General features: G+C 43.7%; 1 protein-coding gene across 2 annotated transcripts; it reads left to right on the forward strand.

The window, feature by feature from the left end:
• The first annotated feature begins 4,115 nt into the window (after positions 1–4,115).
• On the forward strand, positions 4,116–31,859 carry ZFP64 (ZFP64 zinc finger protein). 2 transcript variants are annotated; one of them, XM_061631244.1, is made up of 6 exons: positions 4,116–4,302; positions 8,484–8,723; positions 10,097–10,258; positions 22,943–23,005; positions 25,082–25,333; positions 28,658–31,859. In XM_061631244.1, exons 1-6 carry the CDS (start codon positions 4,140–4,142, stop codon positions 29,947–29,949), a joined length of 2,172 nt encoding a protein of 723 aa, XP_061487228.1. In that variant the 5' UTR covers positions 4,116–4,139; the 3' UTR covers positions 29,950–31,859. The 2 variants fall into 2 exon arrangements, with proteins under 2 accessions (XP_061487228.1, XP_061487229.1); XM_061631245.1 differs by lacking the exons at positions 4,116–4,302; positions 8,484–8,723; positions 10,097–10,258 and adding an exon at positions 21,368–21,874 and having other exon boundaries at positions 28,658–31,843.
• Positions 31,860–72,089: the final 40,230 nt, after the last annotated feature.

Below are 72,089 nucleotides of genomic sequence, written 5' to 3' on the forward strand. Positions count from 1 at the left end.
AAGGTTGTGCTAGACTAAATAGGCCTTTGGCCTGATCCAGCTCAATAGTTTGTCTTATGCTGTCTTAGAAGTAAAATGCAGAGCTTACATGGTGATTGCAATTTTCCTGTACAAGCCACAACACTCCCTCGCCACTACACATATTCTGTTCCGCTCCACACAAGATTCCATTCCTGTTTTTCCTTTTTCCTTAGCTCCAGGAGAGCTAAGTAAGTAAAACAAGGTCTTTTTTCACAATTCTCCCTCATTCAACCCCTTTGTTGTCCAAAGGAAAGCATACACAGACAATTAAGGGACAGAGTGCCTCCGACCACAGCCCAGAAATTTTTGAGTAGTAGAGCTCAGTTCACAGTCTTCCCACTCTAAAAAAGAAATGAAAATCTACTCCTAGTTCAGCTCCCTTGCTTCCTAAGGCTCTTTGGAACAATTTACTAAAACTCTGAGGAGAACAACGGGTCGGAATGGAGCAAGGGGAACTGGAATTTGTTCCCACTTTTCCTTCAGGGACCTCAAAATGTAAATGTACTGCCTTCAAGTCGATTCCGACTTATGGCGACCCTATGAATAGGGTTTTTCATGGTAAGTGGTATTCAGAGGGGTTTACCATTGTCTCCCTCTGAGGCTGAGAGGCAGTAACTGCCCAAGGTCAGCCAGTGAGCTTCATGGCTGTGTGGGGATTCGAACCCTGGTCTCCCAGGTAGTAGTCCAACACTCTAACCAGTACGCCACACTGGCTCTCTCAGGGACCTCAGTGCCCCCTATTATTATTATTATTATTATTATTATTATTATTATATGATTGACTGATTGAGTTTATATCCCACCCTTCCTCCCAAAGGAGCCCAGGGCAACAGATGATAAAGCACTAAAAACATATTGAAAACAAAATATCTTTAAAAAACAACTCCAATACAGTTGCAGAGTAAGATAAGATATCTACTTGAAAGGCTTGTTGAAAGAGGAAGCTCCAAACTTTATTGAGCATTCATTCAATTGCTTTTCAGGAGGATTAGTCCTGCAAACCAATCAGATTAGATTTAGAGATCAGTTTCGTTTAGAGAAAAGGCAGGTGAGAGGCAGCATAGTATAGAATTATGCATGGCATGGAAAAAGGAGATAGAGAAAACTTTTTCTCCCTCTCTCATAATACTAGAACTCGTGGACATTCAATGAAGCTGAATGTTGGAAGATTCAGGACAGACAAAAGGAAATACTTCTTTACTCAGCGCATAGTTAAACTATGGAATTTGCTCCCACAAGAGGTAGTGATAGCCACCAAGATTAGACAAATTCATGAAGGATAGGGCAACCAGTGGCTACTGGCCATGATGGCTGTGCTCTGCCACCATAATGAGAGGCAGTATGCTTCTGAAAACCAGTTGCCAGTAGCCACAGGAGGGAAGAGTGCTCTTTCACTCAAGTCCTGCTTCTGGGCTTCCCATGGGCATCAGGTTGGCCACTAGATGGGTCACTGGCCTGATCCAGCATGCTCTGCTTATGTTCTTATACGACAATGACTACTCATTCTGCATTTATCCCAATTTGTTTGTGAAATATTTACACATCTTCCCATCATTCGCTTGCCCCACACTTTTCAATGCATTTCCTCATCACTTTCCAAGTTGCAAAAATTCTACTGCAAAAATAAAAGAGTGTTTTTGTTGCACTACAGCTACAGAGCACTGTAATCCACATTAAATGCACAAACCTAACATTGCAGTATGCAAATACTAACAGTGGAGACACTCTCTGTATGGTTTTATGCTGGTTTTACACTCATTTGGGGCTGGCACAGCTTTTGTGTTGATTGTTTTAGCTGCTAATTGATTGTATTTGTATTTTATAGATTATCACTTGTGAATCAATCAGAGGACTTGTGAACCGATTGTCAACTAACCAGAGATGGTATATACAGTGCCTTGCAAAAGTAATCAGACCCCTGACCAATGCTCTCATATTATAAATGGTACATTGTAATTTCCTTCTGTATGATATTTTGTTTTGAAACACTGAAAATCGATTATTGTAAGGTGACATTGATTTTACATTGGAAAATGTTTGTAAGAAATATGAAAAAGGGTAACATGTTGCTTGCATAAGTATTCAGCCCCATGCTGTGGAAGCTCCCAGTTTACACAAATTGAAAGAAATTGCCCTATCGAGGACAGTTACCTTACAGTTGGCCTCCACCTGTGAACCATTAAAGCTGCTGTCACATTGTCAGGATAAAAACCCCACTATTGAAGGATCATTGGTCAGGCTGTGGATCTGAAGGAAAATGAAGACGAATGAGCATTCTACAGAAGTGAGAGATAATGTAATACAAATGCATAGATTAGGAAAAGGGTACAGAATAATATCCAAGTGTTTAGATATCCCAGTGAGTGCAGTTGGATCAATAATCAGGAAGTGGAAGTTGCATCACACCACCCAGGCACTACCAAGAAAAGGCTGTCCCTCAAAACACAAGGAGGCTTGTAACAGAAGCCACAGAGAGACCAACAATCACTTTGAAGGAGCTACAGAGTTCAGTGGTTGGGAGTGGAGCAATGGTGCACCAGTCAACCATATCAAGAGCTCTGCCAAACACTGGCCTGTATGGGAGGGTGGCAAGAAACTGTTACTCAAAAAGTACCATCTGAAAGCAGTTTGCCAGAAAGCATGAGAGTGCCCCAGCAGCAATGTGGGAAAAGGTTTTGTGGTCAGATGAGACAAAGATAGAGTTTTTTGGCCCAAACTCAAAGCGCTATGTGTGGCGCAAACCTAACACTGCCCATGCTTCAAGACACACCATCCCTACAGTGAAGTATGGTGGTGGCAGCTTCATGCTGTGGGGATCCTTATCAGCAGGGACTGGGCATCTTGTTAAAACAGAAGGAAGAATTGATGGAGCAAAATACAGGGAAATACTGCAAGAGAACCCGCTTCAGTCCACTAAAAAATTGAAGCTTGGGAAGAAAATCACTTTTCAGCAGGACAATGATCCCAAATACAAGGCCAAAGCAACATTGGAGTAGCTCAAGAACAAAAAGGTGAATGTCCCAGTGGCCCAGTCAAAGTTCTGATCTCAATTCCACTGAGAATGTGTGGCGCTGTTTGAAAATTGCGGTCCACAAGCAACGTCCAACTAACCTGAACGACCTGGAGTGAATCTGCCAAGAATGGGCCAAAATTCCTCCAACATTGTGTGCAAATCTGGTACGTACCTACCGCAAAAGACCTTAAGCTATTACTGAAGCAAAAGGTGGCTCTACCAAATATTAATGTATGGGGGTTGAATACTTATGCAAGCAACATGTTTCAGTTTTTTATGTTTCTTACAGACATTTCCCAACATAAAACCAATGTCACCTTACAATAATTGATTTTGAGTTTCAGTGTTTCAAAATAAAATATCATACAGCATAAAATTACAATGTCGGATTACTTTTGCAAGGCATTGTACATGCCATAAATATATAGGCTAGATGCAAAGGCTTCAAAGAGCAAAGACAGCTGCATGAGGAGCAAGCTTCATACATGGATATTGAAATATATGTACATTCCAAGCATCCACTGAAATGTCCCAATTCAGCCAGCCAATCGGATCTGCAGCATTGGCTGAAGGCGAAACAGGGCAAAAAAACCCACCTTTGCTGCTCGGCTGCAACTCAGCCAGAGATCCCACTGGTAGAGCATACCTTGCTGCACTGTCAGAACGTAGCTCATTTCTCATCAGGGCTACAATCCTATATGCACACTTACCTGCGGGTAAGTCCCAAAATATATCTACATTCCAAGCATCCAATGCAATGACCGCATTCAGCCAGCCAATCAGATCTGCAGCATTGGCTGAAGGCGAAACGGGGCAAAATACAAACCTTTGCCGCTCAGCTACAACTCAGCCAGAGATCCCACTGGTAGAGCCTCCCTTCCTGCGCAGTCAGAATGTCCTCATTTTTCTCCAGAGCCGCAATCCTATATGCACACTTACCTGGGAGTAAGTCCCAAATGAATTCAACAGAGTTAGTTCTTAATAATGCATACACTTGCCTCGCAAACGTCTTTGCTCCCTTATGTGGGCACAGAGACTCCCGATGGCTTCACCTGCTGCTACAGAGCATGCTCAGCCACTCCACATCCGTCCCCGCCCTTTGCACATGGGGGGGGAGAGCAAGGAGAAAAAGCTATTCTATCTTCAAGCCTCCCCGTCTGTTTCTTTGTTGTGCAAAAGAGTGCCTGACGCAGCTCGGGCCCAACTTGCGGCGGCAGTGATGAACCCGAGCGCCGCGACCGGCCAGCCCTTCTCCAGCCCCGTGCAATGTAAGTGGCTGCGCGGCTTATCCGCGCTCCCGGGCCCGGGGAATGGAGCAGCTGCGAGGAGCCTGAGCTCGGGCGGGCCCCGAAACCTGAGTAGCGGAAGAAGAAGCAGCCGGCGCTCGCCCAGCCCGGGAATCTGGCTGCGAAGCGACAAGCGGGCCCGGGAACCTGCCTGGAAAGATCAGCTTCGCATTAGGGAGGACTGCGCAGCGGGTAGTGTTAGGAGAAGCCGGGGGAGGGCGCAGGCCCTGCCGGAGGTGAGGCCGGCTAGGTGCAGCTCCTGTAAGAGGGGCCGAGAAGGTTGGGGGTCAGTTGGTTTAGCATGTTCACTAAGCTAGGCGGACTTACTCCCTTTTCACTGCGCGTCGGAGTGCAGCTTCATTTTGCAAAGGATGAAGTATGCGCCGATGAAATGGGCCATTTTGGCCATAACTACAGCATGCACCAAGCCTACTGAACGCAAGTGTGCAAGCTGGTGAGGCCCTGGATGCCACCGGATTCCAGCACTTAATGCACCCTGTGCAAGGGGATTGGGGTTAGTTTACTCTTTAGCTCATTCTGCTTACAAAGAATGCAGAGGCCTGGAGCCTGGTTCTTGCATTTCATGCCCCCTAGGTTTCAGAGAAGATGATAGGGATGCATTTGTGTGCAAAGAAAAATGTCTTATTCCACCAGGTTAGGCTATCTAGCCTAGTATTGTCTACACTGACTGGCAGCAGCTTTGTAGGGGCTCAAACAGAGGTGTTTCCAATTGCCTCTGTGACCCACCTCCACTGCTAAACTATGGCCAACACACATAGCTCCATCTGTACTGTACATTTAAAGCTGTATTATATCTCTTTAAACAGGCATGGCTTCCTCCAAAGAATCCTGGGAATTGTAGTCTGTTCAGGGTGCTGAGAGTTGTTAGGAGACATTCCCTTCACAGCTACAACTTCCAGAGTTTCCTTGGAAGAGGGATTGACTATTAAACCAATCTGAGAACTATAGCTCTGGGGGAGAATGGGGTCTCCTTGAGCTCTCAACACTTTTAACAAACCACAGTTCCCTGGGTTATTTGGGAGAAGCTATGACTGTTTAAAGTTGTGTGATGCTGCTTTAAATGTACAGTACAGTGTAGATGGGGCCATAATCTTGTCTCAAGGAGCACTGAATGCACATCTTCACATGCTACATAATGGAATTGCTCAGTGCTATACGCATGCTGTGTAAAGCTTGTCCAGCAAGGTATAAGAATTTCAGTTTTTAAAAGGCTATCTTAAAAGGTTTTAAAAAAATGTTTTAAGAGATCTCACACAATGGATCTATTTGCACTATTGGAGTTTAAATACATTAAGCCTGCAATCCACTATATACTGTACACACTTACCTGTGCGTATAGTTTGACTCAGCGGGGCACTCTATTGAGTAAATGCATAGGGTGAAGTGAGCTGCCATCCTATGCATGGTTTTCTGGGAGTAAGCTTCATTGAACATAAAGAGCCAGAATAGTATAGAGCAGTGTTTCCCAAACTGTTTTTATTTTTTTTGTTGCTGGACTACACTTCCCATAATTCCTGACCATTGGCCATGCTGGCTGGGCTGATGGGAGTTGTAGTCCAGCAACAACAAAAATAAAAACAGTTTGGGAAACACTGCTATAGAGATTAAAATCTTGGACTACGGCTGTGTCACAAAGCTTACTGGGTGATCTTGTGCCCATCACAATCTCTCAGCCTAACCTACCTCACCAGGTTGTTGTGAGTGAAAATAAAAATGAGAGTGTCATGTATGCTGCCTTAAATTCCATGGAGGAAAGCCTGGATATAAATGTAATGGATTACATTCATAAGTGGGGTTTGCATCTGAGAAAACATGCCTAGGTCTGCATTGTTAGCAATTTTTATTAACTAGATAGGGATTGAAGGGAAGCCATGAACTGGCATTGTATATTTTGACTAGCCTTGTGCTTAAGCATTAAGGCTGGTAGCCATAGGCAACCAGGAATTGCATGAGGCGAGTGAGTAGGCTGGTAGAGGAAGATTAGTGTGCTGTGTAGATTGCTAGAGGAGGGAAACCCGCTTCTCCATGTCCAGCATAGAAGCACAACTCTCTCTCCCTTCTTTGGCAGCCCTCAGCAGAATAGAAAAACATGCCTGCTAGTAACTTTTGTGGGTTTATCTACAAGGCTGATTTAGGCAAAGAATTCGTTTAGCCACAACCTGGATCTCGTCATGTTTAAAAGCAAAACTAAAACCCTTGTTTATTTGGTTCAGGCATTACCCGATAATAGGTCATCGTACATAGGACACAATCCTGTGCCCATTTACCTAGAAGTAAGCCCTGCTGAATGCTATGGGACTTACTTCTGAGTAGACATGTATGGGATTGCGTTGTTAACTGCTCAAAGTGGATCTCCCCAGTTGCAGCATAGACTCTAGTGCCCTGGTATTCATGAGCTTCTAGATTAAAATCAAGATGAATTTATTTAACAATTTTGATCCATCCTTAGTTTCTGTGCACCCCTCAGGGTGGTGTACAGCAATGTATAATCACAGTACAACACATATAAATATTAAAATACAAAGAATGCAGTAATAAAAATGCATAAAATTCACAACAATTTTCCATAGCTATGTGCTAATGCACAACTTAAAAAAATCCATTTAAATGCAATAATGGCAGAGATCACAGGTAGAAATGACCTTAACAGGCAAAAGCCTGATGGGATTAAAAAAAAACAAATAAAACGAGGGGCTGTCCATGCTTCACAACAAGATATTCCATAATATACATGCAGCTACTGAAAAGGCCTTATCTCTCTCCCTTCCCCCTCCTCCCAATTTAACTTCAAGCAATCTGTAGCGGGGTGAAACCTGACTTATTAGCAACTTTCATGCATGTATATGTGTACTGTTATTTTGTAGCTCCAAATGGCAGAAATAAGGTCCATGATTACCAAGGACAGATAGCAATATGCTTTTACTGTCTTGTTAAAAAAAATAGTATGGGTTGCTACGTTTGTCATCCTTTGGGGTTGAGCTCCATTCCTAGGAACTCCAGGAGTTAAGTCTTGGAGCATGGAAACAAATGCCTTCTTTATGACAAGCAAATGTATCTTACCTAGTGCCAATGTATTTGCTTGGATGCTAAAGCAATGTGCAGTTCACGTCTTTTAAGCTGTTGATAACCTGTTGTAGGATAATGTTTTTCTGGTGTAGGCTAGAGCACACAATTTGATTTTTGAGCAAATGCTGTGGACACCACCCCCTCTGGTCACCTCTTTCCTCCTGGCCAGCTTTCCCAAGAGACAGAGAAAACATGCACATTTCACCTTTAGAATTTACTTACTTATTTATTGTATTTATATCCCACCTTGCTTCTGGGGAGCTCAAGGTGGGGTGCAAACATGGTTCTCCGTGTCCTAATTTTATCTTCACAGCAACCCTGTGAGGTAGGTTAGGCTGACAGACAGTGACTGGTCACCCAGTGAGCTTCATGGCTGAGCGAGGATTTGAACCCTGGTCTCCCAGGTCCCACTCTGACACACTAACCACTACACCACACTGGCTTGGAATCTGGGTTAAAGTCAGAACCTGCATAATTAATCTTGAAAAGTACATCAAGCTGAAAGAGGAAGTGGTAAAGAGTGTCACCCTTCCAGTTCTATATACTTTTCAAGGAAAAGACGGGTAACTACTCTCACCACCTCATGACCTTGACCTCAGAGGCTTCATGGGCACCAAGACACTACATTCAATCCCTGTTCTAGCATGTCATTAACAATTAACGCTATATATCAGAACGTCCTGAACCATTTCTCAATTGTTGGAAGAGTCCTTTGTTTCCAGTCGCTTGCAACCAATAGCCTTTGCGGCATAGAACTTTTCAGTTTCCATTCCTTTGGTAACAATGATGAAACTGAGGTTATCATACTTTGGACACGTAATGAGAAGACAGGATTCACTAGAAAAGACAATAATGCTGGGAAGAACAGAAGGGAGTAGAAAAAGAGGAAGGCCAAACGAGATGGATTGATTCCATAAAGGAAGCCACAGACCTGAACGATCTGAACAGTGTGGTCCATAACAGATGCTATTGGAGGTCGCTGATTCATAGGGTCGCCATAAGTCGTAATCGACTTGAAGGCACATAACAACAACTACTATATTCAGTGTGATGGATTTTTAAATTTTTTTTGGCAGTTCCAGGAGGCACCACTGTCCTAGTGGAGCTCGCTCCAGATATTCACATCTGTGGTCTGTGCAAGCAGCAGTTCAATAACCTAGATGCGTTTGTTGGTCACAAAAGAAGTGGCTGTCAACTGTCCGGAGCAACAACAGGGACCACCAGTACAGTACAGTTTGTGGCAGAAGAAACCGTGCCAGCAACCCAGACCCAAACCACGACAAGAACAATCACTTCAGAGACCCAAACCATCACAGGTATGTACTGAGGAAGGTTTGGAAGCGACTTCTAAATGGCCACAAAAAAAACCCTAGCATCATATGCCTGAGCAGTAGGAATGCCTTGGATAAGTGAGCATCTTATGTAGCTTAGTGGAAGGGTGTCTCCTTTGCACGCAGAAGGTCCCCAGTCCTGTCTTTGGCATGGCCACTGAAAAGAAATGCCTTCTGCTAAGCCCCCTGCCAGTCAGAGTAGAGAATATTGGCCTAGATCATTCCCAAACTTCCCACACACACACACAAACAACATGAAAATCGCTGAGGATCTTGATGGCTCACTTAATGATCCTTAATGAATGTTCTGCCTGTTGTAGGAACTGTAATGTGCTGGGCTGTATGATCTTTAATTGTATCTTCATTGCTTCTTTTATTATATATATATTGTATTATATTGCACTCCAATTTGAATTCAGTTTGAATTCATGTTTCTGAATATCAGTTGCTGGAAACGATGGGGGTGGGAGGGTGGGGAGAATGCTGTTGTGCGCAGGTCCTGCTTGTGGGCTTCCTATGTACATCTTGATGGCCACTTTAAGAACATGATGCTGGACTGTATGCACCATTCGCCTGGTCCAGTAGTCTCTTCTTATGAAATACAATGTAAGAAATGAAAGAAGCAATAAAACACAATTATAATCAATATATTTATTTAGTGTTCAACCACACACTTGTCTTAGTTCTGAAGTAGCCAAGGGATGAGTATCCTTTATTTCATTGCATAAATCATCTCACCAGTGATCTGCACTCTACAGCCTTCCCAGGTGCCTTGTGCTTCAATTAAGAAGAAAATATTATGAGATAACTCTACCCCTGGGCCTTTTTCAGGCGTGGGCAGCCAGGGAGGCTGCAGAGTGCTGAAGAAATGTTTACTTAGAAAGAAGGGGGGGTAACACTACCGCCAGCTACCTCACAGCAATAGGGTAAGCTCAAAACCCCACAACCGCAGAAATTTCTCAAGAAATGCTAAATGCCCTGAGAACGAAGGAGGAAAATGGAAGCCTTTTTCTTGGGAGAAGAAAACTTACGAGAAATTGGAGGACAGATTTTGGGACAGTGCTAATATCGTTGGCAGGCAAAGGTGTATTGAGAAACTCACAACACCATGGCCCATATAAGCAAAGTGGCACTGCTTCACATTACAGACTAGGATAGGAAGTAATGGGTAGACCAGTTATGGACCATCTAGCACTTCCCTCACTGGCTTTGTGGCTCTTCTCTCAGTGGCTAGGAAATCACTAAGAAAGAGAAAAGACTGCGTTATAGTCTCAAATTCGGGAGTAGATTTTTTGTAATTATTATATGTGGGCTTGCAGCACCCTGATGTTAAAATTGAGTCTTTTTGTGCTTTTCAGTTTCTGCACCGGAGTTTGTTTTTGAGCATGGCTACCAAACCTACCTACCTGGTGAGAGCAGCGAGCCTCAACCTGCTGCTGTTGTCACCACTCCACCAAAACCTCGTAGCAGAAAATCCACCACGTCAGTGGCGCAAAAGAAACTTAACTGCTGCTATCCAGGTAAAGTATATGCCTGTGGGTAGACAGTATGACAGTCTTGGGTTGATAGAAGCGCATGCTTCTGCTGTTTAGAACCATTGGTCCACAGGCTGTCGCTGGTTCACAGATTTTTCTTGCAATCCTGTTGCTTTTGGGTAGGAAAGGTTATACTCTCCTTCACAGGTGGAAAAGCAGTGGAGCGTGCTCTAAACCCCATAGCAGTTGGGGAGGATGGCTTTGTTGATACTGCTTTGTGGTGGGCTTTGAAAGCATCCTGTTCTTACAGTGAACAACTAGATGACTCTGGGAAACCCGCAAGCGGGACCTGAGCACGAGACCACTCTCCCTTCCTGTGGTTTCTGACTGTGGCAGAGCATAGCCATCATGGCTAGTAGCCATGGGGTCTCTCCCAGCCCAATCTGGAGATGTCAGGGATTAGACCTGGGGCCTTCTATATGCAAAGCAGGTACTCTGTCAGTGAGCTACAGCTTGTCCTCAAATAAATGAGGAAAACGAATGGTCGATTTAGTCCACTTTTATCTACTCTGACTGGCAACAGCTCTCCAAGGTTTCAGGCAGAAGTCTTTCCTCAGTATGATACTTGAGATCCTTAGCTCTGGGATGAAGAATCTGTGGCACTCATGATGTTGTTTGACTCCAGCTTCCATCAGCCACACCCCAGAGATGATAGGATCTGCAGTCCAGCAACATGTTAAGAGCCACAGATTCACCATCCCTGATTTCAGCTTCACAGAGCTACAGTTGTCAGAGTACTTGAACAGTCAGTCCCTTTGCCCAGTGAACTCTGAGAGGTTCTCTGGGCAAACTTATCTTTCCTAGGTTTCTTTGGGGAAGCCATGATGGTTTAAAGTAGAATAATAGTGGAATAAATGTACGGTGTGAATGTGGTTCCTTCTGTGTCATCTGAAATAGAGATGTGAAAGTCAGGGGGAGGGGGAGAGATGGAAAAATTGGGGAAACACCCAGTGGTCCATCTTTTCCTTAAGCTTTTTTGTTTTGTTTTTCTGAAAATTGCGTGGGGCGGGGAATGAAAGAGAAGCCATTCCCCTCCTCTGGATTTTTCAGTTTCTTTATGGGCCTTGCACCTCTAGTCCGAAGTTTATGGCAACACCATAAATCTCAAACAGCACTGATAATTCAGGCAAAACACCTGAGCTTGAAAGAAGTCAGTAGAGTAGTATAGTCAAATCGATAGAACATTGGACCTGGACCAGCAGCACATGGATTCAAATCCTTCTTTAGCTGTGAAACCGTCTGAGTAGACTTGAGCAAGTCCATTTTTTTCAGCCTTATCCACCTGTCCAGGAACTGAGTATGGCACAGGAGGGGGAGCACAGGCCCAGGGCTCCAGTGCAGCCCTTCAAGCCACTCTCTCTGTGCCTCTCCTTCTCCTTCTCCCCTTCTCTCCCTTGGACTTGTCCCCAGGCCACACCCCTCACTGGCCCTGCTTCACATCCCAAGTGATTTTGCCCAGCTGGGGTATGTCCTTCGACTCTGATAATGCTTCCTGCTTGCCTGGATGGAGGAGAGAGAGGCTGTGTGTGAGGCTGTGTAGAAACTACCCTGTTGTACAAAGGAAACAAAATTGCATTTGCCACCTGGCCCATCACTGCCATATGGTCCCCAGAAGGCTTCCCAGAAATTATGCAGCCCTTCGGTTGAACCTCCCCCAAATCCCTGGGGTAAGAACATAAGAAGAGCCTGCTGGATCAGGCCAGTGGCCCATCTAGTCCAGCATCCTGTTCTCGCAGTGGCCAACCAGGTGCCTGGGGGAAGCCTGCAAGCAGGACCCGAGTGCAAGAACACTCTCCCCTCTTGAGGCTTCCGGCAACTGGTTTTCAGAAGCATGCTGCCTCTGACTAGGGTGGCAGAGCACAGCCATCACGGCTAGTAGCCATTGATAGCCCTGTCCTCCATGAATTTGTCTAATCTTCTTTTAAAGCCATCCAAGCTGGTGGCCATTACTGCATCTTGTGGGAGCAAATTCCATAGTTTAACTATGCGCTGAGTAAAGAAGTACTTCCTTTTGTCTGTCCTGAATCTTCCAACATTCAGCTTCTTTGAATGTCCACGAGTTCTAGTATTATGAGAGAGGGAGAAGAACTTTTCTCTGTCCACTTTCTCAATGCCATGCATACTTTTATACACTTCTATCATGTCTCCTCTGACCCACCTTTTCTCTAAACTAAAAAGCCCCAAATGCTGCAACCTTTCCTCGTAAGGGAGTCGCTCCATCCCCTTGATCATTCTGGTTGCCCTCTTCTGAACCTTTTCCAACTCTATAATATCCTTTTTGAGATGAGGCAACCAGAACTGTACACAGTATTCCAAATGCGGCCGCACCATAGATTTATACAATGGCATTATGATATCGGCTGTTTTATTTTCAATACCTTTCCTAATTATCGCTAGCATGGAATTTGCCTTTTTCACAGCTGCCGCACACTGGGTCGACATTTTCATCATGCTGTCCACTACAACCCCGAGGTCTCTCTCCTGGTCGGTCACCGCCAGTTCAGACCCCATGAGCATATATGTGAAATTCAGATTTTTTGCTCCAATATGCATAATTTTACACTTGTTTATATTGAATTGCATTTGCCATTTTTCCGCCCATTCACTCAGTCTGGAGAGGTCTTTTTGGAGCTCTTCGCAATCCCTTTTTGTTTTAACAACCCTGAACAATTTAGTGTTGTCGGCAAACTTGGCCACTTCACTGCTCACTCCTAATTCTAGGTCATTAATGAACAAGTTGAAAAGTACAGGTCCCAATACCGATCCTTGAGGGACTCCACTTTCTACAGCCCTCCATTGGGAGAACTGTCCGTTGATTCCTACTCTCTGCTTTCTGCTTCTCAACCAATTCCTTATCCACAAGAGGGCCTCTCCTCTTATTCCATGACTGCTAAGCTTCCTCAGAAGCCTTTGGTGAGGTACCTTGTCAAACGCTTTTTGAAAATCTAAGTACACTATGTCCACTGGATCACCTCTATCTATATGCTTGTTGACACTCTCTAAGAATTCTAATAGGTTACTGAGACAGGACTTTCCCTTGCAGAAGCCATGCTGGCTCTGCTTCAGCAAGGCTTGTTCTTCTATGTGCTTAGTTAATCTAGCTTTAATAATACTTTCTACCAGTTTTCCAGGGACAGAAGTTAAGCTAACTGGCCTGTAATTTCCGGGATCCCCTCTGGATCCCTTTTTGAAGATTGGTGTTACATTTGCCACTTTCCAGGCCTCAGGCACGGAGGAGGACCCGAGGGACAAGTTACATATTTTAGTTAGCAGATTAGCCATTTCACATCTGAGTTCTTTGAGAACTCTCGGGTGGATGCCATCCGGGCCCGGTGATTTGTCAGTTTTTATATTGTCCATTAAGCCTAGAACTTCCTCTCTCGTTACCACTATTTGTCTCAGTTCCTCAGAATCCCTTCCTGCAAATGTTAGTTCAGGTTTAGGGATCTGCCCTATATCTTCCACTGTGAAGACAGATGCAAAGAATTCATTTAGCTTCTCTGCAATCTCCTTATCGTTCTTTAGTACACCTTTGACTCCCTTATCATCCAAGGGTCCAATCGCATCCCTAGATGGTCTCCTGCTTTGAATGTATTTATAGAATTTTTTGTGGTTGGTTTTTATGTTCTTAGCAATTTATTTATTTATTTAGTTTAATTTATATACCGCCCTAAGCCCAAAGGCTCTCTGGGCGGTGTACAAAAAGATAAAAACAAGCATAATATATAAATACAATAAATACAATAAATCAAGAGACAAAACAAACAAACAATAAAGAACCAAACAACATCCAAAATACAGAAATGCAGTTAAAATACACTTTAAAATGCCTGGGAGTATAAAAAGGTTTTCACCTGGCACCGAAAAGATAGTAGCGTCGGTGCCAGGCACACCTCATCGGGGAGACTATTCCACAGTTCGGGGGCCACCACTGAAAAGGCCCTGGTTCTAGTCATCACCCTCTGAGCTTCTCGATGGGATGGTACTCGGAGGAGGGCCTTAGATGTTGAGCGCAGTGTACGGGTAGGTTCATACTGGGAGAGGCGCTCCACCAGGTATTGCGGTCCCATGCCGTGTAGGGCTTTATAGGTCAAAACCAGCACTTTGAATCTAGCCCGGAAACAAATAGGAAGCCAGTGCAGACGGGCCAGAACAGGTGTTATATGAGCGGACCTTCTGGTCCGCGTCAACAATCTGGCCGCTGCATTCTGGACTAGCTGTAGTTTCCGAACAGTCTTCAAGGGCAGCCCAACGTAGAGCGCGTTGCAGTAGTCCAATCTAGAAGTTACCAGAGCATGAACAACTGAAGCGAGGTCGTCACTGTCCAGATAGGGACGTAGCTGGGCTACCAATCGAAGATGGTAAAAAGCATTCTGTGCCACCGAGGCCACCTGGGCCTCAAAAGACAAGGAAGGATCGAAAAGAACTCCCAAGCTACGAACCTGTTCCTTCAAGGGGAGTGTAACCCCATCAAGAACAGGATGAACATCCACCATCTGAGCAGAGAAGGCACTCACCAACAGCGTCTCAGTCTTGTCTGGATTGAGCTTCAGTCTGTTAGCTCCCATCCAGTCCATTATCGCGGCCAGGCAACGGTTTAGCACGTTAACAGCCTCACCTGAAGAGGATGAAAAGGAGAAATAGAGCTGCGTGTCATCAGCGTACTGATGACAATGCACCCCAAAACTCCTGATGACCGCACCCAGCAGCTTCATGTAGATGTTAAAAAGCATGGGGGACAGTACCGATCCCTGCGGGACTCCACAATGGAGAGTCCAGGGTATCGAGCAATGTTCCCCAAGCACTACCTTCTGGTGACGACCCACCAAGTAGGAGTGGAGCCACTGCCAAGCAGTACCCCCAACTCCCAACTCCGTGAGTCTTCCCAGCAGGATACCATGGTCGATGGTATCAAAAGCAGCTGAGAGATCAAGGAGAATCAACAGAGTCACACTCCCCCTGTCCCTCTCCCGACAAAGGTCATCATACAGGGCGACCAAGGCTGTTTCAGTGCCAAAACCGGGCCTAAAACCGGATTGAAATGGATCAAGATAATCAGTGTCATCCAAGAGCCCCTGGAGCTGGCCGGCAACCACCCTCAAATTCTTTTTTAGCATCCCTTATTGTCTTCTTGCATTTCTTTTCAGAGTTTGTGTTCCTTTTTATTTTCTTCATTCGGACAAGACTTCCATTTTCTGAAGGAAGACTTTTTGCCTCTAAGAGCTTCCTTGACTTTGCTTGTTAACCATGCTGGCATCTTCTTGGCCCTGGCGGTACCTTTTCTGATCTGCGGTATGCACTCCAGTTGAGCTTCTAATATAGTGTTTTTAAACAACTTCCAAGCATTTTCGAGTGATGTGACCCTCTGGACTTTGTTTTTCAGCTTTCTTTTTACCAATCCCCTCATTTTTGTGAAGTTTCCTCTTTTGAAGTCAAATGTGACCGTGTTGGATTTTCTTGGCAATTGGCCAGTTACATGTATGTTTAATTTAATAGCACTGTGGTCACTGCTCCCAATCGGTTCAACAACACTTACATCTCGCACCAGGTCCCGGTCCCCACTGAGGATTAAGTCCAGGGTTGCCGTCCCTCTGGTCGGTTCCATGACCAACTGGTCTAGGGAATAGTCATTTAGAATATCTATAAACTTTGCTTCTTTGTCATGACTGGAACACGTATGTGGCCAGTCTATGTCCGGGTATGTGAAGTCACCCATTACTACCACATTTCCTAGTTTGGATGCTTCCTCAATTTCATATCTCATCTCAAGGTCTCCCTGAGCATTTTGATCAGGGGGACGATAGATCGTTCCCAGTATTAAGTCCCTCCTGGGGCATGGTATCACCACCCACAACGATTCTGTGGAGGAGTCCGCCTCTTTTGGGGTTTCAAGCTTGCTGGATTCAATGCCTTCTTTCACGTATAGAGCAACTCTGCCACCAATACGTCCTGCCCTGTCCTTCCGATGTAGTTTATATCCAGGGATAACCGTATCCCACTGGTTTTCTCCATTCCACCAGGTCTCCGTTATGCTCACTATATCAATGCTCTCCTCTAAGACCAAGCACTCCAGTTCTCCCATCTTGGTTCGGAGGCTCCTAGCATTAGCGTACAGGCACTTGTAAGCAGTGTCTCTCTTCAAGTGTCTTTGGCACTTGTGGTTTGGCCCGTGGTAATTTTGCTCTTCTGAATTTATATCCTGTGCCCCTGCTCTCACAATGCCTACTTCTAGGCCTACCCCTTTTAAAATTTCATCATTTCTTTGGTTTTTACTCCAGGGGGAGGTTTATTCCGAACCGGACCTTCCTCAGCTCCTGTCGGGTTTCCCCCCTCAGTCAGTTTAAAAGCTGCTCTGCCACCTTTTTAATTTTAAGTGCCAGCAGTCTGGTTCCATTCTGGTTCAAGTGGAGCACGTCCCTTTTGTACAGGCCCGGCTTGTCCCAAAATGTTCCCCAGTGCCTAACAAATCCAAACCCTTCCACCCGACACCATCGTCTCATTATTATTATTATTATTATTATTATTATTATTATTATTATTTATTAAATTTATATACCGCCCGACTAGCAATAGCTCTCTGGGCGGTGAACATAAAATAGTATAAAAATACAATGAATAACAAAATAATATTAAAATACAATCAACAATACAATAAACATTATTAAAATTAGATCAATGTAACTTAAAATGCTTCAGAGAATAGGAAGGTTTTGACCTGGCGCCGGAAGGAAAGCAGAGTCGGCGCCAGGCGTACTTCCTCAGGGAGACTGTTCCATAGTTCGGGGGCCACCACTGAGAAGGCCCTAGATCTTGTCATCACCCTCCGGGCCTCCCTGTGAGTTGGAACCCGGAGGAGGGCCTTCGTAGCAGAACGTAGTGCACGGGCCGGTTCATATCGGAAGAGGCGTTCCGCAAGGTATCGTGGTCCCGCACCGTATAAGGCTTTATAGGTTAATACCAACACTTTGAATCTAGCCCGGAAACATATTGGCAACCAGTGCAAGCTGGCCAGAACAGGTGTTATATGCTCGGACCGCTTGGTCCTTGTCAGCAATCTGGCCGCCGCATTTTGCACTAGTTGTAGCTTCCGAACTGTCTTCAAAGGTAGCCCTACGTAAAGCGCATTACAGTAATCCAAACGTGAGGTTACCAGAGCATGTACCACTGATGTAAGGTCCTCTTTACTCAAATAGGGACGTAGCTGGGCTACCAACCGAAGTTGGTAAAACGCATTCCTAACCACCGAGGCTACTTGAGCCTCAAGTGAGAGGGAAGAGTCTAAAAAGACTCCCAGACTACGAACCCGGTCCTTTAGGGGGAGTGTAACCCCGTCCAGGACAGGGTATATATCCACCATCCGATCAGAGAACCCGTCCACCAACAGCATCTCAGTCTTGTCTGGATTGAGCTTCAGTTTGTTAACTCTCATCCAGTCCATTGTCGAGGCCAGGCAACGGTTCAGCAAATCGACAGCCTCACCTGAAGAAGATGAAAAGGAGAAGTAGAGCTGCGTGTCATCAGCATACTGATGACAACGCACTCCAAAACTCCTGATGACCTCTCCCAACGGCTTCATGTAGATATTAAAAAGCAGGGGGGACAAAACTGACCCCTGCGGGACCCCATATTGGAGAGCCCGCGGTGTCGAGCAATGTTCCCCAAGCACTACCTTCTGGAGACGACCCGCCAAGTAGGAGCGGAACCACTGCCAAGCAGTACCTCCAACTCCCAACTCCGCGAGCCTCTCCAGAAGGATACCATGGTCGATGGTATCAAAAGCCGCTGAGAGATCAAGGAGAATCAACAGAGTTACACTCCCTCTGTCTCTTTCCCGACATAGGTCATCGTACAGGGCGACCAAGGCTGTCTCAGTGCCAAAACCGGGCCTAAAACCCGATTGAAATGGATCTAGATAATCAGTTTCATCCAATAGCGCCTGGAGCTGGCCAGCAACCACCCGTTCCAAGACCTTGCCCAGGAATGGAACATTCGCCACTGGCCTGTAGCTGTTAAAATTGTCTGGGTCCAAGGAAGGCTTTTTCAGGAGTGGTCTCACCACTGCCTCTTTCAGACAGCCCGGGACCACTCCCTCTCGTAAAGAGGCATTTATCACTTCCTTGGCCCAGCTACCTGTTCCATTCCTGCTAGTTTTTATCAGCCAGGAGGGGCAAGGATCCAGTACCGAAGTGGTTGCACGTACCTGTCCAAGCACCTTGTCCACGTCCTCGAGTTGAACCAACTGAAGCTCATCCAACAAAACAGGACAAGACTGTGCTCCGGACACCTCACTAGGATCTACTGCTATAACTTGAGAGTCTAGGTCCCGGCGGATACATGAGATCTTATTCTGGAAGTGATCGGCAAACTGATTACAGCGGGCCTCCGATGATTCCACCCTGTCCGGAGGGTTTGAATGGAGAAGCCCCCGGACAACTCGAAAGAGCTCCGCTGGGCGGCAAAGAGATGATTTAATAGTGGCAGCAAAATGATGTTTTTTAGCTGCCTTCACTGCTCCTACATAGAGCTTAGTCGAAGCACTAACCAGCGCATAATTGTATCCGTCGGGAGTTCGTCTCCATTTCCGCTCAAGCCTCCTCCTATCTTGCTTCATCGCTCTCAGCTCCGGAGTATACCATGGAGCTGTATGAGCTCTACAAAGGAGAGGGCGTGCAGGAGCGATCGTGTTTACAGCCCGGGTCATCTCCGTATTCCACAGAGCGACCAGGGCTTCAGCAGGAGCGCCAGTCCTATCAGCCGGAAAATCCCCCAGAGCCCTTTGAAAACCTTCAGGATCCATTAGTCTCCGGGGGCGGACCATTTTAATAAGTCCCCCACCCTTGCAGAGGGAAGAGGTTACTGAAAGTCTAAACTTCAGCAAGCAGTGGTCTGTCCATGACAAAGGGAGTGTTGTAAAACTCCCCACATCCAGATCACTTTCCCCATGCTCAGTAGCAAAAACAAGGTCTAGAGTGTGCCCCGATACATGTGTTGGACCACTAACATATTGAGACAGCCCCATGGCTGTCATGGAAGCCATGAAGTCCTGAGCCGCGCCAGACAAAGTGGTCTCGGCATGAATGTTGAAATCCCCCAGTACTATTAGTCTGGGGGACCTCAACAATATATCCGAGACCACTTCCGCCAGCTCAGTTAGGGAAGCCATTGGGCAGCAAGGTGGGCGGTACACCAAAAGGATTCCCAGCCTGTCCCTCTGGCCCAACACAAGGTGTAAACACTCCAGGCCAGTAACTGAATGAACATGGTGCTTGGTGAGTGAGATGGAACTCTTATAGACGACAGCGACCCCACCTCCCCGACCCTCAGATCTACCATGATGCTGGACCAGGTACCCCGGTGGGCAGAGCTGAGAGAGACCAACCCCTCCCTGCTCACCCACCCATCCACGCATTGAGACTGCAAAGCTGTGCCTGTCTGGCTGGTCCTGCACGTGGAACCGGTAGCATTTCAGAGAAAGCCACCTTGGAGATCCTGGCTTTCAGCATCCTACCTAGCAACCTAAATTTTGCTTCCAGGACCTCACGGCTGCATTTCCCCATGTCGTTGGTGCCAACGTGCACCATGACCACTGACTCCTCCCCGGCACTGTCTACCAAACTATCTAAACGATGGGCGATATCTGCAACCTTCGCCCCAGGCAGGCAAAACACCTTGCGGTCTACACGCCCATGTCTATGTTCCTAATGATCGAATCACCCACTACAAGGATCCCTCCACTCCCTGGAGATATATCCTCGGCACGAGAGGATAGCTGCTCATCCCCCAAGGAATGGGTCCCTTCTAAGGGATCGTTTCCCTCTTCCTCAGCTGGATGCTCTCCTTCCCCGAGACCATCGTTCTCCATGATAGCAGGAGAGCTATCATCGTTGGAGTGGGACACAGCTATAACGTCCCTGAAGGTCTCCTCCACACACCTCTCTGCCTCTCTCCGCTTTTCCAGGTCTGCTACCTTGGCCTCAAGGAAATGAAGTCGTTCCCGGAGAGCCAGAAGCTCATTGCACCGAGAGCACACCCACGACTTCTGTCCAACAGGCGGTGCAAAACACTGGAAAGCCCCCACACCCCTGCTGGCTTCTTACCTGTATAGTTTTGTTTAAGGTTTATTACGTCAATGGGTTGGAGACTGCGGTTTAGTTGAGGTTAGGGAACAGACGGGCAGAGTGGGGGGCCCTGCTGCCGAACTCGCCCTGCTGCCGAACTCGCCCTGCTGCCGAACTCGCCCTGCTGCCGAACTCGCCCTGCTGCCGAACTCGCCCTGCTGCCGAACTCGCCCTGCTGCCGAACTCGCCCTGCTGCCGAACTCGCCCTGCTGCCGAACTCGCCCTGCTGCCGAACTCGCCCTGCTGCCGAACTCGCCCTGCTGCCGAACTCGCCCTGCTGCCGAACTCGCCCTGCTGCCGAACTCGCCCTGTCAGCTGGGGCTCTCTCTAGCTCGTGGAGCAGGCTCCCTCGCTAGGGTGCTCTGACTTTATATGTGTGGCTGGTTCCTCCCAGCTACTGCTGCCAGCCAGTGATGTGTTACTTGAGGCTGATGGCTCAACTATCAGCTGGGCCTTAACTCTTTAGGATTATCTCAGGCTTCCTTCCTTTGAAGGCAGGAAGGCAGGCTTCCTTCTTGAGCGAGGGGCGGGGCTGTTTAAGCTTTTGGCTGCTTTTAATCTAAGCAAGGGGCTGCGACTTCCAGGCAAGTCTTTTTTGTTTGTTGTTTTCCCACCTAGAACAGCCTGACCTTTCTTTAACCTAGGGAAACAGAGCTTGTGGTTGTGTTTCAGGAAGGCTGAAGCTGCCCTTTTTAGCAAGGACTGAGCTGACTCTCTCCCTGTATGTATCAGTGGAGTTTCCTTTTTCCCCTTCTCTCCGACTGGAATTTAGCCTTCTTTACAGTGTCCCCTGAAGCTTTCCTGCTAGGGTGGTGTTGAAAACTAGCTTTCTATAGGCTTCCTTCTCCTAGGTTCTGTCTCCTAAGATATAGGTTCTTTCAGGATTTGGCTCCTAGCTCAGGGTGACCTTGGGCTGCCCTTATTACTTATTGCTCTGAGCTGTTTTACTTCAATTAAATAATGGAATAAATGGGAGCTACTTACCCTCTTTTCGCTCTGCTGCTTAACTCACCTTGATGTTTCGTCAGCTGTGGCCTTGATGCTTCATCAGCTGGGGCTCTCTCTAGCTCGTGGAGCCGGCATCCATTGGGGACCCAAGATCCTGCTTCCCAGTATCCAGTGAAGTAGCCATTTGCCTGAAATGCGGAAGGGCTTCTGCATTTTTTGTTGCCATGGCAATTATGGACCGTGCTAACATTAGGGAGCAACATGGCCATGTGGTCTCCTGGCCCCACCCCAACAAGAAACTGTGAATAAGGCTTGCCTGGAGGTATTTAAAGGTAGGCAAGCCAAGTTCAGAGAGGGCTCTGTGGCTCCTAATATGCTTAGAAGTTTGGAAGAGGAATCAGGAACAAGGTTAATCAAGTCCCTTCTTTGTAAGAGCCGAGACCCAGGTCTAGTTCATCTATTCCTGTTGAGAGCCAACAGGAATCTTGACCTCCCCGAATGAGAGATGGAAAAGTGATTGAAAGAGGAGAGCCAGGTAAGAGCTGGGAGGGAAGGCTTCCATTCAGTGCATGCCAGTTAATTGTGACAAGTTTCTGTGGAATCTCCTTTGGGAAGAGTGACTCTTCCTCTATTCCCCCCCCCCCCAGATTTGTATATCACCATTTTATTTTTGTGTTCATTTTTTCTCCTGTTTGGTGTCATGGTGTTAAATTAGGCCTGCTTATCTGATTTGTTTTATAGATTGTTTTCTCTGTTTATTGATGTCATGATTATTATTTTTTGGTAATGTGGGTTGTATCCGACTGTTTAACTCTGAGGAGATCCAATGAAATTAATGGACCAAAGCTAGTCATGTTTATTCATTTCAGCAGGCCTGCCATGAGTAGGACTAGCATTGGAGAGAAGACTAAGGATTGTATGCAACATAATGCTGAGCCACTGGTTCTGTCAGCACAAGGATTTCTCCTTTTTTAATGGAATGTTCTCTTCCTCTCCCCATCCCCTGCACCCTCTAACTTTGTTCTAGGGGTTCTTCCAACTTTCCAGAGCAGATATGGGGATGTGATACACATGGGTGGGGAGGGAGAAAGTCCGGTTGTGCTGGTGCGAATCCTTGTGCTGGCACAATTAATTCATTGAATACGGCCCTATTTTTTTTTTATTGTTATATTATTCACTTTTGGCACTTTGACATTTGCTTTCTGTAGCTTTTTGAGATTTCCATTAGATGGTTTTTGAGCCTGTTTTGTATTACAGTATTGATCTTTTTGGTGGTCTTATTGATATCTTACTGCTATCTTGTGTTCTGTAATTTTTAATAAGATTTATGTTTAAGGTCTCTTTGAGGTCATCTGTGATTAATAAACCAGTGTGATTTAGTGGTCATAGTGCTGCACTAGGCCCAGGGAGACTCAGGTTCATATCCCCAGTCATGAAACTCTGGGTGACCTTTGGCCAGTCACCATCTCTACGTCTAACATACCTTAAGTTATTGTGACGAGAGGGGACATCATGTGCGCTGCCTTGGGATCCTTGAAGGAAGTGCAGGATTAAAAAAAAAAAGAGTAAATATACAATAGTTTGCCGCCTTCTCTACCCCCAGGCTGCCAATTCAAGACATCTTATGGCATGAAAGACATGGAACGGCATTTAAGAACGCACACAGGTAAATGATCCAAAGTTATATAGCCCCTATTTGGCTCTTTTCAGCTGGTCTCCTGGGACCTGGGGACCTTTCCAAGAGGACATCCCCTAAGAAATGGGAGAGGGGCCATAGCAACTGCTGGATGAGAGACAGCTCCCCATGCTCCTCTGACAGTGGGCAGGCTCCTTCCTGGTTTGCTGCAAAGTGCTGTAGTTATTTGAGGAAGAGCTAATGGAGATATTGTTTATTTATTTATTAAATTTATGCCTTGCCCTTCCTCCCAGTAGGAGCTCAGGGCAGCAAGCAAAAGATATTAGGAGAAAAGGTTTTTTCAAATGAAAAATTGTAAGTTTTAAAACGTTTTATGGAATTTTAACAGATAATTGTAAGCACTATAACAGACACAAACACACCCAACAAAACATTGTGCATTGGCTGGTTCCTGTGACGCATTTATCCAATCTCCAGGCTACAAGTACACAGATCGAAACTGCCTTAGACAGAGTCAGACAAACTGGTGCAGTAGCCAACCTTTTTAAGGCCTTTGAGCACCACCCCGTCTGGTCACTTATCTCCTCACACCGACAGGGAGGAAGAAAGCACCATGTCTCATCCTTCGCTTTTCCAAGGGACAATTCAGATGCAGTGAAATTATTTTGAGCCTTGAAGAGCATAAATTGCTGAAAGAGGAAGTGGGAAAGAGTGTCACCCTTCCCACTTCCTCCTTCAGCTCTATGTACTTTTCAAGGGAAGAAAAGGTAACCATCCTAACCACCTCATGACCAAAAGGGCAGTGAGTGGAGGGCCTCAGGCTTTTGGGCTCCAGGGGAAGACCTCAGGGTTGTCACTGTGCCCACGGGTACTCAGCCTCAGGAAGAGGTATTTCCCAGACCTGCTGCATCTGATTCTTTTAACTGGAGATGCCAGGGGTTGAACCTGGGACCTTCTGTTTGCAAATAATGTGCCTTATTCCCCCCTCTTGATCTAAACAATACGGATTAACTCTCTGTTAGAAAAAGTAAATATCCTATAAGCAGCCTTTCACAACCTTTGGATCCCCAGATGTTGCTGTACTACATCTCCCAGCCAGCATGGCCAATAGTCAGGAATTATGGGAACTGTAGTCCAGCAACATCTGGGGATTCAAAAGTTGGGAAAGACTGTCCTATAGTATGTGAAGGGTAAAGAAGCTTCTTTTTGGGACTATGGAATTCTGTCTGTCTGAGAAAGAGAGAGAGGGAGATATTTCTCATACCGCAAGTCTTCCCATGTTCCTGCTTATGTAGCCAAGACCACACTACCCATGCATGAGAGGGAAATCTGCAGACTTGAAGTAACCCTGAGGTTTGCAGATGCTCAAAAAATCTTCAGAGGAAAATAAACCTAAAGGTGGGGGTGAGATGGGGCTGCTCCATAAGTACTCAATAGCACTGAGAGAGAGAGAGAACTGACAATCATGTGGGAGGAGGAATGGAATGGAATGGCTGGAAAGGGAGGAGGGAGACATATATGGAGAAGGGTAGAAAGAGGCATCTCACTGTTATTTGTTGGTTCACTGTGACTTCTTGGTTCGTGCTGAGAAGCTGTTTTAATATGTCCCAGGGATGGAAGTGAGACTTTCCCATAGACATCAATGGAGAAATCATAGCTGGGATTAAGCACGTTTGTGCCCATCTCACCCAACCCCCCCCCCATAAAAAAAACAAAATGGAGAGAAAATGATCCACCAAAACCAGGTAGTGACCATGTTCAGTGGCATAGAATGTTAAGTGACTATTGGGGTGGAAGATGGAAAATGGTGGGTGGGACGAATGGAATGGGGTTCCCGGAGGGGCATTCCACACTGCAACATTTTGTTTCCGATCCCACTTGTAAAATAAATATACTGCAACTAGATGCACTTTCAGAGTTATGTAAGCAATATCTGGATACATCCTCAGTTTGCTAGAAGACAAGCAAACAGCATGGAAGAAATCTCCCAAGTGTAAGCGTGTTTCAGTAGGTGGAAGGAAAAGCTTCTTACAGTCAGGATCTCTTTGTTCTGTATAGTACAACTTGCCTCAACCCTGCCGCACCTACGGTTTTTGTGTTTTTTAGGTGACAAGCCCCATAAATGCGAAGTTTGCGGTAAGAGCTTCAGTCGCAAAGACAAGCTGAAAATGCACATGCGATCCCACAGTGGAGTGAAACCTTACAAGTGTAAACAGTGTGACTATGCGGCTGCCGAAAGCAGCAGCCTGAACAAGCACCAGCGCATCCATTCAAATGAGCGCCCTTTTAAATGCCAGATCTGCCCTTATGCAAGTCGAAACTCCAGCCAGCTCACCGTACATCTCAGGTCTCATACAGGTAATTCGGGGGGTGGGAGGGTTTCCCATGGGTTGGCTCCAGTTAGGATAGGGGAACAGATACTCTAAAATTATTGTAGAAAGGGAAAAGACACCAGCTTGTTGCGGAGTGCTTTGCAAGGAGATTTGCAAGATCCGATGATCAGCAGGTCTTGTGAAGTCCTGTGCAGAGAGGTTTGCAAGTACTGCCAGTCAGCTGATCAGCAGTGCCTGGAAACCTCATTTCAGCTGTCTTTATCTGCTGTGTATAAATATGACGCCAGATGGATGGCAGGTGGATGTGGCTTGGCTGAAATGCTTGGCAAGAGGCTCCCTAACAAGTTGATACGCGTATATAAGTCTGGTAGTGGATTCATTGGGGAAAAAACTATTAGAACCTTGCGTGGGTCACATTAGATCTTGCAAGAGTTGAGCTGCTTGGAAATGGCTATAAGCATCTCACAACTTGAGGATTTCACCAAACATTGCTCATGTCATCTCCAGATGTTTTTCCCACCCGTTATGACTGGAAGCACTAAAAAACAGGGCGAAGCCAGCCATACTCTAATCTGGAGGATCTCCAGCTCAGGGTCTCCAGGGCCAGTGACTTGAGCTGGAGGCTGACAGGTAGCAAGCAAAAGGCCCTGATCTGTTGGCCTGGCATAGTCAGAAGGCCAGAATATTAATCTTTATACCAGGCCATGCCAATCCACAGGCTTCATGTTGCTTGGCAGTCACAGGGATTGATGTTGCACACCTTCTATGCCTAAAGAGTACTCTCCTGATACATTGGGATTCTTGGCATGTGAAGCTCTGCCCTTTCACACAGCTGTGCTTCTTGCTAGAATCTCCAAAGTAAAGATTTTCCTTGCCTCTCTGCCTGGACTCGGATCCTGTAGACCTTTCGCTCAGCCATTCAGTCCTCTCTCAATTTCTATGAAACTTCTTGCATCAATAATTTATCTTTTACAAATGAAGCTCTGCAAAAAATAACAATAATAAATTATGCTTCCTTTGCCAAAGTCAAATACTAAAGGGACAATGGAGGGGAGCAACAGTCAGCGACACAGATCAATCTCTGGATTAGAACATTAAATTTACCACCAGCATTTAGCCCCTGCAGCTCTCTTTAGTACAGTTTGGCATCCGAATATGGGGCCGTTGGATCATGCACTGCACTAGGCTTTCATCAGGAAAATAGGTAAAAATCCAATAACTGACTTTTGCAATTCACCCAATGGTATACGCAGCTGGAAGGGCCAGCCTGTAAAATAAACTGAACTGGCAGGCTGTGTGTCTTCATTAATAAAATGTGTATAATAAACATTTTACACCACGGGTCTCAATTATTAAGTAGACTCATGGATTAGCACAGTATGCCACATCGCAGTTTGAAAAATCTTCGGCTAGATCAGTGAAATATGTAGCCGGGTAAGCAACTTGAACATACATTTTTTACAATCTTCCATTTATGAAGATCTATAAAATATTAACTGGTAAAGTAAATTAAGCCATATGCGTTGTGATTATTAAAGAACTGCAACATTCACTGAACTAAGGACCTCCCTACATTTTATGTCTGTCTTAAACGGCACCCCTGTAGCTCATTCCCTAGCTTTTGTGTGCGTGAGAGAGAGAGAGACGTGGAATAACAAAGGAACGTCATGCTGTTCAAGTGGCTGAGAGCAGCAATAAGTCAGCAGTGCTGCTTTGTAAGGTGGTATTAGCAATAATTGGCTATTCCTACCAAAATGAAAACCCCACCATTAATATTGTTAAAGGTATCAATGCTGTGCATGTTTGCACGATATTGCTCTGTTGATTAGGCAGGTTCTACCAGCTATAGGCGCAACTGTACAAAAGCTAATGCATGTTTTTCAATATAATTCTTGCAAATTATGCAGAGGTCTGTCTTTGCTCCAGTATTCTCCTCCATATACTTCTTTTTCAATGCATTTTGCTATCTTTCTTTATTTTTAATGTATGCTTTGGTTTTTAAATATATATATATATATAACAAGCAACTGCAGGAAAGCTGTTTGGGGATATGAGAAGAGAAGGGGGGAAATATGCCTTTTCCTGAAATATTCTGTACATTTCAGAACGCAGATATCCCTCTTCCCTCCCCTTCACATTGCGCATGTAGGAAGTGCTCGTTTGTGTTTGATTTTAAAGTGGTGAGTTTTTGCAGTTTAGGCTGTGCACAGGTTCCATTCTCCCACCACCATCAAAAGAACCCACCCTAATTGTGAAAGAGATGGGGTGGGGCAGTGAAACCTTATGGTGCTTGCAGCAGTTTCTACAAACTGGGGAAATGGACATTAAAATGACTGATTGGTTCTAAGCCCTGGGCTCCTTCTAGGAGGAAGGGTGGGATATAAATTTAATAAATAAATTAGGGTGACTAATCAGGAAAGGAATCTTGGGGGGTGTGGTGGATTGCTTGTTGAAAACAAAAGAGTATGCAGCAGCTGTGAGAAAAGGCAAATTCTGTGTTGGGGATAAGAAAGGAATTGAAAATAAAAATGACGATATCATAATGCCATTATACAATTCTATGGTGTGACCCCCTGTGGAATACTGTGTACAGTTCTTGCCACTGCACCTCAAAAAGGGTATTGAAGAGCTAAAAAATGTAGCAGAAAAGGGCAACCAAGGTGATCAAGGATCTGGACAAACTCCCCTATGAGGAGAGATCACAACATCTGGAGCTTTACTTAAAAATAAAGGCTATCAAGGGCTACTAGCCGTGACAGCTATGTTCTGCCTCCACAGTCGGAAGCAACGATACCAGTTTCTAGAAACTGTAGGAGGGGGCAAGTGCTCTTGCACTCATGTCCTGCTTGCAGGTTTCTCATAGGCATCTGGTTGGTCACCATGAGAAAAGGATGCTGGACTAGTTGGGACACTGGCCTGATCCAGCAGAGCTTATATTCTCCTGTCTGGGGTTAGAGCAGTGATTCTCAAATGGTGCGCCCAGGCACACTGGTGCGCCCTAAGAGATGGCTAGGTGTGCCTTAAATATTATGGAAGTATATTTTAAAAATGAGAAGAAACCCATTTGTATAGAGTAAGTAATAGTTTTCTATAGTTTGTTATTTTTATTCATAGTTTAAAATATATTAATATATTTTTAATTTTGTACACGAAGTGCACCAGAAAATTTTTATATGTTTTACAGTGCGCCGCGAACCAAAAAAGTTTGAGAACCACTGGGTTAGAGAGATCCCTAAGGGGTTGTGGTGCCAGCCTACCCAGACTGGCCTTTGTGGAAGGAAGGGAGCAAAAGGTTCTTTACCTTCCTCCCATTCCAGCCCCTAATTCAAAATTATTTTCTTGTGTACAGGAGATGCTCCCTTCCAATGTCGCCTTTGCAGTGCCAAGTTTAAAATCAACTCAGATTTGAAGAGGCACATGCGAGTGCACACTGGGGAGAAGCCCTACAAATGTGAATTCTGCGACGTGCGTTGCGCCATGAAGGGCAACTTGAAGTCGCACATCCGCATCAAGCATAGTATGGAAAATGCCTTCAGATGCCTGGAGTGCGAGTTCCAGTGTGGGAACAAGACGAGCCTCCGGCAGCACTTGCGTACTCACCAGCCCGAGCAGCCAGTGAAATGCTCAGAGTGCAACTATTCGTGTTCCAACAAGGCAACCCTCAAGGTGCACGAGAGGATCCACTTTAAGGATCGGCCTTTCAAGTGCGAGTTCTGCACCTTTGATACCAAGCAACGGAGCAACCTCACCACGCACATGAAAAAAGTGCACGGGGACAAGGTCAAGGTCAAGAAGAAAGCCACCGAGAAGATGGAAGGAGACCGGCCAAAGGAAGGCGGCTCCAGGCAAGTCGCCAAACTGGAGGCCAAGAAGGCCTTCAAGTGTGATCTCTGTGAGGCCTCGTTTGTCCGAGAGGATTCCCTGAGGAGCCATAAGAGGCAGCATGTTGAGTATAATGGGGTGAAAAATACCAAGCTGGCTGTTTTGCAGTTCCAAGTGGACCCCACTAGGCAGGCTGGCACACCTATTACAGTCAGTCATCTCCAAGTGCCACTGCAGGCTTCATCTTACGGTGAAGGGCAGGTCAAGATAATTGTCGGACACCAAATGCCTCAGGCTGGCGGCCTGGTGCAAGCGGCTTCCGTAAACATTGTTCCTCCAACCTTAATAAGCCAGAACCAAGACGATCTGTCTGGCAATGGCCAGTTGCAAATACTACAGCAGGTGAGTTTGCTTGCTCCTCCTCTTCCCTCAGGGTCTCAGGCAGACAGCATTTCGGTAGGCCAGCCTGCGGTGCTCCTCACAACCCACAATCAAGCTGAGGGAAGCTCCCCAAACCAGACTCTAATTCCTGCCATTCCAGTGGGCAGCCACGAAGTCTCGGCTGGCCAGGCTTTCATCAATGGTGCCGGGATCAGCTGCTCGGATTTGGAAGGACTCAATGCTTTGATTCAAGAAGGGGCAGGGGAAGTCACAGTGGTGAGTGACGAGGACCAGAGTGTCACTGTGTCGACTTCGGTGCCCCCTCCACCCATCTTTTCTTCCCCTTCTCACCCCGATGTGCCGAAGCAACCCTACTCCGTTATCCAAAGTGGAGCTCATGCAAGTTTGCTGTGTCCAGCAGACTCTATACCGGATTAATCCAGAAAAAGCTATTTGTTTCCGCACTTCAAATTCAGCTCTGGAATATGTTCCAGATTAGGCTGACAAGTGTAGCAGGTGAAGCAATCCCAGTTGCCATAATGCAAGTTCATTTCTATGCTCCAGGGGTAGCCAACATTGTGCCCTCCAGCTGTTGTTGGGCTACAGCCCCCATCATCCATGACCGTGGGCCATGCTAGCTGGGACTGATGGGGACTATAGTCCAACAACAGCTGCTGTGTTGGCTACACCTGCAGTCCATGCCTTATTGGAAATAGGCTCCTCCTCATAGAGCATAACATGCATGTGTACCAAGTCCAGTGATAATTATGCTTTTGAGGCCAGACAGTCAGTAGAGCGTGAGATGCTATACATGAGTGCCATTTTTGGTCTGTAGGCTCATTACACATGGGGCTCTTCTGCTACCCTTTCCTGCTCTAGACCCCTTGTTTGGTCTGTGACAATATTTCATAGCCACTAGGCGGTAAATGTTGTCTCTTCTGCACTTCGTGCCCAGTTTGAAAGTTACAGCCTCAAAAGACGTATCCTACGGAAGAGGTTACATGGAAAACACCTTCAAGCTTTTACATGAGTTCTAGCCATGATGTACATTATCTAATGAGTTCCAAGGAAGAGCATTTTGGTTTTTTCTTCCTTTCTCCTGCATTGGCTTTCATTTTCCAGAGTTTCCAAATCATGTTGAAAGTAATTATTAATCTATTTTGAAATAATGGCATGACCTTAGATTATAATCCTGTGCCGGATTGTACTGCGCTGTAATCCTGTACTAGGCTGAGCAGAGACTTCAATAAAATGAAATAAAGAGTAGCTGGATAAGTATAAGGTTGTTAGGGTCCTAAAAGTGGGTTTGAAGGAGTGGGTTTTGCTCCTGCATCTTTGACATGCAGTAATTAAGCTGAGAATGGAAATAAACAGAGGAGGCTGGTCCATTAGGGTAAATATTTATTTATTTATTTATTATAGTTGTGTACCACCCCATAGCCGAAGCTCTCTGGGCGGTTTACAGTAACGAAAAACAAATACAATTTAAAATACATCTTTTAAAAAACAATTTAAAACACTATTTAAAAATTTAAAACAATATAAACACATGCTAAAATGCCCAGGAGAAGAGGAAAGTCTTGACCTGGCGCGGAAAAGATAACAGTGTTGGCGCCAGGCGCACCTCGCCACACAGATCATTCCATAATTTGGGGGCCACCACTAAGAAGGCCCTCTCCCTTGTTGCCATTCTCTGAGCTTCCCTTGGAGTAGGCACCCAGAGGAGGGCCTTTGATCTTGAACGTAGTGTACGGGTGGGTTCGTATGGGGAGAAGCGTTCCATCAGGTATTGTGGTCCCAAGCCGTGTAAGGCTTTATAGGTCAAAACCAGCACCTTGAATCGAGCTCGGAAACATAAATGGAGCACTGTCCCACCAACTTTGGTCTGCAGTCAGCCAGCCCCTGCCTTCTTACCTGCATCCAGTCCAGGGTGTGGCACTTGCTGTCAGCTTCCTGGAGGCTGGTCCATTAGGACAAATGGGCACCACCTTTCACCTTTAATCTACTCTCCTGCCTGTCATTTTACATAAACGTAGCCCAGGAGTGGCACTGCCAGTCAGCTTCCTTCTCCCTTAGTCTCATTGTGTCCGTCATAGAACTCAGGAGGGGGGAGAACGGGGGCAAAACTAGCATTAGTTGGCTTTGGCTCCATCTACGGTTGGCTCCATCTGCTGTTGGCCTCTCTGCCCTATCAGTCCCTATGGGCACCAGCCTCTACTGCAAATAAGCAGTAAGAAAAACCTCCCTTGGTCCTGTTGAAAGTATAGGAGTAGGCAGGGCTGTGGAGTCGATACTCCAGACCTTTGACTCCGACTCCTCTATTTTTCTACTGTTCGACTCCGACTTCTTCATAAATGGCAAATGTATATTAACTAGTAATAACAAATTTACTGTAGTAAAATGGTAGCACAAGGCATTTCATCACCACCACGTGAATCCAGAGCTTGGAAAAGTTACTTTTTTAAACTACAACTCCCATCAGCCCCAGGGATTGGGCTCGTGGGAGTTGTGGTTCAAAAAAGTAACTCTTCCAAGCTCTGGATTCACGTGGTGGTGATGAAATGCCTTGTGCTACCATTTTACTACAGTAAGTTTGTTATTACTAGTTAATATACATTTGCCATTTATGGTTTATTGGGAGGGAGCAGGCAGCTTTCCGGAAAGGTAGGTCTGGGATAGAACACTGTGTGATTTTAAATCACTTAGCTGAAAAATACAAGAACCGCTGGGGTAACGGCCTGTTTGTTGCCTTTATCGACTTGAAATCGGCTTTTGATTCCATCCCTAGGGAGATACTATGGACGAAACTCGCAAAATCTACAATTGACAAAAGACTCCTCTTCTTAATTAGCCGTCTGCACCATCACACATCCTTTCGTGTTAGATGCAGTCATGAAGGACATCTCACAAACCCCATTACTACAACAAAAGGTGTAAGACAAGGCTGCATACTAGCCCCACTTCTATTTAATTTTTTCATGAATGATCTGTCCCTCTATTGTCAATCCCCGGACTTCCACCCCCCTAAGTTAGCGAACCTGCATTGTCCTCTGTTATTGTATGCAGATGACGCTGTTCTCCTTTCTGTTTCTAAAGTAGGACTCAAACGCCTAACAAAAGCTTTTATGAGCTTCTGTCATGATAACAAACTATCTATAAACTTTTCCAAAACTAAGATCTTAGCTTTTGCCAAGCACTCTCCTCCTCACGTATGGACAATCAATACCCATAAAATAGAACAGGTTTCTCATTTCAAATACCTTGGTATACTATTTCATTCCTCTCTGTCCTGGACTCCCCATATCCAAGGGGCTATTTCTACTGCTCGCAACTCAGCCAGTGGTATTCGAACGTTCTTCTTCACTAAAGGAGGACAATACATTCCAGCAGCCCTAAAGGTGTTTAGATCCAAAACTATTTCTCAACTTCTCTACGGGGTACCTTTATGGATTGGCGCCTTCAACTCTTCTGTGGAGGCAGTTCTCTCCTTGTTTCTCAGACAAATTTTTGGCATTCCCAGGTGCGTTCCTGCGGCGGTCCTTAGGTTAGAATCTGGCCTAGTCTCACTTGAGTCTCAAGCGTGGTTGGCCGCCCTAAATTTCTGGTTTAAAATGTCTTATGAAAAATCTTCTGGTTATCTCCCTTTACTCTGGGAAGACTTTTTTACCTCGAAATGGGCCCTAACGTTTACAAATTACCTTGCAAGTATTGGCCTCTCAATTGAACATCTGATGTCCCTCGCTCCAGAGACAGTTAAACATTCTATCCGGACTCGTATTAGCGATATGGACTTCCAACGCTCCATAACTGCAGCCACCTCGACCTGTTCTCCTATTCATTTTGGTCTGAGCTTTGCGCCTATGCTCAGTGCCCCTTATCTGGAAACTCTTACGATCTTATCTCTGCCTTACTTGAAGGGAGATTTAAACGTATCCCGTATGCAAATCGATTATGCCTTTGTGGCGTCAGCGCCATAGAAACTCTCATGTCATCTTTGAGTGCGCCCTATATGACGATATTCGCTCCAAATTCATAACCCCCATCATAAATAAATACCCCTACAAACCGCTTAACTGTTTACTCTTACATCTTTTGTCAGCGGCTAATAAGGATACTACCTTGCCAGTTGCTAAATACATTTTTGCGGCTCAATCAATTCGGAAGGCATCTATCCCTTCAGAAGCTTCCGCCACCCAACTGTAACTGTTTTTCTTGTTGTTCTATTGTTTTACTGTTTTAACATGACTGCAACTTTGTAACCTTTTGTTATAAATGTATGTACTTTTATTTATAAATGTCTTTTGGTCTATGACTGTATCAATAAAGATTGGATTGGTTATTACTCCACCCAAAATTGCTCACGACTCCGACTCCACAGCCTTGGGAGCAGGCCAGTAGGAATAGGTGACAAGCCTATTTTCCTGAAAGCAAAAAACAGCTGATTACTTTTGTGAATGTCTGATATTCTGCGTCGAGACCCAGGGGAACAGCCGTTGAACCACAGCATAAACCTAAATTGTGTGCCATTGACCCCTGCAGCCAAACAACAGTGTTGCCTGGGGGCAGAGCAGCCATGGTCCATGCACAAGTCAAGACATGTCTATGTTTTGCAGCCTCCGGCACATTAATCTCACTTATTTCAGCCATAACGTGTACTGTCTGTGGCCAGTTGCAGGGCAGAACATTGTACCCTGATGCCACACAAACTGGGTGGGGCACTTTGGCAATAATGAGTGGATTTCACTGTGCACGCACCCAACTGTTTCTATGGCCACATGGGGAAAAATCTAGAGCAGAGACTGTTCCCGATTCTGCAACCTAAAGCAACTGTAGCTAATTAATCATTGTAGGGCTCTAATTAATTAAATGTTAGATCACGCCTGCACAACATGTGACCCGCTGCGCCCAGCACAGCCAGTCATGTAGGGCAGCCCACCAGAGGATTGCCTGGTGTGGCAGGCCACATAACATAGGTTTGTTTGATTTGGTGGGTCATGTTGTATTGGGCCGTATTAGAAATAATCTGACCCAGTAATCTCCTTTCTGTTTTAACAAGTTTTGTTTCAAAGGGGTACATGCAACAGATTGGTGGGAAGGGGGAATGCTTTCGATTTCTGGCTTATTTTGTGTGTTTGTTTAATGAATTATTTTGTGTCATCTATAGGTGGTGCTAGAACTCAAGCTGAAGTTTGATCCAACGTATGTTACTTTAAGGATAGGTTTGTCTTAATAGCTATTGTCTGCATTCTACCTCCATTGTAGAAGACAGTATGTCTCTGAATACCAGTTGCTGGGAATCACAGGAGGGGAGAGCACTGTTGCGCCCAGGTCCTGCTTTCGGGCTTCCCATAGGTATCTGGTTAGCTGCTCTGAGAACAGGATACTTGACTAGATGGGCCTTTGGCAGGCTCTCCTTACGTTTTTATGTGTGAATGTTAACTTAGGAAGAATTTTTCTTCCTTTTTAAAGAGTCCATCAAAAGGGCAGTAAGATGTCCATTGGTAAATAATAATAAATTATTTGTCTTTGAAAATGGTGCCAGTCTTAAGACTTAATGACATGTGCTCACACATGCACAAAAAGCCGATTTCTCAACATAAAGGTGAAAATAAGGGAATAGCTTGCATAACTCTCAACTGCTCCCTCAGAGCTTACTGTAGTAAATTTAAAATGCTTACATCTTGGAAAACGCTGTAGTGCACAATGAATGCATCTCCCTCTAAAAAGCAAAGAATTACTCTTTTCTGACATCTAAAATAATTAATTCATAACTGCTTCCCTGTCCCACCATTCTGACACACTTTAGAACAAGGATGGGGAACCTTTGCCCACCAGCTGTTGCTTTACTACAACTCCCATCAGCCCCAGCAAGCATATCCAACGGCCAGGGGTGATGGTGTTGTAGTTCAGCAACAGGTGGAGGACCAAAGGTTCCCTATACCTGCTTTAGAAACTAAACCTAGGGCAAGACTACGCAGCAGTACAGGAACTGCCAACCTTTTTAGGCCCATGGGCATATTTGCAACCAAATATACACCATAATCTATTCCATTAGCTACAATAGAACCCTAATTTCAACAGGGAATGAGGAGGGGATCCTGTGCGTGCCACATAGGGATGGGGAACAAATTTGATTCAGTTCACGTTTAAAGACCAACTTACCTAATTTGCAGTTTCAGAAACAGTATGTGAATCAAAACACAGCCATCCTTCAAAATTCACACTCCTGTGAATTTTGCAGGGTAGTTGTCCAGCCAAATAATGTGTATAAAAATGCATATGCTAGGGTAAAGTGTGCATATAAATGCATATACTAGTGAAGATAGCATACGAAAATGCATGACATTAGGGAAAACTGCTTTGCAAAAATGCACATGTTAGGGGAAATTGCATTAAAAAGGTGTAGGAGAAATTGCACAAAAGTACTGATGAATTTTCAGGAGGTCCTTTTTTTAATTGCAGATTGATAAGGAAACGTAGAGAACTGAACCTAAGTCTAGAAAAATGAGTAACCGAAATTGATATATTCACCCATTCCCAGTGTCAGGGTTGTTTTCTTTGGGCAGACGTATGCACCTGGGCACCATGTTGGTAACTCCTGCAGTAGTAGATAGGTGCCAGTTTGGTTTGGGGTTTGGAATAATTCCGTTTTTAGCATGCCCCTAATAATCCACATGGAAAATATTGTCTGAAAAAGACAGCACTGTGCATGATGCCATCCACCCTGTATTCTGATACAAATTCAGAATAGTTTGAACAAAGTGAGTGTGTGTGTGTTTTCACCCACAAATGTGCCTATGCATTACTGCAAGAGCATTGCACTCCCACACAGGAACCCAACACCACAATTAGGTTCTCTAACCACATTATCTGCCTTTTCACTTTCTCAGAGCAAGACGTATTGAGTTTATTCAATAGTAGGAAACCAGTATATTTATGTCATTGTGATGGCTAGCCCATAACAGTGCATTTGTGTATAGTTCTGTCAGATAAACAGGAAAGATAACCTGGGTGAAAATGAAAAAGCTGATAACTTAAGCCCTGCTCCCCATACCACTGCATGTATTGTGCTTTAAAGCACCATTTGTGGGGGTTTGCTTTCTAGACTGATGAAAGCTCATAATTCAAAGTGGAGTCAGTCTCAGGGTGTGATCTAGTCCCTCTCAAACCAATGACGGTTCAGCCACAGGTTGTAAAGAGCAGAATCTGGACATGTGCAGAGAAGTGTAGGCAAAGCTTGGGTACATTAATAGTGGCATGTACATTTTATGAACTGGAATTGTGCTTTATTTGTGAAGTCAGTGGATCAGTTGGGGTTTGGGCAATGCAAGCTGGACCTGCAGCAAAACACTGCAGAGTGCACCTTCCTGCATGATGGCCCCTTCCATCTCCCCTCCCACCCGGTTTTCCATTTCTTTCTCCTGGCAGTCAGTCAGCATTTACATTCATTAGACTCTTTTGGGGGGCTCCCCTCTTAGAGTTTATACATTTGTTACTTCTGCAAACTTTGATGTTCCCCCAAGTCTACTGATACCTCCCTGCTCTATGGCTGATGCCATTTTGGCTACGAAAGGAATAGCACTCCCACCTGAACATCGGAAATAGAGGGTATAAAAACAGGTGGAACTCTGTCTTTAAAAATTATAGAAAATGTGTTGTCACTCCTCATTGTGCATACTATAGTACCAAACCACTGTATTGGTCTACCTTGTCAAGCCGTAATGTGATTTCATGTCCATTAAACCTACTGCTGTCAATTAGCTTGTCCATTTCATTTGGAACACTCAGTGGAAGGTTGTTTGTTTCTGCATTTCACCCTTTGGTAGAATGGACACCGTTTTATACAACAAGGAAGTCTCCCAGGCTGCTCCTCTCTCCCAGACCATCCCCTTCACTGGTCCTGCTCCACGTCTTCCTCTGGTATCTTTGCTAAACAGTTGACTTACCCTTGAACTATAACCATGCCTCTTGCTTGCTTGCTTGCCTGGATGGAGAAATGTTGGGGGGGGATGGTAGAAAAAGGATCCACCACAGATTTTCCCCAGCCATTCTCCCATGGTTAAGGTTTCTTGTAAAGTGCCTGTGCACATTCAGTTCTCTTAGAATACTTCTGTCTCGCTCATGTTGCTTTAGTGAGAAGCATATTTTTGTAAAAATACAATCTGGTTGAAAGTATTATATGAGAAAGTGTCATAACTCCACAAGTCTGTATTGTTACTCTTCCTGATCTCTGCAACCCCACATATGTTGTGGTTTATTTATATACTGCTTTTTTGGCCCAAAGGCCTGTAAAGCAATGAGCACAATATTAATACAAAAAGGAAATGGAAATGGACTGCCTTCAAGTCGATCCTGACTTATAGCGACCCTGTAAGAACATAAGAAGAGCCTGCTGGATCAGGCCAGTGGCCCATCTAGTCCAGCATCCTGTTCTCACAGTGGCCAACCAGGTGCCTGGGGGAAGCCCGCAAGCAGGACCCGAGTGCAAGAACACTCTCCCCTCCTGAGGCTTCCGGCAACTGGTTTTCAGAAGCATGCTGCCTCTGACTAGGGTGGCACAGCACAGCCATCACGGCTAGTAGCCATTGATAGCCCTGTCCTCCATGAATTTGTCTAATCTTCTTTTAAAGCCATCCAAGCTGGTGGCCATTACTGCATCTTGTGGGAGCAAATTCCATAGTTTAACTATGCGCTGAGTAAAGAAGTACTTCCTTTTGTCTGTCCTGAATCTTCCAACATTCAGCTTCTTTGAATGTCCACGAGTTCTAGTATTATGAGAGAGGGAGAAGAACTTTTCTCTATCCACTTTCTCAATGCCATGCATAATTTTATACACTTCTATCATGTCTCCTCTGACCCGCCTTTTCTCTAAACTAAAAAGCCCCAAATGCTGCAACCTTTCCTCGTAAGGGAGTCGCTCCATCCCCATGATCATTCTGGTTGCCCTCTTCTGAACCTTTTCCAACTCTATAATATCCTTTTTGAGATGAGGCGACCAGAACTGTACACAGTATTCCAAATGCGGCCGCACCATAGATTTATACAACGGCATTATGATATTGGCTGTTTTATTTTCAATACCTTTCCTAATTATCGCTAGCATGGAATTTGCCTTTTTCACAGCTGCCGCACACTGGGTCGACATTTTCATCGTGCTGTCCACTACAACCCTGAGGTCTCTCTCCTGGTCGGTCACCGCCAGTTCAGACCCCATAAGCGTATATGTGAAATTAAGATTTTTTTGCTCCAATATGCATAATTTTACACTTGTTTATATTGAATTGCATTTGCCATTTTTCCGCCCATTCACTCAGTTTGGAGAGGTCTTTTTGGAGCTCTTCGCAATCCCTTTTTGTTTTAACAACCCTGAACAATTTAGTGTCGTCAGCAAACTTGGCCACTTCACTGCTCACTCCTAATTCTAGGTCATTAATGAACAAGTTGAAAAGTACAGGTCCCAATACCGATCCTTGAGGGACTCCACTTTCTACAGCCCTCCATTGGGAGAACTGTCCGTTTATTCCTACTCTCTGCTTTCTGCTTCTTAACCAATTCCTTATCCACAAGAGAACCTCTCCTCTTACTCCATGACTGCTAAGCTTCCTCAGAAGTCTTTGGTGAGGTACCTTGTCAAACGCTTTTTGAAAGTCTAAGTACACTATGTGTGAATAGGGTTTTCATGGTAAGCAGTATTCAGAGGTGGTTTTACCATTGCCTTCCTCTGAGGCTGAGAGGCAGTGACTGGCCCAAAGTCACCCAGTGAGCTTCATGGCTGTGTGGGGATTAGAACCCTGGTCTCCCAGGTCATAGTCCAACACCTTAACCACTGCACCAGAAAGAAAGATACAATAAAAGTACAATAAATGCAATCAATCAGTCAGAATGAAACACAATCACCAAACATCCACCAATCGCACTGTATATACATTCATGATCTGCTTTCATTCAGCTCCCCAGAATTCCACCTCTCACAAGGAAGGATTCCACCTCATATTCCTTTTCGACAGCTGCTCCAGTCTCTCACTTAGAAGCAAGCCCTTCCACAAACAATCACTCAGGGGAATGCCCTTGCCCTCATCGCATCCTGAAGGGCCCACTGGGCCTGGGCCTGGGCCACTGGCAGCAGCCAACCCCCTACTCTCCGCAGCAGCCAGCAAATGAATAGGCTTCCCCCACTGGAAAACAGGTAGTGCTATGGCAAAGTTCTCACTTTTGTAAGCTGCTTTGAGGTCACCTTTCTGAAGAAAAGAACCACAACCAACAAATAATAAGCTTGCTACCTGCTATTCCTGCGCAGGACTACCCGCCCAAATCTTCTTCCTCTTCCAAAAGGCTGCTGTGTGCAGAAAACACTTGTTATGTACCTTCAAGTCGATTATGACTTATGGCAACCCTATGAATTAGTGACCTCCAACAGCATCTGTCATGAACCACCCTGTTCAGTTCTTGTAAGTTCGGGTCTCTGGCTTCCTTTATGGAATCAATCCATCTCTTGTTTGGTCTTCCTCTTTTTCTACTCCCTTCTGTTTTTCACAGCATTATTGTCTTTTCTAGTGAATCATGTCTTCTCATTATGTGTCCAAAGTATGATAACCTTAGTTCCATCATAGGAGAGCTAATGTTGTCCCTATCTTCAAAAGGGGCAAAAAGGAGGAACCAGGGAACTACAGACCAGCCAGCCTAACATCAATCCGTGGAAAAATTCTGGAGCAGATTATAAAGCAGTCAGTCTGTAAGTACCTTGAAAACAATGCAATGATTACTAGGAGCCAACATGGATTTATGAAGAACAAATCCTGCCAAACTAATCTCATCTCATTTTTTGATTGGGTAACCTCCCTTGTAGACTGTGGGAATGCTGTGGACATAATATATCTCGACTTCAGCAAAGCTTTTGACAAAGTGCCCCATGATATTCTGATTAGCAAGCTAGCTAAATGTGGGCTGGATGGAACAACTGTCAGGTGGATCCACAGGTGGATCCAGAATCGTACTCAAAGAGTGCTTATCAATGGTTCCTTCTCAAACTGGGCGGAAGTAACAAGTGGGGTAACACAGTGCTTCGTCCTGGGCCCAGTGCTCTTCAACATTTTTATTAACGACTTGGATGAGGAGGTACAGAGCATACGTATCACATTTGCAGATGATACAAAATTGGGGGCACAGCTAATACCGTGGAAGACAGAAACAAATTTCAAAGGGACCTTGATAGGCTAGAGCATTGGACTGGAAACAGCAGAATGAAATTCAAAAGGAATAAATGCAAAGTTTTACACTTAGGAAAAAGAAACCAAATGCACAGTTATAAGATGGTAGATACTTGGCTCAGCAATACAACATGTGAGAAGGATATTGGAATTGTAGTTGATCACAAGCTGAATATGAGCCAACGGTGAGATGTGGCTGCAAAAAAAGGCAAATGCTATATTAGGCTGCATTAACAGAAGTATAGATTCCAAATCACATGAAGTATTCCCCTCTATTCAGCACTGGTTAGACCTCATCTTGAGTACTGCGTCCTGGTCTTCGCACGTCAAGAAGGATCCAGACAAACTGGAACAGGTTCAGAGGAGGGCAACAAGGATGATCAGGGGATTGGAAACAAAGCCCTATGAGGAGAGACTGAAAGAACTGGGCATGTTTAACCTAGAGAAGAGAAGACTGAGGGGAGATATGATAGCACTGTTCAAGTACTTGAAAGGTTGCCACACAGAGGAGGGCCGGGATCTCTTTTCGATCATCCCGGAGTGCCGGACACAGAATAATGGGCTCAAGTTGCAGGAAGCCAGATTTCAACTGAACATCAGGAAAAACTTCCTCACTGTTAGAGCCATATGACAATGGAACCAATTACCTAGAGAGGTAGTGGGCTCTCTGACACTGGAGGCCTTCAAGAGGCAGCTGGACAGCCATCCATCAGGAATGCTTTGGATTCCTGTACTGCGTAGGGGGTTGGACTTGATGGCCTTATAGGCCCCTTCCAACTCTACTATTCTATGATTCTATGTTTTAACACCCAATTATTTGTCTTTTTTGCAGTCCATGGTATGCACAAAGCTCTCCTCCAACACCTCATTTCAAAAGAGTTGATTTTTCTCTTACCGGTTTTTTTCACTGTCCAGCTTTCACATCCATACATAGAGATTGGGAATACCATGGTCTGAATGATCCTGATTGTAGTGTTCAGTAATACATCTTTGCATTTGAGAATTTTTTCTAGTTCTCTCATAGCGGCCCTCCCTAGTCTTAGCCTTCTGATTTCTTGATTATTGTCTCCATTTTGGTTAATGACTGTGCCAAGGTATTGATAATCCTTGACAAGTTCAATGTCCTCGTTGTCAGCTTTAATGTTACATAACTCTTCTGTTGTCATTACTTTAGTCTTCTTGACATTCAGCTGTAGTCCTGCTTTTGTGTTTTCCTCTTTAACTTTCATCAGCATTCATTTCAAATCTTTACTTGTAGTATGGTATTGTCTGCATATCTTAAATTATTGATATTTCTCCCAGTAGTCATCTTACTTCTTCCTGTGTTCTGTCCCTTTGTAAGGACACAGGAAACTTTCTAGAGCTACATGAAAGAAGAATACTGTTATTGTTTATTAAATTTCTATCCCGCCCTTCCAAAGGTACTCAGGGTGGCAAACACCCAAATATTAAAGCAATACAATTAAAAATAAAATATTAACAAACATTCACATACCTTCACAGGTAATAATTTCAAGGTTGCCTGGAACAGTATATCTGAGCTATCGATTGCCTAGATAAACATAATGTTCCTTCTGAAAGTTAATGGGGAGGGGGGGAGACACCTTACCAGGCAAGGCATTCCACAAATGGGGAACTACCACCGAGAAGGCCCTGTTGCAGGTCAACACCTCCTGGACAATTTAGTAGGAAACTTGCCGCTGACCCTCAATATGCATGCTCGAAAGGGCATGGCTTCTGCCTTCGAGTTTCGTTCCATGTGGACTTCTACAGAGGCTATGTAAGGAAGACCCAGAGCAAGAGAAGGTTATTATGACACCTGCAGTGAGGAAGGAGGTTGTGTTGCGTGACTGCATAGGTAGGTCTAGTCAGGGTAACCTGCTTTTATTCATTTTTACAACTGGATCCAGTTAAACCAGAGTATTTGGATATAGCAACTTCCATTACATTAAAAATGTACAATATCACTTTTGTGTCTATTGTGTAAATTAAGTAGATGAGGCAACAATATTGGTTTTAATTGGAGTGTGATGTTCATGATTTTTTAAAAAAGAATTGGCAGTAAAATTGCTTTCTGGTGATGACTTTGCATGAAAAGTGCTCTGCAGGGAACAATTTCCTCATTGATTATCTTTCCTTGCTAATAGCTTCTATGGCCATTTTGTGGACAGTTTGCTTTTACATTCATATGTAAATCCTGAAGACTTGGCACACTAACGATGGGGTGGGGAACAGGGGAAATGAGGTTAAAATAAGGGAACAGTTTGTACACTTCTCAACAGCTTCTCCAGAGCCTACTTGTTGTAAAATGAAAACTCTCCATACATACATTCCCCTGCCCCCCCCCAAAAAAAACCCTCTCCATAATGTATGGTGAGTGAAATCTCCCCTGAAAAGCTAAGAATGAACCATCCCTAACATCTAAATTGAATAATCTGTGTCTCTTTACATTCACATAGGGTTAAACTACCCATGACCTTAACTGTGCAGTGCATTTCTTTAGTCACAAAATTGCCAGCTCAGGGGGTCCAATTTAGATCAGGATCCTACCATGAGGAGTAAAGGGGCTTTAATCCTTTGCCCTGCCATTACAGTTCTAATCCTTATTGCAGGGGGGGGCACACCTGCAATCTGCATTGCAAAAATAAACATTAATTTGGTTCCCTTAAAAAGAGTGAAATAAAAATTGCAGGCAGAGGGCAATGCAGATTAGGTCCACAGTGGGGGCAAACGGTCAAACACCCTCACCACCATGCTTAGATTTGGATTCCCCACCACCACCTGTGATGGCAATTTATAGGAAGAAAAGTCAAGGGCAGAACTCACAGTTAAAAGTCATGTGTACTTTAGCCCTAATTCTCTGTTACACAAGTGGCTTCAGAAGAATATCCAACACAATATGTGGGGCAAGCCTGAGGTAATCATGTTGTTTGAAGAGGATGTATAATTTTTTTTCTGCAAAAATAACAACATAGGAATGTAAAGCTTTCAAAACCAATTCAGACAGAATGTTCTACAAAACCTAAACAAAGAGTCTACTGAAAAAGACTTAACGGGGAAGGAGAGAGGGAACCCTGTATTATATTATGGAGCTAATAATTTTAAGTTTGTATATGCTTTAAATTCCTACAAATGCGATTCTGTTTAGGTTATGCAAAATGAATGCATAAAATAACTGATCCAGAGGAGTTCAATATTAGTCTTATTTATTTACTTGATTCTATTTAGGAAGCTCTTCACATAAAATATCTCAAAGCCATTTTGCAGTAAAAACATTAGCAATAAAAAGCAATTTAAAACAATTCCATAAGTAAAAAGAATTCCAGATAGAAAAACAATTTCAAGTCCAATACAGATACAAACTATAGTTTCAATACAGATTCTAGTTTCAATAATAGTTTCATGCTGAAAACTACATTCTGTTTCCTTTCCAATACAGGCTTGACACAATGCACTAGGGGCATGAATCCTATGCATGATTACTCCTCAGTAAGGCCCACTGTATTCAGTGGCACTCATGCCTCTAGTAAGTGTGTTCAGGATTTTCACCCTGGTTAAATCAAACTGCTCTGCCAGTTCTAGTCTCAGCCTTAAGATGTCACTAATCGACTTGGCCTTGAGATTTCCCTCTCAGTAGCTTGGAGGCCAGGAAAGGAAAAAGAGGAAATTCTCTGTTATTCTTAACATAGCTTCCACTTCCTACAGTGAGTGACAGACAAGGTGCTGATGGCAATTGACTGGCCTTACAGACATTCATTAAGCCTACTTAATTTTACGGATCTTCTTTACTTTGCACTTCCTCCTTCAGAGTCAAGCTAGTGTAAAAACAAATGTGAGGCCCCAGAAAGGCAGTTGGGTTCTGAAATAAATAATCCAACAGCCCACCAAGGTGAAAGAATGAACAAGAAGGTCAACAATGCTAGCATTAGGGTTACATTACACATTCTTAAAAAGTCCTGATTAAATAAGATGCCATTACAAAGTACTAATAAAAATTCCAGATCCTAGTCTCTTTAAAAATAATAATGCTTGCTTAGTGTTATATCCAGTGTTAGTCATACTCAAAGTAGACCCATGGAAATTAATGGGCATGACTAACTTAGGTCTATTAATTTTAGTGGGTCTTAATTGGATGCAAACCATAGTTTCAGGCTGTAGCCCTGGGAGTAAGGCTTATTGAACTCTATGAGATTTATTTCTGTGTATGCATGTATAGGATTACACTTATTTTTGTGATGTATCTATTTTTGTTTGTTTTATAGTGGTTGTGTATTTTAATCTTAATTGTAAACTGCCTCAGTTGGATTTATTTATTTTTAATAGAAAGACAGGATATAATTTATCATCCTCTTGCTTTATTTGAGAGAGAGAGAGTAAACTGCCCTGGGAGCTATTTTGGCTGAAAGGAAATATAGAGGTGTTCCATATCAATAAAACTTGACAATGAAGTCTTGGATCACTCTCATCCAAATCCACAGGCAGTCAAACAAACCAAGGTTCATGAGCCAACAACAAGCCATGGCTTCAGATGGTGGTTTGTTAGCAGTAAACCAATCATAGTTAAGCTGCTGAAGACGGTTTACACATAATACTAAGGCATGGTTTAATAAACTATGCATTAGCGTTATCTGCAATCCAGGTTAGTAGAAGGCTTTTTTATTACCCACAAACACAGGATGGCATTAAACACATCAACAGGTTGGATGTCTTGCCAGCTCCAAGTAGTCATACTGCAGTTCATATCTATGCTTGCACAACTAGTACTAGTCACTCAGTTCCTCTTATGTTTTGCTCTTCACTACTCTCATCTGAAAAAGAAATGGAATGCAATTTAAAAGGTTACAAAAAATTTACCAATCTCAGCAGCTTGATGTATCAGCCCAGAACTCATGGTTGATATGCTCGTTCTGAATGTTAATGGCCCAACCCTGAAGTTCTGAGCATGTGTGGATGCATTTATATTGTCCAGCTTACAACTGCTGTTATACACTATACATCTCTAGAAATGTGCCCATGTTTAAAAGGACACACTACATGCTAGAGTTTTGTCACCTGCTTGTTATTCTCCCCCAAAATATGGAGTATTAAAATACGGGATTTCTGTATGGTGCTCATGAAACTCATGAGATCAAACTTTTACTACAGGCACACAGAAAAACAGAGTTAGATACATCAGGAGTGGCTCAAGGTTTGAGGGGTCCCCTCTAGTGCATGGGGTGAGGAAATAGCCCTGGGGGCCAAATACGGCCCTCCAGGCTGGCTGGCACCTCAGAACTCTCCCCAGGCCACGTTCGTTTATTTTTTAAATTTGTATCCCGCTTAATTATTGAAATTCTATGTGGTTTACATAGATCTATGTTGTTTGCACATCCCCTCACAGGTCCTGCTCCACGACTTCCTTAAGTGCTTTTGCCTGTTTGGAATCTGTCCTTGGACTCTGATAATGCCTCTTCCTTTCCAGGAGAGAGAGAGTGTGTGCGCACGCACTTAGATACATGTGTACGAACCTGATTTCTGCATGGCTGAAATGTATCACCTACTGTACAAACCTAAGAGTCATATTTGTTGCTGTGTCCACTTCTGCCTCTGGCCCAGCTCATTTTTTTGCCTCCTACCACTGACATGCGGCCCTCAGGAGGTTGCCCATGATGGGATCAGGCCCTTGGTCTGGAAAAGGTTCTCTACCCCTACTCTAGTGAGACTCTTCCTCTGGTGGTGGTGGCAGTGGTAGGCAGCAGCTAGTGGGGGTGGCAACACTACTCCAGATAATGTTGTGCATTGAGCCCCATTTAAATTGTCCACAATGCCGCTGACTTAGCATCATCCAGGGGATTACGAGAAATTAAATGCCAGCTTGACCCAGTTGCCTATACTGCTCAGAGCTCACGACAAGCATTAGCGGGAGACTCTGCTGGGCCCTGGGACTCCAGCAACTGCCTGAGGATGCCGGGTGTCAATGCTGACAGGGCATTTTTTTAGGAATTGGTACTGGGTGTCCATTTTTTTGTTCAAATGGCTTGCACATAGAAACCTTTCTACCATGTGTAAGCCCTGACATTTGGATAGATGCAAACAGTGTCATCCACACAGAAAATGAGTTTGTTTCATTGAATGGCATTGGAACTGCTGCTCATGATCCATGCCCTGCTGTGGCAGAATTCTTACGAGGAAAAAAGAATGAAGATACCGAGAACAAGACTTCACAGTGTACAGGGAGAGAGATTTTAAGACTTTTTCAGAAAGAACCCTAAGCATTATTGTGTAATATGCCCCCCATGTTCTACTGTTTCTATTCAATTTCACTAAACTGTTATGTGCCTGGTCAGTGTTTCAGTGTATTCTAATCTGAATTTGTGTTCTTGGTTTATTGATTACATTTTATGTGTCCATTTGTGTCCACTGGGTGTCCAAAAGCTAGGACTGGGTACCAATTTGGACACACATCTATTACTTTAAAAATGCCTGGCATGCTAGCACTGAGATAAGTATAAGTGCGTTCTTTAAAGTATGCCCCTAAATGTCAGACCATAACTCACTTTGCAAAAGGAGTGAATGCTTTGGACAAGAGAACAGAACAGATTATTCATATAAGTAAGTTATAAAACCGAACAGCGTATTAATGTGTTAAGGAGTCTTAATAATTAAACATTTCTTGGAAGCTGTGAGAAATCCTGCACTTGTCAGTGTGATCACTGTGCACCTAACAATATGCACATTCAGTCAGTCACCTGAGTTACAGTTGCACACTTACGGATAGAAATTAGTCACTTTATTGTTTGAAGATGTGTCCAGATTTTCAGCCAGTGAGTCACCTTATTGAATGAACTGCATTGTTGCACTTAATGGAGACAGGCATTTTTCATACCGCACTAAAATCATGAATCAGTTTGTGTGAGAAACAGGCTGTACAGTTCTGCAAAAGAGCAGTGAAAATGTTTTGCGAAAGAGCAGTGGGGTCAGGCTGGGAGTGAGGAAAGGCCAAACATTCTGCATACCAAAAAGACAAAAGCAGCAGCTCTCTGAGCATCCTTAAAACAGCCTTCCCCAACCTGGTGCCCTCCAGAAGTTTTGAAGTTTTGCCGCTCAAGACATCTAGAAGACAACAGATTAGGGGAAGCTGCCCTAAAGAATCCTTTCACACTGGCATTAGCAATTGTACAGAGAATGGATGTGCCCCTCTTGTGCTCAGAACTTGTACTGTATGGACTGTACACTTGAATGGCCAGCATCTGAATGTCACAGAGAGACAACCACAGGGGTTGGCACTTTTAGGGAAGGGCCACAGCGCAGTGGTAGAGCATCTGCTTTGTAACCAGAAGGTCCTAGTTTCAATCCCCAGCATCTCCATGTAGGGCTCAGAGAGACCACTGTGAGAAACCTTGGAGAGACACTGCCAGTCAATGTAGACAATACTGAGCTAGATGGGCAAATTGGTCTAATTCAGTATAAAGCAGCTTCCTATGTACTGCTGATCCCATATGCCCTCTGGCCCCTGTCACTGCCTTTCACTGCTCTTTCCAGCCAAGTGACCAATGACAGGTGCAAGGAGAAAAAGCATCAGTCACTGGTCCTCTTGCTCTCTCCTTTGATGAAGCAAGTGAATGGGCACCAGTGATAGCAGTAAAGAGGTGATGGTGGTGGACCCACTCAGGAAGGGGTGTCCACTGAGGCCATCTTGCCCAACCCCCCCCTCCAAAAAATAATTGGAGCACAAACTGATGATAGACCTATAGTATGTTCTTGGATGCAAATCATCACTCGATGTTGCAGTCATTAAAGGAATGATTATGCATGTGTACACCAGCCCTGTAAATCAGTTCTACTACATACAATGCACCGTAATTGGAGATGCTGCAGCTCAGTGCCACAGTACATGTTTTGTGTGCACAAGATCCTAGGTACACTCCATGGCACCTCCAATTCAAAGGGCGAAAGGCCGTAGCTCAGTGGCAGAGCATCTGCCTTGCATGCAGAAGGTCCCTGGTTCAGCCTCATAGGACTGGGAATGATCTCTGCCTGAAACCCTGGAGAGCTGCTCTCAGTTAGTGTACTGGGCTAGACAAATAGTCCAACCTGGTGTAAAGCAGCTTCCTATGTTTTTACACACAATTGCATCTTGATTTCCATGATTGTACTTTAAGGCACATTGAAGTAATGAAAACAGACCACATTCACAGGTAGAGTGCCCATGTGTGAGGCTGATCCACATTACACAATTTCAAGCAGTATTAGCCAGAGCTCAACAAACTCGGTATGCGAGTCCATACTCTTGTCAGAATGCTACCACGAGCATTAGTTAGCCACAAATGATTATTTTCCTCTTGGGATTTATATTCCATGTCTGCATGCCAGCTGAAGAAAATGGAAATGGACTGCCTTCAAGTCGATCCCGACTTATGGCAACCCTATGAATGGGGATTTCATGGTAAGCAGTATTCAGAGAGGGTTTACCATTGCCTCCCTCTGAGGCGAGTCCTCCACAGCTGGCTAGGGCCTGCTCAGCTTGCCACAGCTGCACAAGCCAGCCCCTTCCTTGTCCGCAACTGCCAGCTGGGGGGCAACTGGGCTCCTTGGGACTATGCGGCTTGCCCACAACTGCACAGGTGGCAGGGCACATAACCCCTGAGCCACTCACTGTGGGGGTGATCTTTAGCTGGCCCTTGATACCCAGGAGACATGAGCGGGGATTTGAACTCACAGACTCTGGACTCCCATCCAGGCTCTCCTCCTCAGTACCATCAAATATAAATATTGGTGTAAGAGAATGTATGTTTTCAAACATTACAGAAATCCATCAAGCAGACAAAAAAGCTCAACTTTTGTAAACCTGGAGCAGAAGGACAATTGCAGCCTCAGTTTGGTTCCCTGCTGACCCCCAGCCACACCAGCTTCTTTGCAACCAAGTTTTATAAACAAGGTTGCTTATGAATGCAAACATTTGTAGGACCAACTAAACCAGATTGAAGTGGTACAGTCCTCTGAAATGACTGTATACTTCCAGCTTTTGCAAGGGGGAGTCTTGTTTGAAAGTACCCCTACATGAAAAAGCCTCCATGTACGACACAGTGTAATAATAATAGCAACAATAATAATAAAATTAACGTTATTAGCCACCCTTCATCAGCAGGTCACAGCAACATACAACAGTTTAATATTCAATAGTAAAAACAGTTAAAGCAAATTACATTCACAGGAATACGATGGGTCCTGAAAACATACATCTCAGGTGTCAAAGGCCAGGGTTCATTCATTCTGATTTGTTTGTGGGGAGGGAGGCTGCGTACACAATATAAAATTTAAAGCACATTGTTGTCTTCCTGGTAACTGTAGTTTGCCCTTCACAGAGTTACAGTTCCCAGCACCCTTAACAGTTCCCAAGATTCTTTGGGGGAAGTCATGTGCTTTAAATATATGATGTATACACAGGCAATGAGCACTCTCATCCTGATTTCATCCCATTTTGCTTGAACAGAGGTTATAATCATCCTGTTAATCATTTATCACAAACTTTTTAATGCATTTCCCCATCACTTTCCTGACCACAAAAAGCCTTTTTCTTTTTTCCCAGTAGATTTGTTGTGCCAGAGGACTTTAATTGAGCAAACCTAAAATTTCAGCAGGCAGTTGACTCTTTCCCACAAAATACTGACAGTCTGAAGGCGACCTGAGAGATATATTCACTGTATGTAAAGAAACACCATTTCAGTAGGCTGGAAGGGAGAGATTCTTCCAGGCCCCAAAGCCTACCCTTGGATACATTCATGGTCAAACTGCAACAACAACATGCAGAGTATTTTAAGATTGTTTGCTGTGCTTATTGACTTATTTAATACCTTTATACTAACAGCCGCAGTATTATTGAGACACGACAAAGAGCAAAGACAATCTTGGCCCATTTCAATGGTTTATTACAATAGTCATTCAGAAGAAGTGAGTTGCCCCAAAAGCACAGAGGTTCCTGATGAATCATCACATTTGGTCAGAATACATGGGGCAAGGTGGAGACAGCCTCTCTAAATGTGCCCCTAAGTATGAAAACGTATGCATAAAATAGTGCAAGAGTGGCTACTCGAGTGCTAACTCTATGAGTGATCTGTAAATCATCTGGGACATTTGATAAATGGAAAGGTGATTTATACATGCATTGGTTGACTCATTAAAAGGTGTGGCCCACCTCCCTGCAAGGGTGCCCTAGGACTCAATGGAGCCCTTTCCCCCTTTACCAGACCAGTTCTCACATATGTGCATATCATGGAGTGCTGGACATTATTTACAGGAGACTGGTGCTTGCCTTGCATATGGCAATCCACCCAGTGGTGGCTGGTCCAACCTCAGTCTGCACATGGCCAGCCCCCACCTGCCTGCCTCCTTACTAATAACCAGTTGGGGTGGTTCTGCCTGCCGTTGGTTCTGGCTCCACCTACAGCTGATCTCCCTGCCTTCTGTCCTATCAGGCCCAACTGACATCAGTCATGACTGGACCCACGTTTTCTACTGCAAGAGACACGGTTGGCAAGTTACTCCTTCCCAGTGCTCATGCCGAGGGGCAGCAGGGATGGGAAGGAAAAGAAGACGGTTGTCCCACCCCATCCCATGGTCACTAAAAACAAGCAATCCTAAGTCACAGGCCGGTATACAGTTAAAGTGGAATCATCGCATCCGTTTGGGAAATTGACCTCCTTCTTGATAGGGATCCTTCCCCACATGCTGGGTGATCAGGATGGATTGTGCCATAAACAAAACAAATGAATTTCTCCTCGCCACACCTCCCCCTCCCTGGTGTGGCTACTAGGGGGAAAATAACATAAGAATTAGCCCTCTAACAGGCGCAACAGGTTTTCATGGGAGAGGTCATGCTTGCTAATATACCTGCAAAACAATAGAAAACAGAGGCCCCTTTGGGCATTTTCATGCACACCTTTGAGTGCCTATTCAACCTGCAAACATTTTTGGTATACCCTAATTTCTCAATATTTGAAATCTTCTTTATGCATACCTGTGGTTATGTGGCCATAGTCAACATACTGTGATCCCTGTTCCCTACAGCACAATCTTGTGTGTGCCTACTTGAAAGTTAAGTCCTACTGTGTTCAGAGAGGTTTGTTCTCAGGAAAGTGCCCGGAGAATAGTCATTTTCATCTATATGGTGGGGGCAGGGAAGCACTGTTACTCTATTCAAGGTTATTTCTTGGCTAATTGGAAGCCCTTGGCTCATTTGTGCAGAGATGATTAAAAGCACAGCTGACTGGAATTCAAAGTCCATTTACAGATCTGGCCCACCCAGTTCATGATAGCTTTTGCTGTTTAGTTTACACTGATTAATTTAACAAATGAATTCCTCACTATTCAACCCAATGTTGTTATGTAATTCTAAACCAGCTCTCTTTAAATAATAGAGGTGATAACTGTTTTACAATACTGAAAAAGAAAACAAGGTTGTTTTTACATTCAAAAGTTATTAGGGGGGTGTCCCCTTCTGTAAGTCTGCTGTTTTCTTTGTCCGTGAAGGTTCTTTTAAGAACTTAACATTATCAATTGTAGACTTTTTTTAAAAAGTAATTATTTCAACCCACAATTGCTTGTCTAAAGTATTTCTTCAGTCTAGGTTGTAAATATTTCAGAATGGCTGGCCACATTTTTAAACACACCCATGGCTTTGTTTTCTCAAGACTTTTCAAAATGTGGTAGTTGAATCTCTCCTCAACTGTGCAAGCTTTGATTCACGCTGATGAGATGAATGATACACATTTATCTCTGGGACCACAAAGACCTAGAAATGAAATTGGAGAATTGTCCCAGTATAAAATGACTTGTTAAAACAAAAAACATTTTGTGAAACAAACCTGTAATTTCTTTAGAAATGCTTCAGCTGCACGTGCTTTAAAAAAGGTAAAGGTGTCCCCGTACTTGTAGTGCAAGTCGTTTCCGACTCTTAGGGTGACGTCTTGCGACGTTTACTAGGCAGACCATATATATGGGGTGGGATTGCCAGTTCCTTCCCCGGCCTTTCTTTACCCCCCAGCATATGCCGGGTTCTCATTTTACTGACCACGGATGGATGGAAGGCTGAATGGACCTCGACCCCTTTTACCAGAGATTCGACTTCCTCCTTCCGTTGGAATCGAACTCTGGCCGTGAGCAGAGCTTCAGCGGCATTACCGCTGCTTACCACTCTGCACCACTTTGCCATGCTTTAGCTCTCTGGAAAACAAGTTCACAAAAGATTGTACCCACTTCAAGGGAAAAGAGACATTGTTTAATAGATTAATTAGAATTTGGGCTATGTTGTTGCTTATTATAGAATAGGCACCATTTGCAGGAACATGGATTTGGAAGCCTCTAATCCAGGGACCAACCACATGGTGCCCTCCTGATGTTGGACTACAGCTCCCATCAGCCCCAGCTAGCATGGCCAATCAGCAGGGATGATGGGATTTGTAGTCCACAACATCTGGAGGATGTCATGTTGGCTATCCCTCTGTAGTCTTGAAGGTGGAAGTACCCTGGCATGAAGGCTTTTGGGGCAGGCCTAAGTAATTTGCGTGTTATCAACCCTAAACTTTAACTAATTTGAAAAAATCATAAAACTATATGCATTAACTTTCTCAGCAGAACAGGGGGAAGCTGAAGAAATTGACTTGAATAAGGGAGATCTGGATTCAAATTTCCATTCAGTCATCAGACAAAGTAGGTGGCCTTCTACCTGGTCACTGCCTTTCAACATAACCTAATTCATAGAGTTCTTGAGAAGATAAAAGGAAGAACCAAGTGTGATGCCTTGTGCTCCTGCAAAACATGGTAAATAATAGCACAGGAAGGGACCCAGATGCAATGTCATTCTTAAATGTTGAATTGATTACCTTTCATGGTTCTGGTTATCAACTTACATACGAAGTCAGCCTATTTGTCAATTTAGTTTCATATTGCCTGCTCCAGTGATTCCTACACTTTTTTTTACCCATAAAAGGTAAAGGTGTCCCCGCACTTATAGTGCGAGTCATTTCCCACTCCTAGGGTGATGTCTTGTGACGTTTACTAGGCAGACCGTATATATGGGGTGGGATTCCCAGTTCCTTCCCCAGCCTTTCTTTACCCCCCAGCATATGCCGGATACTCATTTTACCGACCACGGATGGATGGAAGGCTGAGTGGACCTCGACCCCTTTTACCGGAGATTCGACTTCCTCCTTCCGTTGGAATCAAACTCCGGCTGTGAGCTGAGCTTCGGCTGCGTTACCGCCTCTTACCACTCTGCGCCATGGAGGCCTTTTACCCATAGACCACTTGAAAATTGCTGAGGGTCCTGGCAGACCATTTAATGATATTTTTTGTTGTTGTAGCAATTGTAATGCACTGTGCTAGATGCTGTACGATTTTTTAATTATATTTTGATTGCTTCTTTCATTTCTTACATTGTCATTTATTGTATTACAGCTTGCCTTTCACGGAATTCAGACTGCAATACAATCAAATACAGTATAAGCAATAAAAGAAAGAATTTAAAAAATATAAATATCATTTAATGCAGACATGCTGCAGACCATCTGAATGAAGCTCACGGACCACTAGTAGTCCACTGATCACAGTTTGGGAAACCCTGGTCTACTCTATTCTGACTGTCAGTTGCTCTTCAAGGTTTTCAAACAGAGGCTCCCAGGTCAAAACAGGCAAAAGAACATTGGTGCAGGGTGCCCTCCCTCAGCCTGGTACCTTCCAGATATTTTGGACTACAACTCCCACCAGCACTGCTCTGAGGCTGATGTCCAAAACATCTGCAGGGTACCAGGTTTTAGGGCAGGGATGGGGGAACTGTGGCCCTCCAGATGTTGTTGGACCCAACAGCCTCAGCCAGCATGGCCAAAGGTCAGGGATGGTGGGAATTGTTGTCCAACATCATCGGGAGAACCACAGGTTTCCCACCTCTGGTGTAGGAGATACGGAACAGGACTTTGACTGTAAAGAAATGGGTTTAAATCCCTGCTCAGCCATAGCGACTTAATCTAGATGTTGGCTGTTCTGGGAATGACTACCAAGTGGTTAGCCTCTTTAGCAATTGCTCATTTCAAGATATAACCCCAGTCCAAAGTAAGTCTGGGAGGAGACCATAGATCTGTGACAGAGCACAGGCCTTGCATGAAGAAGGCCCCAGGTTCAACCCCTGGCTTCTCTACTTAAAGGGTAAGAACATAAGGAGAACTCTGCTGCGGGAGCAGACATAGAGATGAGGGGTTGAAGGAAAGAGCTGTGTTGGGCCACGTCACCTGCCCTGCGACCCCTAAGCCATCTCGTGGCTAGGGTTGAAGTAATATCTGGCTAGTTACCACATGAGGAAAGGGGTGTGTGCCATCTTGTCCGTTGCTTCAGGCAGCAGAACATCTTAGGCCAGCCCGGACTTTAGGCAAGGGCATAACCTAGATGTGCATCCCAAACAGGGCTGCATCAAAGGGGTCAGGAGTCTGCCAGGGCCCCAAGAGCTGGAAAGAGCTCACTGTTCCTGTGGTGCTAACCATTCTGACTTGACACAAATCAAAGAAGATCGGAGACAGCATGTGAAGTTTCTTGTTTATATTCATCACCTCTTTCAAGTTAAAAGGGCTTTCTTGCTCAAGCCCCCCCCCATCCCGCCAAAGAAATCCTGAAACCACCACTGTTGTGACCCTGCCAGGTGAAGACCAATGCACCGCATCTCATTGGTTATGGAAGAAAGTGAGGGCTAAACATTACCAAATGGGTAAATATTGCATCTCAGTAATCCCCATTTACATTCAAGTAGCATGAAAATCTGTTGCACTTTACTCTGCCAATAAAATAATTCAAAGGCCTCCCACCACATATACATTTAGGGTACATTCCAGAAATTGTGCTTTTCAATTCATTGCCATCCTGGCATAAGATCTGGGGTTTCTCGTTTGCAAAAAATATTGTTGCTGCTTCCGCGTGCTCTGCAGTGCAGGCAGTCCCAACTGAGCTAACCCCCATACTGCAGTAAATATGAGGACCTCTCTTTCCATCTGTGAGGGGGACCCCGTCCCCGCTTCAAAAACCAAACCAAAGAGATCAACCATTGATATTTTCTCTCTTTATCTTTATCTCTTTGTTTGCAGCTTGGAATGCCACCGATACCTTCTTTGTCTTTGTAATTGTTTTAATTAGCTACTCAGCATGGGCCCCTGACAGTACTTGTGATAGAGCATTATGGTCAACACAGCAGGATAGAGAAGGCTCTTAACATGAAACACAGACAGTATAGCAGGCTTAATTTCTTTGTGTCAAATTTATTCTCCCCCCTTTTTTCTGGTCCCCATTCCCCCGATCTCTTTTTGGGGGCTGGAGAGGGGTGGTTATTACTGAGCTTACACTAAGATTGGTTTCTCCTGTACAAAAGCTTTGTCAGTAGCATTTCTCACAGATATTGACCAGCAAAATGTACAACCCAAAACTTTAGTATAAAAGGATTTTGTGGGGGTGGGGGGGAAATAAATGTATTCCATGTTGCTTAATAGCTTTCTTGGTGATTGTTTGGGAAGCTGCCATGCTTTCCCCCCCCATGTCTTTGGGGGGGTCCCCATGTACTGTTTGTTCTTACAGCATATCCTTCTTTTGTAAATAAGGATCTGGCTGTTCAATTATGATGCAGATCCCCAGGAATTAACAGCAAACTTTGGAATGGGTTACCCTTTGCAGACAATTCTGTCACTTAACAATGCAAAAGTGCTGCCAATATCCATGTGTTCTTTAGATTTATAGCATTTTAAAGTGATTTTACAATACAAAACACTAAACATCGCCTTTTTGATAGATAGATAGATAGATAGATAGATAGATAGATAGATAGATAGATAGATAGATAGATAGATAGATAGATAGATAGATAGATAGATAGATAGATAGATAGATAGATAGATAGATAGATAGATAGATAGATAGATAGATAGATAGATAGATAGATATTGGGGGATGGAGGAATTAAAATTGTAGGTGTGTGTATAGGGGAGGATATATATGTGTGTGTTATATAGTAGAATTTGAATTGCAAAAAGTGTAGTCCCAAGTAATTCGGTGCCAATTATTACCTCACCCCAGCTGTGCTCCGGACATTCATAAGAGCATCTGTTTTATTAACTAGGAATGTAAGGGACTGTTTTGCTGGCTTAGAATTAAAGTGTAAACTCAGTGCATTGTGTTTTAAGCTTTAACTTGTTACCCTGTTTTGTTGGCTTTTGATGATAAGGTGGCTTTTGATGTCGGATTTAGTATGCGACAGAATGGCATGTATGGCCAGGATGGCTGATTCTTCAAGTATGAAATGTGTATTGGAAATGCTGATATCTGACATTTGCAAACTTCTTTAAACTCCATATTAGCTTTTCTTTCAATAAATATCCTTGGGTAAGTGATAATAGGTGGGGGCGGAAGATCACTGGACCACTTTTATAAGAGAAGAAAGAGTAAAAATAAAAACCAATCCTGTAACCGTAGACCAATTATTTCATAATGTGTTATATTAAAATCTGGTATGAATGCATAGACGTTTAATTACACTGTGTGAATAACTGGTTTTCATTCCAGTTGTTTCAGAATTCAGTTCTGTGTTAATTCATTTACTCATTAAAATGCATTTAAATATAAAATTGGCATTACAGAACATTAGGCTAAATAAAAGGGGGGGAAAGCTTTTGATAAAATGTCTAGGTAACCTCTCAAAGTTTTGGTTGTGTTGGTGTTGCTTCCTAACTCAACATTTTTAATTGATTAACTGGTTAATAGGCTGATAATTAATCAGTGGCCAGCCTTAATTTCTAATCACTGCTCCAATCCAGCAATCTCCTTTCACAAGTGGTGTATGTTATCTATACTGGATTGTGCTTTGCAGGGCATAAAAGGAGCACATCTGCATGTTGGATGTTTCCACAGACTAAGGGCTAAACTACATGGGATGCAGAAAATCCTGACTGGATCTCTGAATGTCTTTTTTTGTTTGTTTGTTAAAAACAACCAACGATAGCAGGAAATTTGGACTAAGGCTGCAGTGTGAGGAAGGTGGGAGTTAAGCCCATCCCATACTGATCGAATGACACATATTGCCCCCTATCCCCAGTGATGCTATCAGCCACAGAGGTGAAAACAGGCAGAAGTGTACAAGTGCCTACTTGAATTATTTAAAAAGCAAGCTCCCTGGGAAATCCAAGACGCCCTTGCAGCAGAAGTCCAAACTTTTCAACTGGTGTGCCTGTTGGTTTAGATCTCTCAGACTGCTCTTATCCATCTAGGTCTCCATCCTTGCTTGCTCACTGGAATCCATCTTGTTTCCCTGATCGGTGTCACCTCCCCCTCTGCTGGTTACTTAGTTTTGAGAGCTGGAACCACATTTCATAGGCTACACAGCCTGAAGTTCTAGTTGGCTCAGTTGCCCTGAAGCTCCCAGGATATTGTACTGGAAGAAATGTTGGGTTTCTTTGGTGCTCCTGGTGCTCCAGTGTACATGAACCTGCCTTGGGCTTTGTTCTTTGGGCTAGTTCTGGCTACTTCTGGATCCATTACTGTTGCTTGAGGCTCAAGTGGCTTCATTGGCATGAAGTGCCTTCCATCAGCTTTGGCTGGTAGTCCAGCTACACCCCTATCTGGACAGGAATAGCCTAACTTCCATTGTTATCTATGCTCTGGTAACCTCTAGAGATTACTGCAATGCATTATATGTGGGGCTGTCTTCAAAAATGGTTCAGAAACTGCAGCAGGTGCAGAATTCAGTGGCCAGGTTGCTGACTGGGATAAAACGGTCTGAACGTGAACACCAATTCTGGCACAGCTACATTGGCTACCAATTAATTTCCAGGTTCAGTTGAAAGTACTTGTTTTGACCTATAAAGCCTTCCATTGCTCAGGACCCAATATCTCAAGGACCACCTCTCTCCACAAAAAACAACCCAGACCCTGAGTTCTTTACCTGAAGCCCCCTCTATGTGCCCCCTCCGAGGGAGGTGTGGAGGGTAGCAACATGAAAATGCCTTCTCAGTGGTGGTTCCCCATTTATGGAACACTTTCCCCAGGGAGGCTTGCCTGACATCATCACTATCTGTTTTTAGATGCCAGGCTAAAACATTCTTATTCACCCAGCCTTTGGAGCTTAATTCTCTGCTTATGTTTCAGCGGGGTGGGATTGAACAGCATCAGTTCTTTTATATATATTGCTTGTGTTTGTCAGGGTTTTTTATCCTTGTTTTTTCCCCTGGTTTTTAATATTGGTTGTTCTAAATCACTTTTTTTTAAAAAGTTTGAGGAGGTCCTTGGGCACCTTTCCCACATTGGTGGGTGACAGCAGGTTGAACCTGGCAGTGGGAGAGGTAGGCAACAGCAGTGGTGTAATGAACATTGTACAGAGTGGATCTGCTATTTAAATGTCTTACCATGCATGGAGTGACACTACATTGAGACCACTGTGGGAAATTTAAAGGATGGGTGGTTTCTGTACCTCGCCACTAGAGATGGAGTTCGCTGCATGGTTCCGATCCGCTTGCATTCCGATAGTCTCTTTTTTTTTTTTCAATAATTTTTATTCAGATTTTCATAAAACATACAAGACAAAATCATAAAACATTCAAAGACAAAAAACAAAATCAAAAATAGTTAAACAAAAAGAAAAAAAGAAAAAAAAAACAAAAATAAAAAATAAAGAGTAAAATATTGACTTCCCATTTGTCAAAGATCAAATCAGTTATAAGTCTATAATATATAACAATCCTGTCTCTTAAGTCATATTATAAAATCACTTTCCTCCAGTAGTTATCTTACTTAATCATCAAATCTCATAAACATTACTTTATTCTTTCCACAAAAAGTCAAAGAGAGGTTTCAATTCTTTAAGAAATATATCTATCAATTTTTTTTTCCAGATAAGCATATCGATTAATCCATCTCATTACTAATTATGATAATCTTATTGTCATAACCATAGTCAAAATAAACATTTCAATTAATCCATCACATCAGAATCTGTTAGGTTCAAAATTTCAGTAGCCATTGTTCTATTATCTCTATTAGTTCCATTTTCCATCTTCCATCTTCAGTAGTCTTGTTAAGTCCATTAATTTCAATATCCAATCTTCCATTATCAGTATTCCATAATAATCTTGCTGTCAAAGCCATAGTCATATAGTAAGAGTCTGATGGGGATTACCTCTATCCCAAATATTTTCTTGCCATCCATTCTGAATAGGTTGCTGAAATACTGCTGTAAAATCATATCTCTGTTCTTTTTTTCAAAATACACTGGGTCATCTCTTAAAAGTTTTTCCATTGTCACATGGCTGCAGTTAATTCCATAGATTTTCTCTATATTGGGCTCCATCACATCATTCCAGTCCAGAAGATTATCCATGCCATTGATAACTTTATCTCTAGAATCTTCATTCATTTCTTCAGAGATAACATTGAGTTCCAAACAATAGATTTTATTTCTAAAGTCCATAGACTCCAAATCTTGTTCCTGTTCCACGTTGGTTCCAATCTCCGGGATCTCCTCTCTCACAGGGACCCCTATTCCAGTCTCCAGGGTCACCTCTCTCACAGGGACCCCTGTTCCAATCTCCGGGGTCTCCTCTCTCACAGGGACCCCTTCCAGGGTCACCTCTCTCACAGGGACCCTTATATCTTTAATCTCCTGCTTCATTTTACTCAATTCAATTTTCATTATCTCAATCTCATCCATTATTTTCTGAAACATAGTTATTTCCAGATTTTCAGCCACTTTCTTAATTGCCATTTTAAAAGAAAAATATAGGAAAACCACTTCTTATTTCAGCAACAATTGGGTTAATACTCCAAACTTGGTGACATCACAGTATAAACAGAGCAGACAGCCTTATCTCTCCAATAGTTAAGTAAACAAAATGCAGTTCCCAGGATCGAAACAATTAATGGCAATCGTCAAGAAACAGATTCGTCAAAATAAAATAGACCAAAAAGAGAGTAGTCTCAAAACAGTATAATATTTTTCAAAATAAAAATCTGGAATAGAAATCCCTCTTCTGTGTATATCTTTAGAATGCAAATCCAGGACAGCTTTTTGCAACAAAAACAGAGATAAGCTATTAATTAGTGCGTAGCAGAGAGAAGTTATGGCTCCCCAGTGAGATGTCAAAAACTGATCAATCTGGCAAATCTCTTTTAAACAGCAACAATTTAAGTCAAGTAAAAGAAAAATATAGAAAGAAGGGTGCTTGCCTGTTAGTGCGTTCTCTCTTAGAAGATAAGATGAACGTTCGCTTTAACAGATAGAGCTTGCTGTTGAAAATCCGTCCCACCTTCGTCGGCTGGACCTCGTCCCATAAATTAATGAGATCTGGTCGTCCCAACAAAAATAGGCTTTGAGGTTAATCTCTTCGTTTCTCCCTACCCGGGAGAAGTTTAATCAGTCAAAAAAAAAAGAAAAAACTGACTGATATATCTGAATAAGCTTCTTTTGAGGCAGGAGCCCGTCTCAAAAGCAGGCACAGGCTAAGTCACCCTTCCCGGGCATTCCGATAGTCTCATGTGATCCCAATGTGCCCTTTTTTTTGTTCCCGCTTGCTTTCACACTTGCCGATTCAATCTGTTGTGCACATTTTTGGGTGATTCGATCTGCGGTTTATCATTTTTTTGGTTGCCAAAATTTCATGGTTATCAACGTAGATACTTATGTAAATGACAGTATTTGATGTGGTTTTTTGGTGGCAGGAACAACATTGCACAATTTTTAGGTAGCTTATGTGAATTATCACAGTGTTCCCCTTGTTTTTTTAGCATCTGGAAAAACATTGCATCATTTTTAGGTAGCTTACATGAATGATCACAGTGTTCCACGTGGTTTTTTGGCACTGGGAAAAACATTGCATAATTAATATATATTGTATTTTATGTATTTTAATTGTATTTTATGTATTTTAATTGTATTTTATGTATTTTAATTTATTTTAATGTTTTTGTGATTTTACTGTTTACAATTTTATTATGTACGTGTTTGATGTTATGTTTGATTTTATTTTTGTAAGCCGCCCTGAGTGCCCTATTATAGGGTAGAAGGGCAGGATAGAAATATTTTAAATAAATAAATAAATAAATCACAGTGTTCCCCTTGTTTTTTTGGTGGCAGGAAAACCATTGCATAATTTTTAGGTAGCTTATGTGAATGATCACAGCGTTCCCCTTGTGTTTTTTGGCAGTGGGAAAAACATTGCACGGTTTTTAGGTAGCTTACATGAATGATCACAGTGTTCCACGTGGTTTTTTGGCAGCAGGAAAAACATTGTATAATTTTTAGGTAGCTTATGTGAATCATCACAGTGTTCCATGTAGTTTTTTGGCGGCAGGAAAACAGTCATCATAACTGCAGTTATGAATGCAGCAGCTGTGATTATGAAAATAATTCAGTGTAAAATAGGGGGGGAAAGTTTGAAAGAATAACAGCCACGGCTACAAAATCCATGCCGGTTATAGCCACAAACAGCAGCAAAAAATAGGTGTCAGTCCGAAAGGATGGCGACCTATCAAATCCAGCTGGAATCCAGTGCCAGGTCCCATTTAGCAGATATTCTCTCCCAACCCTACTCACCCAGCTTGAGTAGGGGCAGGACAGATGCCAGCATAGGGATGGGTCCTGCTGTGGTGCTCTGCTTGCTGGTAGCTGCCCAAGGATACTGCATGGTAACTCTGGGCTTGGTGTTGTGGGGATGCTGGAGTGACTCTGCTTTGGAACCATTATTTTTATTATATTTTTTATTATATTTATTAGTATCTTTTTCAAAGGGCCGCCACAAACCTGATGCCCATCCATGCAGTAGTGTGATGGTTGCTGCTGCTTACTAGGAGAGGGACGGGGAAAGTGGTAGTAACCTTGATTTGGTGCATATGCATTAGCCAAGCCAAGCCAGTGCTCCTGCTGGTACATTTGCACCACACCGTTGCCCACCCCAACCACTTTGTTCCTCTTCCTCCCTGAAAGCAGCAGTGATGGGAGGTTAGGAAAGCACCTGTGCCCCACCACGCCATCTGCTACTGAATCCTTGTCTCAATGCAGATCCACATTCACATCCTATAGAGTTTCCCATGCACTCTGCTAGTCACACTCCATGCATTGTTGTGCATGACCATCTCTTTGGTAGGTAGGTAGCCACACTAGTATAAATGTCACAAAAGCATGATGCTTTCACCTGTGCCAGGTGGCAAATATGCCGCCACACCACACCGTGCCTGGAGTATCCATCTTGCATTTCTGCTATACGTTTCTTTTTTTAAAAAAATTAAAAGGCCCATCATATCATCCAAGAATGAAACACACTCAATATGTTGCACAAGAATTCTTGCAGTAATGCTTAGCTAGCTTGTGCAAACAACTGGTTATAATGGCAGATGATTATTTTCTAGTTTTCAATTTGAAATAGATGGTGAAATGTTGACATACTGAGAGCAAACACCACAAAATCTTTGACTAGGTCAATAGGTTACTCAGAAATGTGTGGGAAGGTTAATCCCAAAGCTCCTGCCCCTCCTGAAGTGTTCATTGTTTTATGGATTCATAACCCTGGGGAAAAAATCATAAAGGTCTTACTCTTTAACCCCTCTCTCCTATTTCCAGGAAGCTAAATCTGTACACTTACCCATTATAAATGAATGACTTCAGTAATCCCCAATTTTTATAACCTTGCACAGCACTTCCAAATTAGTTTTTCTATCACAGTGGTACTTCTTTCTACCCAGGCATCATAGGAAACATAGACCATCTAACCTTGGCTGCTTTCAAGTACTCATTGTTTCATAAAGTTTAGAATGAGGCGTAACTTACGCACTGTACTCCATGCTCTGGTAGCCCTCAGATTAGACTATTGAAATGAGCTCTAATTAGGGCTACCCTTGAAAACTGTTCAGAAGCTGTAATTGGGGCCGAATGCATCAGTCGAGACTGGGATGGCTGCAAGAACACATATAACACCTGTGCTGAAGCAGCTGAGCCAATTGTCTGTTAGCTTCTGAGCCCAATTCCAGATGCTCACATTAGTGTTTAAAGCCCTAAGCAACTTGGGCTCCAAATAACTGAAAGAGTGTCTCCTTCCCTATAGACCACCCTGGGAATTAAGATCAGCAGGTGGTTTTGCCACTCTCAGAGATTGGGGGAGTTGCTCATTAAAGGGTCTTCTTGGTGATGGCTCCAAGAATGTGGAAGTCCCTCTCCACAGAGGTGTGTCTTGCATCATCTTTACAGCTTCCATGAGTCACTAAGGATGTACCTCTTTATCCTGGGCTTTGAAAATTGAAGAATTTATTTTGGTGTCTTTCCTGTATTGTGGTGTATAGAATTATTGTTTAGGGATTATGGGTAGTTGTTTATTGTTTACATTAATTGTGTTTTTATATGCTGTCCTGGGACTTTCTGGTAAGAAAGAAATAATGTAAGAAACACAATAATATGCATGCTTAATGTGTTCTAAACTGTATTTACTGTATTTTTCTTCAGGAAGTAGACACCCTATAGGATTAATAGTTCGATTTTACTCTTCAAAGATTAAATATAGAACAGCCTAAGAGTGCAAGATGATTAACAAAGGCCTAAACCAGCTCAGTGCCTGCAGATCTACAAAGCAATCCTATGGTCCCAGCTAGCAGCTGCTAACACCAGTGTAATTTCAGTGTACAGTACTTTAGTTCGGATCCCAAGCGCTTGAAATACAGTCAGCAGCAAAGTGATATCACACCAGTTCAAGAGGTACACACACACACACAAACACACACGTAGCAGCCATTGCAATATTGCCAATGCCCATGAATCACAGAACGGCATGCTGATAGTGCTACTATGGTAGCCATAGATGGGAGGAGCCAATCCATGCATAGCAATATCAGAACATCTCAGTTACATCACCCTGTCCCATTGCACAGTCTGGAAGATACAAAAGCACCACAACACCCTCAACAGCGTAAAGCACTATTTATTATTTATTTATTACATTTATACCCCACCTTTCTTTTCATGAAACCCAAGGTGGCGGTCTCCCATCCAGGCACTGACCAGACCTGACCCTGCTTAGCTGGCCTTAGCTGACCCGGCAGGGAGCTGGCCTTATGTGCCTTCAGACCATAGCCTGGGACTATGCAAGACCAGCAACCAGCTCCATGGATCTCTACAGGAAGGGACTTAAGTTCCTCTATTGTGCTGATGCAGATGGTCCACACTTCTCGACAAGCCAACGCACAGGGACACATGGAGAAGAAAGGACAGAGGGTGATATCCAATGTAGCACTAAGTTAAAGTCACTTAGTGGTATACTTCTTCCTCCGGTGGATTTTTTTGCACCAGCAGAATGTTGTTTCACAAAGAATGTATAAGCAGCTTGCTGGTAATTTTGTTCAGAATAGATTGCATAATCTGTTGTACAATGAGTTTCCACTAGCACAACTGTTGCAGTGGATTCCTCAGTTGTGCAACATTAAAAGTCACTCATCCGACAGCGCAAGAGCCCTTGCACTAGTGAACAGAATACACTGGATACATCCCGAAGAGTCTAGCAAATCATCCAGAGAGCTCATTTGGAAAGAGGCATCAATGGAAAATGCACAGGCTCACAGGCACAAAGATTCAAGCCCTGGGAAGCCAGTACCACAGGAAACTCCATTAGGCAGCTAGAATAGAGCACTGGGATGGAAAACGTAGGCTTGAGTCCTACCAGGGGAAACCGGGAAGGACCTTAGGTCAGTGGTAGAGCATCTGCTTTGCATGTAGAAGATTTCAGGTTCAATCCCTGTCAGGTTTGGGAATGACCTCTGCCTGAAACCCTAGAGAGCCACTGCCAGGTAGTGCAGGCAATACTGAGCTAGATGGAGTAATGGCCTGACTCAGTATAAGGCAGCTTCCTATCTTCCAAAGGGAAAGGGTATCTTTTGAATGTCCAGTCAGCAGCATAAATGCCACAGGCAAAAGAAGCAGTAGGGGATCAGAACACATACTTCCCTCTGTACAACACCCCAACCACACAAAAGGCACATTATGGAGCATTTACAATCCCCACACTTCCTACAGATCCAGTTATATACACCATAACTGAAGAGATAACATAAGAAACCCTAACTCTGTGGAACAGCAAAGGTTTTCTGTGCAGGAAGTCCCAGGATCACACCTTTAATGCAGTTTCCCACCAGAAAATCCTGTGATGACACCAAGTCCCTGTCATCTACAGGTATACCTCAGAGTGTTCAGTGCAGGACCCAAATCAGATGGAGTGCTGTATCATCCCTTAGCAAATTGTCAGCTCTAGCATGACAGGAGGCAGACAGGGGGAGTGGTTCTCCTTGACTTCTCTGCAACTTTTGACACCATTGAGCATGGTGTCCTTCTAGTACAACTCAGAGAGATGGGACCTGGAGCCACTGTATGCTTAGTTCCACTCCTACCTGCAAGGTTATTACCAGAAAGTAGTAATAGTAGATTGTTGCTTGGCCTCAGGGCTTTTGAGGCCCCACAAGGGTCCATTCTGTCTCCTATGCTATTCAACCTCTCTATGAAACCATTGGGAGTTGTTATCCAGGGATCTAGAGCATAGTTCCATCAGCATGCTGATGACACACAGCTCTATCTCTCCCTTCCCTCTATATCAAGAAAGGCTGTAAAGGTGACAGACTGGTGTTTGGAAGCTGTGAAGGATCGGGTGCTGTGAAGGACTGGGTGGGGGCCAAGAAACTGAGGCTCAATCCCTGATAAGACATAGGTGTTGTGGGTGAGGAGTTTCCATGTCCTGGAATTAGGTATACAGCCTGTTCTGGGTGGGGTTGCACTCCCTCTGAAGGAACAGGTTTATAGTCTGGGAGCAGTCCTAGATTCCAACTTGTCATTGCAGTCTCAAGTGAGGTCTGTAGCCAGGAGTGTTTATGTCCAGCTAAGGCTGATTCACCAGCTATGGCCATTTTCCTGGACCAGGATAGCCTGCCCTCAGTTGTCCCTGCTCTGGTGACATCCCCATCTAGACTACTGTAATGTGCTGTATGAAGATTGTCCAATGGCTGCAGCTAGTGTACAATGCAGTTGGTAAATAGGGCAGCCCAATGGGATAATGTGTCACAGGTCCTGAAAGGTCTGTACTGGCTGCCAATGAGCTATTGGGCCCAACTGAAGGTGTTACTGCTAGCATACAAAGCCCTAAATGGCTTGGGACCCAAGTGCCTAAAACAGCAGCTCCCTCAGTATCAACCATCTCAGTCCCTACAACTGGCAGAAGAGGCCCTGTTGGTAGTGCTGCTTCTGGCTGCTGCCTAGTTTTGCTTGTTTGTTTGTTTATTGTATTTGTGTACCGCCCCATAGCTGAAGCTCTCTGGGCAGTTTACAGTAACTAAAAACATTAAAAACAAATATACAAATTTAAAACATCTTTTAAAAACAATTTAAAACACAATTTAAAACAATTTAAAAACACTTGCTAAGATGCCTGGGAGAAGAGGAAAGTCTTGACCTGGCACCGAAAAGATAACAGTGATGGCGCCAGGCGCACCTCGTCACAGAAATCATTCCATAATAAGTTGGCATTGACCCATGAAGCCATCGATGACGATTCCCCATGTGTGGAATGCCCTCCTGGTGAGGTGCATCTGTCTCCCTTATAATTGACTTTCAGGAAAAAAATTAAATTGTTCCTGTTTACTCAGACATTTGATGGCTGAAAGATATCAGCCATGGCAACGTTTAAATTAGCAACTGCGAGGTTATGTGATTGCTTTTAAATGTTCTTGGATATTCTAAATGTTTCTAGATGGTTTTAAATGGTTTTTAAAGATGTTTGTATTTTATTTTAAATTGTATCATTTTAACATTTTGATGTTTCTCCCTCTGGGTGTCTTTGGGAGGAAGAGTGGGATGTAATCATCTTCATCATCAGATGATGATGAAGAAGAAGTTGTATTCAGTGCTAGTCCTACTCAGAGTTAACCCACTGAAATTAATGAACATGACTAACTTACATCCATTAAGTTAGACCTATTCTGAATAAAGCTCCATTGGATACAGCTCAATAATAATAGTAACCAAGGTTGCATCTCCACCCCACCCCAGCCCCAGCCATCCCATCTAGCTGCGAGTTCCCCGTGTTTTTTCGGTTGATTGGCTATACCTGCTGGTGATTTCACAAGCGACCTTGTTATTCATCCCCTTCCCTTCCTCCCTCCCCCAGTGCTCACCAACTGTGTGGTTTCTCCTCGGACAAATGGGGACTGACCAGATCAGGATCAATCAGAAGAAGATCTCTTGCTAAGTAAAGGACTCTGAGGATAGGGGGTAAAGTGAAGTGGATACAATCCAGAGAATGTGAACTGCAGTTTGTTGCCAGTTCTTATATATACAGTATGACTTGCTTCCCTCTGGCTCCATCACATCCCCTCCTGGTTACATAAGACTATACACTGCGATAATATGGCTCTTTATGACATTCTGTCACAATGTATACAACCTGCCCAAGCAGTGTCTAGAACAGAGGATCTTCAAGCAGCCTTTAGATTATGTCCTCTAAGCATCAGATATGAATATAAAGACAGAGAGTTATTCTTGGCATTTCACACTGTGAAATGTCATTTCCTTGATGGCCACTTACAAACAAAACAAAACAGGAGAGAGATACAAAAGCTAAAAAGAATTAAAAGGAAGAGGAACAAGTCCTCCCAAGCTGCAACTTAAATGCTTTAATTTTTCATGTTTATTGTAGTTCCGTGTGTTTCAGAACTAAAGTTCCTTCTTCAGTAGCAAGATACCACCTTGTCAGATAGGGAGAAGCATCTGAGTAAGCTGCTCAGAAAGTCAAAGGGTTGTCTCCAACATTAGTTCTATTTAGGGTAGGTCCACTGAAATGAATGGACATCACTAACTTAGCCCCATTAATTCCAGTGGGTTTACTGTGAGTAGAATGAATGTTGGAGAGACGACCTTAAGATTACTTCTGAAGGAGGTACTTTAGTTCTGAAACATGTTGACCTACAACAAACACTAAAAATGGCACTCTGGAGATGAGTCTCTCAAAAAGTCACTTTAATGTTATAAGTCACACTGAGGTTTGTTTTTTTAAAAAAGTGACATAACATCATCATCATCATAGAAACTATGTGGGATTGCAGGATTGGATGTATCATTGGGATGGAGAGAGGCAGTTTTAGGCTGTGGGAATAATAGTCACTTCAAAAGCAGCGAGGATGGTTTTTCCTTCCCCACTGCTGATTTCAGATCCTTCAGGCCCACCCGCAGTAAAGTGTTGTGCCAATCACTGTATCTGCCTGAGCCTATAGCACAGTGTTTCCATTGGCCACACCTGGAGGGGCAACAGGTTGATCTACCAGTCAGTTGTGAAATCTGTCTGAAGTGTTGATTTAAAAACAACTACAAAAAACAATGGAGCTGATCCAGTCAGGTTTTAGAGTAGAAAGGGGCAGAGTTTGACTAGCTTCCTGTGCCCCCGTTTTCAGAAACAGAAGTGGAGATGCACTGGCATCAGCACAACAGTAAGTGTGTTTTTATCCTTAGTGTGATCTCTCCAATGTAGTCTTTCTTTCCCCCCCTCACACCAATTTCTATATAACATCACATAATGGTGTTTTGTTCTCACACTGCTCTATCCTTGCAATGGAAGATGCAGGAATAAAATCTATAAAATCTAAAAAGTAGCAGATACAAATAGCAGTATAAATGGCAGTCATCAAGGATTAACATTTTACATCTAGAAGGCCTAGAATTTTTTTAAAACTCTTCAGTTCAGTTCATGAAATCGAGGTCAGTGTCAGGTAAGATTCTCTACAAACAGGATATGCCAGGTAAGATTCTCTACGAACAGGATACCTCTACTGGTCTTCTTGAAATTGGTGGGTCTTATTTATAAGCCAAGGTACTTACAACCAGGTGGTAAGTCCCAATAATATCAACAGAGTTTAATTTAATCATGATACAGCTCGGTTGCTTTCAATGTGATTCATTCATGGGAAACTTTTGATGGACCATTCCCACAGAGTCTATGCATCTGCAGCTTCCTGAAATGGGATAGCATGTTGTGGTGGTTTTAATGGGCCTAGTGGTATTTATGAAAAGGTCACTGTGAGAGCTGGGAGCCTGGCCACGTATTTTCAGAACCACTGCGCCAGGACCCCTTCGCATGCTGGGTTAACAGAATTCTGTGCAGAACCTTATCAGGAAGAGCTGTCAGTAAAGAATTCCAGTAATTCAATCTGGAGGTCAGAAGTGCAAGAATAAGCACCTACAAATCGGACTGAGTGAGCAAAATGGCAAAGCCGACTAATATTCCACAGATGACAAAGTGGGCTAATTCACGGTGCTTCTCATGTAATGAATAGAGATTGATTGATGCAGGACATCCCACTGTCACCCTTTCTTTCCTTTAAAAAAAAACTTTACAGGGAAGTGGTAAACTTTAGGACAGAAACTTTAGGAGCCAAAGAATGAGGAAACAATGCACATCGATACACAAATAAAATGTGCCGCTAATAATTCCTATCCCCTTTGTCTTTTGAAGAATTTCTTGTGAAACCTGCTTTAGCTTTGAAGAAAAAGAAACAGTGGAATCAGGATACATTAATGCCAACAGAAACATTAAACCTTCTGCTGTCAGCTCAACTTTTCAGTTTTTTTTTGGGGGGGGGCAGACAGGAGAATATGTTTTGCAAGCTATAAAGAAGGGGGGAGAAGCTGGTTAACACATATATGTGCATCACTTAATTTCTCATCCTTTTGCTAATCAACACACTCAACTCACAGCTGAATGTGTGAATTAACTTCACTGCAAAAACGGGAAGAAAAAAGAAAAAACCATGGTATTTGAACTTATAGGAAGGTTCTGTCCATAGCAGTTCATCAGTAATAAGGTCTCATTCACATATGCAGGCCACCTCTAGATGCTTCAGTCATCAAGAGCAAGATAAAGGCCATGTTAAGCACTGATAATTTCCATTGATTTTAGCATGACAGTTAAACACTTGCTTAAATAAATGAGGAAATAATTACTATCTAAATAGGCAATGGGGGGGAACAACAGGAGGAGAAGAGGAAAGATGAGGTAGGGAGAGATCAATGTGGGAAATGCAGCTTATCAATGAGGATTAATGGAATACACCATAATTAATTAATATTAATTAATATAATTGAGCCCTGTTGGGATCCTTCCATGCACTGCAGCTGGTGCAAGGAAAATTTGCATACAAAGTTACCCATACCACAAAAGTATTACAGAACTGGAGGAAGGGTCACCTGATTCAATTTGAAAGTCAATCAACACTGGAATGGATAAAAGCAAAGAATCTTTCACCGAGTATATTATTAACCTGTGGAATTTACTGCAAGAGGATATTTCACTGAGGCAAATACTTTAGAAAGATTTTAAGGATTAGATATATAAATGCAAAATTCGCCTGGTGCACTCACTAACATTAAAGGGCAGAGTACACATTACCTTATTAAGTGAGTGGCTGCTGCCAAACCACCATCTTGTCTTTGCATTTTGCAGCCATTAAAGCACATGCTTGATGTGATGTCATCACACTCTGCATTTCTCTAAACTTGCTCACTTTCATCCAGTGCAATATGGAGAAATGCCGGGCATGATGACATCACAGCATGCATCTGTTTTAACAAAGTGCTCCCAGGAAATACAGAGAAAAGACTTGGATGGGTACTGCTGGCTACATGTTTATGAAAACTCACAGATGGTCCTCAGATGCATCATGAAGAAACAAACTGGGTGCTGCCAGATAGATTCGTTTTTATTTTCTTTTTTCATCTCGGCAGACATGTCACCCATAACCCATATCAGCAACATTACTTGAACTTTATACTGATGCAAATTTAGATCAACTTTCAAAAAGAAAACTAGCCTGTGTAAGCCAAGAATTTTTTAATGAAGTTTTTAATAAGTGGGGAAGGAACAGAAGATTCAGGGTTATGTATAAAAGAACCAGGGTTCAGGCACCCCAGGCCATCCCCCAAAATGCCCTTGGCACATACTGAGTCGGTATGTGTCAATCCACATGCTGATTTCCGCCAGTGCTTATGCTGGATTAGAGACATGCAAGACTAGCCAACATGGCACAGTCCAAAACTGTGATTGTGCAATTGGCCCATACCTATTCTGTGCTAAAATTGGCACCTCATTCTTATAGAACCTTTTCCAATCACTTCCTGTTTACCCCTGCAACACTAAGCTATGGAGGAACCTGGTGTTTTTTGCATGCAAAAGGTCACCATCAATCCGTGGTATCTCCAGGTAGGGCTAGGAAAGACTCCCTGTCTAAAACCCTGGAGAGCGGCTGCCAGTCAGTACAGACAATACTGAGCTAGATAGACCCATGGTCCAACTCTGTATAAGGCAGCTT

The sequence above is a fragment of the Rhineura floridana genome, chromosome 6 (assembly GCF_030035675.1).
Source record: "Rhineura floridana isolate rRhiFlo1 chromosome 6, rRhiFlo1.hap2, whole genome shotgun sequence".
Lineage (NCBI taxonomy): Eukaryota > Metazoa > Chordata > Lepidosauria > Squamata > Rhineuridae > Rhineura > Rhineura floridana.

Coding starts and splice junctions, on each gene's coding strand:
- ZFP64 (XM_061631244.1), top strand. CDS start 4,140: ATGGGGGGGGAGAGCAAGGAGAAAAAGCTATTCTATCTTCAAGCCTCC. Junction 8,724..10,096: donor AGAGACCCAAACCATCACAG/GTATGTACTGAG, acceptor TGTGCTTTTCAG/TTTCTGCACCGGAGTTTGTT. Junction 10,259..22,942: donor ACTTAACTGCTGCTATCCAG/GTAAAGTATATG, acceptor CTCTACCCCCAG/GCTGCCAATTCAAGACATCT.